The sequence below is a fragment of the Eurytemora carolleeae genome, unplaced genomic scaffold (assembly GCF_000591075.1).
Source record: "Eurytemora carolleeae unplaced genomic scaffold, Eaff_2.0 scaffold531, whole genome shotgun sequence".
NCBI lineage: Eukaryota > Metazoa > Arthropoda > Copepoda > Calanoida > Temoridae > Eurytemora > Eurytemora carolleeae.
In genome coordinates, this window is record NW_019396426.1 from 35,125 (window position 1) to 107,213 (window position 72,089).

Consider the following 72,089-nt stretch of genomic DNA (forward strand, 5'->3'; position numbering starts at 1 on the left):
ACTTTAATTTCAATTTCTGACCTAGATATTTGCTTTTCTACGAAACAGTGGTGAGTCAAACTGAAAATGAATAATTTGAGTCCAAGGTATTTAGTTTGAAATTCGATCTCCGGAGGGAGGACAGGATATAGATTAGTTTAAAAACCGGAAATGATGTTTTCAAGCTGTAGGTATGTTAATTCTCTGGACTCTTCATTTGTTTGAAATATTGTTTCAAACTTTAAGGCCACAGGATACATCAATTTTTTTATTTCATCACGAGAAACAGATTTGTTATCAACACCATCATTCCAGTGAACAATGTTTTTTCCAGTATCCTTTGTCCAGTATCCCTTGTTTAGTGTCCTTTGTTCTTTAAGTTCTTTGTCCAGTGTCCTTTGTCCAGTGTCCTTTGTCCAGTGTCCTTTGTCCTGTGTCCTTTGTCCAATGTCCTTTGTCCGTTGTCCTTTGTCCAGTGTCCTTTGTCCAGTGTCCTTTGTCCAGTGTCCTTTGTCCAGTGTCCTTTGTCCAGTGTCCTTTGTCCAGTATCCTTTGTCCAGTGTCCTTTGTCCAATGTCCTTTGTCCAGTGTCCTTTGTCCAGTGTCCTTTGTCCAGTGTCATTTGTCCAGTGTCCTTTGTCCAGTGTCCTTTGTCCAGTATCCTTTGTCCAGTGTCCTTTTTCCAATGTCCTTTGTCCAGTGTCCTTTGTCCAATGTCCTTTGTCCAGTGTCCTTTGTCTGAAGTAAATTGTAGGATAGTATTTCATATTCTTAATTTCTCACTACAACCATGTTGTGTCACCATGAAAGTCAAATATTTGAAGAAGATATGCATATTTAATGGACTGTGGAACATGCCACTTTTGAATTGAGCTCACTTAAAATAATTTCTACAGTCCCTTTAAATCCAAATAAAACCTTGCCTTGTCGGAGAATTTAACCGGAAATTTTCTTGACTGTAACTATGCGACTAATTAATTTCTTTTTCAAGATTATTTTCATTTTAGACATCAGCTGTGGTCAAACAGTCATTTCAGCTTACACATTCGAAATAAAGATGATTTTTTGTTCAATGCGATATAAAATTTTTAGTTTTGGGATTAACTTACAGCTAGGTTTTAATGTAAAGAAAACTATACAGCTGAAATTATGATACAAAATAAAACCATCAGGGATGAAAGACCTTAAACCGTATCTGTCAAATTGCTGCATCCTCTATATCGTTATTTTAATGTCATATAATGTTCGTTTTCTAATTGCTTAGCTAAAGCTCTCTGCTTCAAGTCTAGATTTGCAAGGAAAAGTTAAAAATACTATTTTTTCGCGTAGTATTCCTCAATTCTCAAACAGAGCAAAATATGTACCGCCATATTTGACGGATTTAGGATGAGAAGTTAAAAAAAGAAAAAAAAATATTTCGTTGCAGACATTGTGCGCTGTAGTTAGTTAACAGTTATATACGAGAAATTGAATTTGTTTTAACAAACTGAAAAAGAAAAGAAGATATAAAGCCTAGATATAAAGGGTAAGCGCTGCAGATGTTTTGAAATAAAATGTCATTTGCAAAGCCTTAATTAGACAGATAGACAGTTAATGGAGATAAATGCATTTAAATTGTAAACACAAATACATTGATTAATGAAAGAAACAAATCTGAAAATTAAAGGGACTGTTGACCTAATTTACAGAATGGTATGTTCTATTAACAATGGTACCATTTATTCCTTTTCTGAGTTACAATTTGAAAGATATAACAGTTTTTCTAAAGTATTTTTTTGACGATTTCATTGACAGTTTTGTTTCGCATCTACCTGATGCGATAAAGACTAGTTTATCATCCCTGTGTTCGGTGTTTGTCTCAAGAAGAAAAAAGTTTCCAGAAGACGCGTACTCTCTACTTTGTATATTATAACTGGTTTGAGGCTGTACTGCGGCCGGCTTTTAATCAGTATTGTTAAAGATTTCGTAGTTGACGGACTAGATATTGTCTCTACGTTGTTTATTTACTGTGAGGTGTTTTGCGGACCAATGTGGTGAGTTATCCTTATATTTATTATTTGTATTATATCGATATTTACTCCCAATATTATATTCTTATGCTGCAGTTTTTTTAATGCCTAAGTAAATAGTAGGTTGTCTTAGTAAAGTAAAGTAGACGTTGATTTACTTAAAGATTTTTCTGTGGCCTATAATACTTTTTTCGATCTATATATTGCCAATTTTCGTAGATTGAACTGCGTAATAAAACTTGAAGACTGATCCTGACTACATTATGGAGAGATCTAAGAGCAGAGGAGCTTACGGTCAGATCCGGAGAAACACCACACAGTATATACATATACTCAAATCTAGGACAACTGGGCAGTTGCGAAACAAGCTTCTCCAACATAAACCCACAATGTTATTTCTTTTAAAAATGATCAATTTTCAAGATAGAAAAGGTTTAAAGGGTCGCTATGGTTACTCGGACATGTCACTATTTGGTGAACGTCTCCTTTAAGCTGCTCGGATAATTAATTGCACTTATTTGTTTGTTTGTTTATTTGAACTAGAACTTATTGATCTTTGGTTCAAATGGACAGAAAATTAGTTTTTCTATACAACTACAAACGGTAAAGAGAATTTTTAAATTCAAATTTTCTTTAAATCTATGTGGTTCAAATTACGGTATTTGCCAAAAATGTGAATTTGAAAGAAAATTTGAAATTCATCATTCACTGTTTATAATCATACGTTTTCACCAGCTTTATAGAAAAAATGATCTACATTTTATGTTTAGTAAAACCAGCCTGTTTAAATCCTCATTAAAATTTGCAGTGTGCCGTTTTTGCATTACGTACTGCATTATGCTCTGAGAGTACGGATGAAAAGAGTTTAAAGTTGAGAGAAACTAGGAATAGTTGTCAAATGTCAGGGAAGGACAATAAAACAATGTGCTCAGTATTTAGGTCAAGTTTCTTAATAAGCTTTGTAAACAGAATGTAAAGCGAACTTCCTACTGTTGAACTATCACCATATGCAGCATTTCAGAGTAAAATGATAGTTAAAATCAAATTAAGATTTATTACAGAGTAAAATGTAGTTGAAATCAAATAAAGATTTATTTCAGATAAAAATGTAGTTGAAATCAAATTAAGATTTATTTCAGATTAAAATGTAGTTGAAATCAAATTAAGATTTATTTCAGATTAAAATGTAGTTGAAATTAAATGAAAATTTATTTCACAAATTTTGATATTTATAATTTGCAGGACAAATTTAATAAAGATGTATTTAAAAGGATTATGACTTAAGTTCACGTGATTCTCCATTTGTAAACTAAACGGAGCTAAGGACACTTATTATTTTGTCTACTGATCATCTTTTACAGATCAATACAAATTACATTAATACTGATGAATTCATATTATATATATAGTATATATATTCTTCAGATAAACAAAAACATTAGAAAAATGTTTATCCAAAACAACTGAATACGAAAACATTGTTACTAACTAAATTTTAATTAATTGAGGTATTTGCTTTTCTTTTAATCGCAAAGTTCCACAGGTGATTTATTTTAGATCATTAGAGAGAAAATTTAGGGAAACGTTAACTTATTTAGTAACATGCTTGATTCACAATGGTACTCTTGAAACAGACCTTATCTGAGAAGCAATGAAAAAAGAGATACATTTATAAATTTCTTTCCTTTTTTCTCTTGCATTAAAATCCTCAAATCACTTTTAGAAATTAATCAAAATAGAAGTAAATTAAGCCTTTGCCACAAACTCTATATATTTGCCACAAACCCTGAATCTTTGCAACCTGATGGTTTAATCTAACAGAATTTAGAAAATCATAGTTTGAGGCAAAGACTCAATTCTGTTATCAAGTTTTGAATAGAAAACTTGACTACATTATTTTTGCTAATCTTTGCAAATAAATCGGGCATATTCCTCTTTAAAAAGAGGTTACGTCGATACTCCCTTTTCTCTCGTATATTAATTCTCAATAATTCTCATCTTTATAGACTGTTTAATATTCAAGTTCATGCTATCCTATCAGAGATTTTACAGGATTTAATCTTTTCTCTTTCCAGTTCTCGACCTGAATATATGGGTCTATAAATATACATTAATTAAGGACTGTATGTGACCGTCCTTGCACAGATGACAATATTCGATTCACAACAACAACAAACAGTATGAATTAGAAATCAATGTTTTTATTTTTTAACTGTTTATTTTCATTTGTGAATTCTCTGCTGATCTGCGCATTTCTTGCTTCTAAGAATCATTGAAGAATTTCTTAGAATAAAATCGGACATTGCCATCTTTGAAATTACGCTTACACAGTCCATTCAAGAAATCTAAAGGAACTGAGTCTTTGCCACTAACTCAAATTTTCTAATCCATTTTTCGTTGCAACCTGATGGTGGAAACCTTTGATATTTCTAACTTATGTTATTATGTGGAACAGAATTTATTGTTTGTAATGTCTAAGGTCTACAGCATCGGGTTCCGAAGCTATGGTGTAAATCACAGTTTATGGCCTCGACTCTATTCCTAATTGGACGAATTTCCAAAATTTTTGTTAATCTCTGAAGGTATAAAATGTAAATTTTCTATTTTATGATAAGATATGTATTTTCGAAAAAATTTCGCGATAATCGAATAATATATATATATGAAAAAACAAACTAACAAAGAACATTTTAAATTATTGTTCTGTTTTTTCTATTTTTTCAGGATAAAAACTTGTAAAGTTTAGTTACACCCAATCATGATATAATATTCTTAAAAGAGAAGAAAATATCTGGTTTGTCGGTAAACTTGAATTACAAAGCAAAATCACCTCAATACTTTCTTTCCCATATCTAATACCAGCAAGCACCTCACCTTCTCTAGACAAAACAACTTTTTATAAGATTATCTTTAAATAATTATTTAACTTTATAGGGACCGTTCACTTTTTAGATATTAGGCCAAATGACTAATCTTGAATCCAATGTATGGCAGTTGAAAATCTATACTTGATCCCAAGATTAACAACACAGTAGGTCTGACTTCAAATATACGTTTCTTGATCCAGAAACTGTACGGAATGTGATTTAGATATTATTCCAGTTGTTTTTCAAATATATATTTTTTGTCGCATTGATTAAACATTCAAGAAAAAAGAGATCGAATATATGAATACAGAGCTCGAGTATATGAAAATAGAGCTCGAGTATAAGAAAACAGAGCTCGGGTATATGAAAACAGAGCTCGAGTATATAAAAACAGAGCTCGAGTATATGAAAACAGAGCTTGAGTATATAAAAACAGAGCTCGAGTATATGAAAACAGAGCTCGAGTATATGAAAACAGAGCTCAGGTATATGAAAACAGAGCTCGAGTATATGAAACAGAGCTCGAGTATGTGAAAACAGAGCTCGAGTATATGAAAACAGAGCTCGAGTATATGAAAACAGAGCTCGAGTATGTGAAAACAGAGCTCGAGTATATAAAAACAGAGCTCGAGTATATGAAAACAGAGCTTCAGTATATGAAAACAGAGCTCGAGTATGTGAAAACAGAGCTCGAGTATATAAAAAACAGAGCTCGAGTATGTGAAAACAGAGCTCGAGTATATAAAAACAGAGCTCGAGTATATGAAAACAGAGCTCGAGTATAAAAAACAGAGCTCGAGTATGTGAAAACAGAGCTCGAGTATGTGAAAACAGAGCTCGAGTATATAAAAAACAGAGCTCGAGTATATGAAAACAGAGCTTCAGTATATGAAAACAGAGCTCAAGTATATGAAAACAGAGCTCGAGTATATGAAAACAGAGCTCGAGTATATAAGTATATAAAAACAGAGCTCGAGTATATGAAAACAGAGCTTGAGTATATGAAAACAGAGTTCGAGTATATGAAAACAGAGCTCGAGTATATGAAAACAGCGCTCGGAAAACAGAAAAATAACGTCCTGGGGATCAGTTTATTGATACAGGCCGAGAAAAAAAAGTTTTGAAAAATAGAATTGATCTTATTATTAAATAACATTATCTTCAGGATCAAAAACAAAAACATTTTTTTCTTAAAAATTTGATAAAATTAAGAATATTTTTGAATTGATCAGGTTGAAACCTAGATTATATGCATAGAAGTTGTCCCATGCTAAAAAATGACAGTTGAGAAATAAGAAAAGATCCTTCTTCGGTCAGCTTCAAGAGATTTAACTTTTTGATACACAGCTAAAGATAAAAGACGACCTTTTGCGTGTAATTTTTAAGTGATCTTTTAGTTGTAATGTGACATATCCGGTTCACACCGGTACCCTTTGCTGTACACCTTTGTCTGATCATGAATGTGCTTTTGTATTTTATCTGCAGGAACACTTGTATAGTTAAAACTTTGTATAAGCAAGCTGTTTTATCTTACAAATATTAGTTTGTTTTTCTTCTGTCAAAGAAATTTGTAAGCGTTTTTATTGAAGTATAAAAAACTCATTGTGTTCTACATTTATACACTAATAAACACCCTTTTGCGTTTGCAAAATTATACAACCTAAACCCCTCAACCAAAATAGCGCCCCCCTCCCCCTGGACAAATTCCTGAACACGCCCCTGTTTGTGGTTAACCCTATAAACACTGTACACTTGAATTCTTCGCTATTTTTAGCAAAATAAAAAAGGATTTTTTCGTCGTCGAGGATCATACACAAGTTTAAAGAATCTGACTTTCCACTCAATGAATGGAAAAGTATTGGCTGATCCCAAATGTAATATTTAGTGGGACACCCTGTATTACCTGGAAATATGTTTAGTGGGACACCCTGTATTACCTGGAAATATGTTTAGTGGGACACCCTGTATTACCTGGAAATATATTTAGTGGAACACCCTGTATTACCTGGAAATATGTTTAGTGGGACACCCTGTATTACCTGGAAATATGTTTAGTGGGACACCCTGTATTACCTGGAAATATGCTTAGTGGGACACCCTGTATTCCCTGGAAATATGTTTAGTGGGACACCCTGTATTCCCTGGAAATATGTTTATTGGGACACCCTGTATTCCCTGGAAATATGTTTAGTGGGACACCCTTTATTACCTGGAAATATGCTTAGTGGGACACCCTGTATTCCCTGGAAATTTGTTTAGTGGGACACCTTGTTTTACCTGGAAATATTTAGTGCTGTTTGTTCCTGTCCCAGTAGCATAGCCAAGTGCCAAACCACCTCTGCAGCTTCTAGCTGATGGATCACCTTAATATTAGTTAATCATTTAAAAACATATCCAACAAACCACCTATATAGCCTTTTTATTATGGATCAGCTCAATATTATTAGTTAAAAAAGATAGCCAGTTCACTCCAGTTCTAGGGAACCAATCCCTATATCATCTTGACCTATCTAAAAATATGCATTGTGCAAATCACAGATCAAACAAATAGAATCACATAATGATCAATAATTCTATAGTTTTTCGACCCAATAAACTTAAATAATTTGATTGAAAAAAAACTGGGTTTAATATTGGTCTGGGGAGGTTAGGACTTTTTTAAAGCCTTTCGTTAATGGTTAGTTAAAATAACAGAACGAACCTATTTATCAGGAAGAAGTTTGTTTTTAAATAAAACCAAACACTCCGTTAACGGTATCTTCTGTTATTTCTGAAAGTTACTGAGCGTTAACGATATCAACTCACTTAATGGCGTTAACGAAAAACATAACAACCCGGAAAAAAATCAGAACACTTAATTAAGTTTCAAACAATTTTAAGTAAAATATTTAATAAAACCGCATTCGCATTAAAAACGCATTCGTTCATTATTTTTACTTTTAGTTTTTCTTTTTATGTTAACGGTTATTTTCGATTGTTAATCATATCAAAATTACTATTCCTGAACGGAATCTTCCATTAACTTTCAAAAACTTGCCGTTCGAACTAAACGTTGGCCAGTTCTGCCGTTTAAACTGGTTCTATGGAAAACAGTTTAAATAAACAATAGAAGTTAAGATTTGCCAATTGGTTCTTTGAAACTAATGTTATTATATACCTTGTAACCCAACATTTTTCGTAGAAAAAACCATCGTTCAGCTGTTCGTAAAACATTGCTTATTTCTTCAGAACTTAGGCTGTCCTTGAGATCGAAACATGTTTGAGAGAGATTAAAAGCTTCCACTCTGAGTTTATCATCCTGCTCCAGGAGGTTGAACGGTAGGGAACACACTTCACAGTTACAATCAAACCCATATCCGGACTTAAGCAAGCTACGCCGCTCTTGCTGCGTTATCCGACCCTGAATAGAAATTGTAAAGAAAATATCAAGCTTTGAATTAAGTTCTTCTTTGTAAGCCATACATAGTCCAGATAGCTAGGCCGATTACTATATATGTTAGGTCCAGGTAGCTAGGCTGGTCACTATATATGTTAGGTCCAGGTAGCTAGGCTGGTCACTATATCTGTTAGGTCCAGGTAGCTAGGCTGGTCACTATATCTCTTAGGTCCAGGTAGCTAGGCTGGTCACTATGTTTGTTAGGTCCAGTTAGCTAGGTTTATGTTAGGTCCAGGTAGCCAGGATGATCACTATATCTGTTAGGTCCAGGTAGCTGGTAGCTAGGCTGGTCAATATATATGTTAGGTCCAGGTAGCTAGGTTTATGTTAGGTCCAGGTAGCCAGGCTGGTCAATATATATGTTAGGTCCAGATAGCCAGGCTGGTCACTTCATCTGTTAGGTCCAGGTAGCTAGGCTGGTCAATATATATGTTAGGTCCAGGTAGTTAGGTTGGTCACTTTATATGTTAGGTCCAGGTAGCTGGTAGTTAGGCTGGTCAATATATATGTTAGGTTCAGGTAGCTAGGTTTATGTTAGGTCCAGGTAGGGCTGGGTGCGTTAACGGTGGAACAATCGTTATTTGCCGAGAATGAACGGAACGATCAAGAACGATCACATCGTTCCGAAAAAAAAACGAACGCTTAGAACGCGTTCTTAAAAATATTGGAACAATTAGTAAAAGAATGGAACGGAACGGAACGGAACGGGAATTGCTTGAAAAGAACATGATGTAATTGTCCGTTACTAAGAACGGAACGGGGGCATGGAAACGTTCTTAATTAAGAACAGAACAAGAGGGATGCAACCGTTCTTCAACTAAGAACACCAAGAACGGAACGGAACGGGAAGACCGTTCTTCTACTCAGAACGGAAGGGAACGGGACGGAACAGAACGAGAACGGAACGATAAAAAAAAAGAGGAACAAGAACGGAACGATTTAGCTGAAGGCCCTCGTTCTAGAACGGAACGGAACAATTTCAAAAAAGTCGGAACGTGCACAGCCCTAGGTCCAGGTACCCAGGCTGGTCACTTTATCTGTTAGGTCTAGGTAGCTAGGTATCTATATACCTGAATTTTAAGGTCCAGATAGCTAGGCTGGTCACTATATCTGTTAGGTTTAGGTAGCTAGGTATCTACATACCTTAATCGTAAGGTCCAGATAACAATTTGTTAACTCCTCTCCTTGTGAAATATTCCTAAAAGCTCTCAATTCATCACAACCCAGCTCATCGTTCCAGTGGAACTCAGTGTTCGGTCAAAATGGAGATTAAATAATGAAATAAGCATAACATACTGTGAGAATTATAAATCTGTGGAATAGGAAGCAGATATTCGAGCAATCTTATGTGGATTAGATACTGCTATATATATGTTTTTTTGTAACTTAAAATCCAACTTATTAAATTATAGTTTACGTCTTTCCATTATACTCAGGTTTATGGGTCTCTCTGTCTTAAAGAAAAAAAAATGAAGTTTTTTAATACTTGAGAGTATTAAGTTAATTCCAGTTTAAACCTGCAGCTGTGGTTCAACCTAACAATATCAAAGCATTCAAGAAAAATTAGAAAAAGTTTGTTTGTATTTAATTGTTTTGAATTTTACTTTACCTTGCCAATATTGGAAGCATGGCAGTTGGATATTCTACTGTGGTAGTTTGCTTTATACTGAAGCAGTTTGTAAAGTAAATTCCCCTGAAAGAAAAACAGAGTTTATATCAATACAGTGAAAATGACTTAATTTCTAACCACATATTTTTAAATTACAAATTTACATGTAAACAAAGAGAAGCTGTTAATTAGCATCTTATCTTTGTTTCCATGTTTAAGTGTACCCTCTACCAGTGATGTCTGAAAGCAAAGTAGAAATCAAAAACGAAAGTTGTCTTCATTGACTGTACTTGAATCCAATCTGAACACTAGGCAGACGGTTATTTTATGTAGAATTACTGGCAAGACTTTGTGTCTTCTTGTTTTCACTTTAAATCCAAAGAGTGAGAGAAACTTGTTTGGTTGCAGCTTACTCGAATGGATTTCAAACATTTTTAGAATAATTTTTTTTTAATTTAAAAATAATGTAAGATTTAAAAATGAAATTTATTTTGATGTTATTTTTCCTTAAAACTACCTGGAACTTTTAGGACCTTGAGATTTAGAGTCTGTTAAGTCCCAAAAAGCCTCTTTAGCCTCCAAACAGAGATCTTGAAGTTGTGCCTCCAGGTAATCGTCAAGCTAGGTTAGATTTAAATTATGATTTTTTTAAAAATTCAATGTTAAATGTTAATGTTTAATACATATTTATTTCTTATCAATCAATCAATAAGATGGAAGATATCGTCGTTTTCCCAGCTTGATAAGATTTTGATTACAATAGATCAAACCAAGCTTTTAAGGATACTGTCGTAAATCGAACAATGTAAATGAAGGAAATTACGTCAACAGTCCCTCACCCCGACTAACCAGAGTTAGAGGCAATCGGTTTCTTCAATTTGAAGTCATACTCGTTTTGGTTTATATATAAACTTTGACAATCTTTAAAGTTACGGATTTGTTTGTTAAATTCTTTTTATTCAAAACATATATGCCGGCAAAAAAGTATTTATAAAAGAAGACTGAAAAATTATGTTTAATAGGAGTAATTGTGAACGAACGTCATAGCTCTTTCTGGAATATTGACAGAACCATTAAATTCACGTGCCCTGTCACTAGTTCATCAATCAATCAACTAAACAACATGAACCTGTTCTGATGAGTCTGTATGAACTGCTGAGGGAACAATAAACAAAGGAAAATCTTGAAAAATGAGTTCTCCAATCTTCAGATTTTCTCTAGATAGTTCTAATATGGTTAAAGGGAGTGACCGGCAATGTATGGTAGTGGAACTGAGAATGTAGTATTGTGTAAAAATTTGATAGGATTCATTTGAGACATATAAAACATTTTAATGATGTATAATTAATTACTGAGTTTGAGGGCGAAGTTGACGTTCAAAACCATCCATTTGGGTGGTTACGTTTTGAGAATCGATTTTATTTAAATTGTTAAATAACGACAACAAAAAATGTAAAAAAATCAACAGTAAACTAATTAGATGTTTAGAAGCATATTTCTCGATAGAAATTTGCCAATAAATCAATGAATCAATAATGAATTTCTTATTCTTTATGATTTGTGCGTAGCGTAAAATTCTTCAAATTCTTCAAATTTCGTTTTTTCAATAACAATTTTGGTAAATCTACAGAAAAGTGTTGTGAACAATGAAACATTAAAGAAACAGATAACTGAATTAGACTCCTTATATTCAATAATAAGAGTCAATTTTTATTTTTAACCTGTTCCTGAACAACTAATTAGTTTACTATAGTTGTACTGCATGTTGTACTGAAATTTTTTAATGTAGTTTATACTTCTAAGATCTAAATTTTCATACAATTCCTGCAATTTCGATTTTATTGTGAAGACGACTTTAAGATCTTCAAAAAAGGGCTCGAAAATCCAGCTTTACGACATCTTCCAGTATTTACCTTGCAAGAACTCCTTTGCCTTTCCCTGGTACATCCTCAACTCTCCAGTATCGTCCTTCTCTGAACGTATTTGCCATTTTTCTTTTAAAGATTATTACATAGTTACACCAATTCAATCAAAGGAGGATCTGAGCTGAGAACTCTTGTATTGGATACTCTTAATCCCGATTCATAAATCTTGATATCCACTCTGGACACTTTTGATTTTCTGATTAATCGACTCTTTTGGATATCCTTAGATTGGGTTCTGACCAATTGGCTGTTCGGATTCTGCAATCGACAATTGGCGGCATTTTTGACACTTTCCTGGATATTAATATAAGATTAAATTAATCTGCCGATTAATAAAAAGAGGAGATTAAGTATTGATCTTGATATCCCCAATTTTAAAGTTTTTAGCTCTTTACCTATTTACTATTTACTAGTATTACTATACAACTGAAGCCATAAAAGATGGGTTCAACACTATAAACACAGGTTGATTTCCAGTACCAGACCGACTCTTAAGCTGTTACAGGAAGCAATATAATGCACATACAGGTAGGTTTTAGTGTCAAGGTAGTTAAAAGGGTTCCCACCGTTTTATTCATAAAAAACCCAATATATATACTAATAATCAGGACGAATATTATAATTTCACACTGAGGACATCTACTGTGAACGCACATAATGGACGCAATAATGAAGATTAAGGGCTGAGATAGGACGTACATTTAGGACGCCCTCTTAAGGACGCAGTATTGAAGTCTCATTTACCATAGAGGCATGAGTGACTACGCAAATTGCGTAATGAGCCGCAGATTTACATGAAATAATGTCGTGTACATTTCCACTGTTTACTAGTTACTATTCATCTGTATTTATGTTTATAAATAGGAAAGTTGTTCCACACTTAATATAGAGCACAGTCGGCAGAATTATAAAACTGCTGACAGCAAACAAATCATGCATTCGGCTTGTAGAGTTTAGATTTTTTTTCTATTCAAATTGTAGAATCTAGATTTATTTATGCATTCAACTTGTAGAATCTAGATTTATTTTTCTATTCAACTTGTAGAATCTAGATTTATTTTTCTATTCAACTTGTAGAATCTAGATTTATTTCTCTATTCAACTTGTAGAATCTAGATTTATTTCTCTATTCAACTTGTAGAATCTAGATTTATTTATCTATTCAACTTGTAGAATCTAGATTTATTTCTCTATTCAGCTTGTAGAATCTAGATTTATTTATCTATTCAACTTGTAGAATCTAGATTTATTTCTCTATTCAGCTTGTAGAATCTAGATTTATTTTTCTATTAAACTTGTAGAATCTAGATTTATTTTTCTATTCAACTTGTAGAATCTAGATTTATTTATGCATTCAACTTGTAGAATCTAGACTTATTTTTCTATTCAACTTTTAGAATCTAGATTTATTTATGCATTCAACTTGTACAATCTAGATTTATTTATGCATTCATCTTGTATAATCTAGATTTATTTATGCATTCATCTAGTAGAATCTTGATTTATTTATGCAATCAACTTGTAGAATCTAGTTGTTTAGATATAAATGTCAGATCGGGACATATTTTTGCGCTTTGCAATGCTAAAGTGAAAATCATCATTCATAATTTCTTCCGTCTTTCCTCCCCTTTCCTACTAATCATTTTCTTCTAATACAATACAATCTCGTATGTTAAATACAGAATCATAAAAAAATATGTTTCTTCCATTTTTTCCCTTTATTATCTTTTTTATTCCCACTTAAATTAATTTTATCCTTAATTCCTAACTTCTTGGCATGTTCAATTTACAACGGCACCGTTGTAACAATAAGGAAGATATCGTTGTTTTTTGTCTTAAATTCTGAAAATTTCATTCATCGTCTCAACATCAAATATCCGCAAGAATTAAAAATAAGTAATTTTCAGCACAAAAAATAAGAATATTTCATCCATCAATTACTGAGAAGACAAATGTTGTGAAGACCATGCCACTCTCAGACTCCTCTATAAAGATTCATTATTTCTTCGGTCAGCGTATTGCCGATCCGTATAGCACGCACCATAAGCTTAGTTTAGGGTCAGTCCGAATAGATTATTAAGTACAATAGGTGGCAACAGAGAAATGGACGAATTTTACATGACGTCACAAGTGTCAAATATAAGAAAGAATTCAACATTTTCTCAAATTAGTTGAAATGTTTTTCAAAATTAAATAAGAAAGTGCAAAAATAGAAAATAAAGAACACAAAATTGCACTTATTTCATTTTAAGAAAAGCACTTTATTATCACTATTATTATTATTTTTGACAGCTGTACTGAGAGTATTCTACGTTGCTATCTATTGTACTTAATAATCTATTTGGTTCAGTCGAAATTAACCCTACTGTTCCTTCAGAGAAGTATTTTAATATTCTTTTTGTTTTTTTACAAAGTAATTTATTTTCAAGTAAACTGAAAACAGTAAACATTACTGTGGTTAATCGACTATTAAACTAGATTTTAAGGCGTAAAGCATGTCACTCCTACTGCAATTCTTTAAAGGGAATGTGTGCGTTATTTTAATTGATCATTTAGTAAACGAGTTGCATGTCAGATTCACAATCAATCAATGTTTAGCAAATAAAATAAGGATATCTTACTCATTCTTGATAAGATTAGTTTCAATGTTAGCGTTGTGAATAAGATCTGACGTTTTATGCACGAAAGGTCACTATGTCCAGTCCCTTTAAATTTTTGCAAAAACATTTTCATAAATTTTGTAAGCTTCTAGTTTTCAACGGATACTTAAACAAGTCACCTACTCGCCTAAACAAGGAAATATGTTTGCCTACTTTAGGTCAGACAAAAAACTGGAAAACTCAAGGAATTTGCACAAGAACCATCGTGTTCGTGAAAATATGTATAAATATGTTAAAACTTAGATTTTGTATGTCAGTACGTGTGTTTGTTAAAAAAATGAATAACCTAGAGGGGGGGTGGGCTCTGTCAAAATTCGACGTTATGTTTTTGTCATTCTTAAAACTTTCTAACAACTTCAGACTTTTCTTCAAATAATTCAAAGTTTTATTTTATGTTTGACTAATTATCAATATAAGAAGTGAAAAACTTCTCAATAAACATCAAGTAAATCGCACTGGAAGTCAAAATAAAACTTATATATTAATTAACAAAAAAATACACAAAATGTAAACATACCCTATCCCCCTTTCCTTATTTTTACTCTTGAAAGAATAATCTATACTGTTCAGTGTTCTGTAGATACAAAGTTGCGGATGAAAATTTCCGAAGAAGTGTTAAAAAATCCGCAAATAATCAGATCAGGATTCCGAAACCAAAGAATACCTACTCATCCCTCTCTTTATGTTTAGTCTATTTCTCAAGTTTGTACCTTTTCTATTCCAAAAAAAAATAATACGCTTCTAAGATTTGGCCTTTTAAATAAAAAAGGATAGTTTATGTTTGCACATTTATTCATTTTCTATGAAATCAGAGTTAAAAACTATAATACAACCACCATCTATAGATCCACCAAGTAGATATAATTTTGTGCCATATTTTATAGAAATTTCTGTTATCAGCAATTAATCATTTTTCAACCAACACAATACTCTTAACGTATAATTATAAGAAAATGCTGAATCATCCTTTCTATGAAATGTGCAACAAACTCTTCTATCCAACGAAAATGTCACGTAGATTATAGAAAATACTCAAAAATATAGAAATATAAATTTTTGAAAAAGTTATTGTAAGTAATTTATTAAATAGGCCCGATCGGTTCAGCCGTTTTGACGTTTATTGGATACAAACAGACAGACAGACAGACAAGCCAAATTTATATATAGATGATGATAAATATGATAAAGTGTGAAAAAGAAAAAAGGTTTTAGACAAAAATGCATTTTTAAGCATCTGTTTTTTGACATCCTTTCGTATAATTATTATTTTTTTTCTTTCCAATCTTTTCAATCTTCTTTTAACATAGAATGTGGTGAAGTTTAAACATTGATTCTGCTTATAATAATCTGCTTACAAATTGCAATAAGCTTAATTGTTGAAAGTGAAGCCTATTATAAATGGCAGGGGTAGTTGATCTGTAAGGAAAGCTGCAGAATAACTTAAATATAATATACAAGAGAACGTTTTTATTATTTTTAAATAAATTTAACCATAGATTAGTTAAGATAAGATAATTCAAGATTTGGATGAAACTCTTCCACAATAACCCTGAGGCAGAAGCCAAGTCGGCGTAGAACAGGCTCTCTCTGTCTTGTAATTCTACGCCGACTGCGCGAAACTCCTTCTGGCTTAGGATTATTGTGAACTAGTTTCATCCAAATCTTGAAAAAACGAAATCTAGTGGCTTATCTGTAATTTTAATTAATCTATGAATTTCACATTTATGATATTTGAAATTAAAAATGGTCTAAATATTTTTTGAGATAAATGACAATATTTTATTACAAAATGTAACAATAAAATACTTTATTCAAATTATAACAAATTATTAAAGTGATGTTAAAAATTTTCAATTTTGTGAATCATCCCAGAAGATATTTTACAGGATTTGACTCTTTTTCTCTCCAAATTTGAACCTAAATAAATCTTTTAACAATTTTCGTTCCTTTAAAATTTTGTAATCGTAAAAAAGGGATTTTAGCTCAGAATTAAAGTGTTAAAATTAAAAAAAATTATTACAAACTATTTAAAAATTATTTCATGCCTTCTTTAAACTCCGACACGATCTCAAATAAAACTAAAGGAATTGTACAAGCCTAGTTTTTAGTGACTCTCGACACTTAATCCTATCCAAACTGTGGAAGATAACGTCCTTTATTCTGACTCGAAAAAGGGTTATTTCTACGAATTTCTCCATTTTTCTATAAAGCAAGAAATACGCAATTTACTTTTGCATATATAGAAACCACAAATGAAAATAAGTTTGAATAAACAACAAAAACATGGATATCTATTATCTAATCCTTTTAAGCTTTTAAGGGACCGTTGTAAATTGGGCATAGTAATCCTCGTATGGGAACACGCTTACAGTCCCTTGAAGTTTACATTGTAATCTTCGTATGGGAACACGCTTACAGTCCCTTGAAGTTTACATTGTAATCTTCGTATGGGAACACGCTTACAGTTCCTTGAAGTTTAACATTGTAATCTTCGTATGGGAACACGCTTACAGTTCCTTGAAGTTTAACATTGTAATCTTCGTATGGGAACACGCTTACTTTCCTTGAAGTTTAACATTGTAATCTTGGTATGGGAACACGCTTACAGTCCCTTGAAGTTTAACATTATAATCTTCGTATGGGAACACGCTTAGAGTTCCTTGAAGTTTAACATTGTAATCTTCGTATATGGGAACACGCTTACAGTTCCTTGAAGTTTAACATTGTAATCCTCGTATGGGAACACGCTAACAGTCCCTTGAAGTTTAACAAGTATTTCAACCCTTTTTCGTTTTCAAGAAATTATGAAAAAAATGATATTCTATAAAAAAGTATTTTTTAGCGTCCTTAAAATATGAATTATAATTTCAAAAGTTCAAATATTTTTTGTTTTGTTATTTCTACCTCTTGACTGTCAGCTCCAAATCTAATGTCGGCCAACAGGTTCCCTTCCCTAAAAAAAAATAAACATTTAATATCTAAATTTCATAATTAATATTCCACATTGCCTGTGGAACATATACATATATCTAGCAAAGAGCATTATTATAAATATAGATTACACATTAAACCTTAACAACTTTTTTCGAAACAAAGTAAAGTAAAATGAAAAAAATTGATCTTGAATTTTTACCACCAAAATATTTATATGTTATTTGATAAAATAAAAAATAAAATTCTAACTGAATAGAGTAGAGGCTGTTTACCTGTGTATAAAGTAGAGGCTGTTTACCTCTATATATAATAGAGGCTGTTTACCTTTATATATAGTTGAGGCTGTTTTCTACTTGTATATAGTAGAGGCTGTTTACCTGTATATATAGTAGAGGCTGTTCTCTACTTGTATATTGTATGAGACTGTTTCTATCTGTATATAGTACAGACTGTTTCCTGCCAGTATATTGTAGCGGCTGTTTTCTAACTGTATTTTGTAGAGGCTGCTTTCAACCTGTATATGGTAGAGGCTTTTTACCTGCATATATTGGAGGCTATCTCGTCCTCTCCTAGAAGCATAGCGAGATGCCAAACAACCTCAGCAGCCTCCAATTGATGGGTCAACTAGGAAATCAAGTTTAAGTATACTTATTGACGGTATTTTAAGAAACGATCGGGAAACCTTTCATCTTATGAATAATGTAGACCTTTGAGTGTTACTCACGTGGTTTAGTTTGCTAATTTAGCAAGCAAACTCATGACATTTCACGCATTTAATAGTTTGCCAATTTAGCAAGCAAACGCATGACATTTCACGTATTTAATAGTTTGCCAATTTAGCAAGCAAACTCATGACATTTCACGTATTTAATAGTTTGCCAATTTAGCAAGCAAACTCATGACATTTCACGCATTTAATAGTTTGGGTCCTTATCCCAGCAACCTGAGACATTCGATCAAACATTAAATATTAAATATAAAGGATTTGAGTTTTTGCCACAAATTCAAATTTTCTTATTTCTTTATCTCTGCAACCGCTAAGTGTAAACCTTTGATATTTTAAACTTAGATTATTTGATCTAACAGAATTATTAGTTTGAAATACTTAAGGCCTATGACCATGGGTTGCAAAGATTATAAGGATAAGAATATTTGAGTTGGTGGCAAAAACTCAGTTCCTTTGTTCTCTTTTAGACTTTTTTTTTGGCATATGCGTTTCAAATGAAAAATTAGTAGAAAACAACTCCGTAAGTTTAAAGATTGCTGACATATATAGACCAAAATGCAATCAAATTCAAATCTAAAGTTCGAATTACGAGATGTAATCTAACAACACATTTAATTTATGACTTTAGCCACAGGTGTTCGTCTTCTGCTGAATGGAAAAAGAAAAGCTTTGAGTAGATATTGGCGCGTACGGTTTTTTTCATTTTGTTCGTTCATCGTTCATGAACGGTCCATTTGTTCGTTTTTTTTTCAATAGTTTCAAAAACTATTAATTTCGTTCTTTCTTAAAATTATCGTTCATTTCTCATCTATTTCGTTCGTTTTCTCACTGAACTTTCGTTCAGTAAAATTGTTCATTCAGAAAAATCGTTCGTTCAAGAAAATCGTTCGTTCAAAAAAACGATCGTTTTTCAAAAAAAGAATTGTGAAAAAAAATCATCAGTTTAGTATAAAAACCTATTGTTTATAGTGCGTGAAAAAAATCGTTTGTTCAGTAAAACAACTAATAAAATCGTATATTAACGATCAAAGTCGTAAAACCGATTTTAAACTGGTTACGATGGACATTGGACACTGTACCAGTGTACCGTCTAAAAATTATTTGAGTACTATTAGTCCAAAACCGTACTGAACACGCCTAATATATTGTGACCCTGCACGACCATATTAGTTTAACATATATTTAACCAAATACAATATTGTTGACAGGTTGGATACAAAGGGTTTACCTTATAACCTAGAGATTTTCTTAAGAAGAACCAACGTTCCGCTTTCCTTAGCACTTCCACCATCTGCTCTGAGCTGAAGCTGTTCTTGAGATCGAAACATGTTTGAGAGAGATTAAAAGCTTCCACTCTGAGTTTATCATCCTTCTCCAGGAGGTTGAAGGATAGGGAACACACTTCACAGTTACAATCAAACCCGTATCCGGACTTAAGCAAGCTACGCCGCTCCTGCTGCGTTATTCGACCCTAAAAACAATGTAAGACAATTGAAAGAATTCATCAAATTTCGTATTTTCATTTTCTGATAATGGATTGTTGCAGATATTTATGTTTTAATTAAATGATTATATGGAGCTCTTTAAAACTGTACCCACATATTCATGGCTATTTATTTATTTTCGCAAATACTGAAATTTACGTAAAAAAGTATAAAACACATTGAAAAATTGTCAAGACGACATTTCACAAATTCTTTCGATGTATGGCTCATTTAGGGTTAACTGTACCATATCACGTGACTCAATTCTTAAATACATGTTATTGCAGACAATTATTCATCAGAAATAGAAAAGAAGATCTTTAAAGCTTAAAAATTTATTTCAACATTCATATCTCCAGCTCGGACAATTAAAAACAGGTTGGTGAACAATGACTGGATTCCCTCCCCAGTTTATCCACTCCATGACTTGTACCTGTGCTGTAAGATCCAGGTAACAGTCAGTAATCTCCTCTCCCTCCAGGATACACCTATAGAGTACATAGTTTTAAATATAAAAGGGGTTGCAAAGATATAGGAATTTAAAAAATTAAGTTCGTGGGAAAAACACAATTCTTTTTTAAATTCATTGTTAATATGGAAGAAATTTGTTTTGTCCACTTGGGTTAGCTGATTAAAGTTTGTATTTCAATTTTGCATGATTTGCAAGAAAATTGTCTTTTCTAAAAGTTATTTTGATAAATATATATTTATCATGCACGACCTGTGTACATTTGAATATACGAGCTTAGCCAACCTTTGCAGTCCTAGTTTGGACTGTACCGCCAATTTACTATAAGCGGCAGACCTGTGTGATTTATAGCTATTCCGAGTAAACTCTGGTAAATTTCAAGTACCGGGCCGAATTTTAATCAGCAAGCTGTACATTACAAATACAGACTTTATAAGGCAAAGCGGGACAGTAAGCTTAATGAATTATCCCCTTCTAATAAACTTTACTTGATAACCCCTAACCTGGAGGCTCTGAGTTCTTCATATCCTTGCTCAGGGTTCCAGTGGAACTCAGAGTTAGGTCTGAAAAAAAATATTTGTGGGAACTTTTTATGCAAACCAGGTATTATTAGTAGAAGGGTTTTTATACAAACCAGGTATTATTAGTAGACGGGTTTATACAAACCAGGTATTATTAGTAGACGGGTTAATGTGATTAAGTTGCAAAGATATAGGGATTAAAAAATGCAGGATTGTGGCAAGTGTTTAATTCCATTGGAATATCTTTTACCTTATTGTATTTCTATAATGGTCTAAATAGAAGATTTACCTGCAGCTGTGATTTATCCTGAAACAACAGAAAAAGATTAAAAAGTTAAAGGAACTGTGTAGGTGTACTTTGAGAGATATTTATTTTTATCATTATCCTTCTTGTTATTATTATTATTATATAGTTATCATAACTATCATCATTATTATTATCATTTTTCCACCTTTTGACCAAAATTACTGACCTATTGTAGCTATCCAAACCCCCCCCCCCTCCCCAACCCCCATCAAACAGGTATGCTTGGACTGTTTGTGTGAGATCATCGAACCCTGGCCAGCCTATAAATGCTATGACTACTGCTTATCCACGAAGCCTTAAAGGGAGGTTAGGTTACTTAACGTCTTTTGGGACAGTTATGAAAAATAACCACCCGTTCTGCGAAGTTTTCGGGGGAAAATTCGCGAATTTTCATCTCAAAAGACGATAAAATTGTGTACAACTACTTTTTCGAGACATTAAAAGTTGTACTTAACCACGGCAACAAAACATCCCTCTCTGCACTCTGGATATTTTGTAGACAAAATTGGTCTTGGGAACCCTTGGTAAAGTAAATACCCTTAACTTTCCTGTAAAGTAAATAATTATTATCGCTATTATTATTATTATTATTATTATTTAACCTGGAAAGTATTGGAAGCATGGCAGTAGGAAACCTTGTTGAACTACCTTGTCCAATACTATAGCAGTTAGTGAAGTATATTCCTCTTTATAACAAAATAATATTAATGTATGATAAACTAGTTTAAAGGGATTTCAAGTAACCCTTCATGTTTAGCGGTTGGAAACAATATGACCGGAAAGTATGAAACTAGTGTGCTCCACTAGGATTTACTGTCACATATATAGCGGTAAATTTAGGCCAGTTGACTTAGAGGTAATTGTCAAAACTAATTCTTTGGAAAAAGATCCATCTTTTTTTATGGAAGTTAATTATTCGATTTCTCTCTATGCACTTGTGCTTCAGTAACAATATGAAAGAAGTTGTCAGAATTAAACACTTTTAGAGCTAAAAAACAATTATTTCTTCCACATTAAAAAGGTATAAAGGGCACCGTTGTGAATCAAGCATATATAAATGGAGGTTTACTACAGTCCTCAGATCAACAAGTATTAACCCACCTTGGAGTTTTGCCTTGAATGGATTTGGAGTCTGCAAGATTCCAGAAAGTTTCCCGATCAAGAGGATTCAGGTTTTTCACAGCGCAATCCAAGTAATTATCAAGCTGCAATAAAAGTTTTCAGTCAAAATAAAAAAATTTTGATCTTCAATTTTTCAGTTAAATTAAAAAATAAAAAAAATTTTATCGTAAATTTGAAATGTTGCCCGAATTAAAAATCTCCTAATCTCTCAATTACAAATACAAGAACTCGAAAATTAAGAAGAAATTAAAAAAAAAAAAACATTGTAAAGAAATTTTAAAAACATTTACTTAAAGAAATATTATTGGTTTATTGCGCTTAAAAAGGTCTTTTTTTTCTCTTTTTAAGGTAATTTTAAAAAAATCATTTGAATTTTTATTTCATATTATCACATTATATATTATGTCGCCTATTTTGCATAATTTAGAATATTTTTGTAAACCATATTCAAAAAATGTTAAACAAAATTAAACTACATCATAATATTAGATTAATTCTTAATATAAAATAATTTCATCAATATCTATTCTATCATTATGCTATGTTAATATATAATCATCATTGTTAATGTAATTTTGATGTGTATTGTATGAGAGGAGAATAATTATTATTAGATATTATTTTTTATCTTTGTAAAAAAGCTATTCACTCATTCATATATAATTAGCATAAATATATATTTTTATTTATATATATATATATATATGTCAGTTTTTAACTTCACATTTTTATTAAGAAAAGAATTATACTAAACATAATGTTTCACGTCTATCATGACGATCCTCAGTAGTTACAATTCTTTAAATAAATATATATATATTTATGATAATTATAGCTGGCCAAACAACGTGATCTAATTTGCTGAAATTTGTTTTGGAACCCATACGTACGGCACTCGATCCAGCTAGTTATCTATATAAACTAGTTTACCGTATTTTTGTTTTGAGAATGTGCATCTGGTGGAACTATAAACAGAGGAGTATCTGCTACTATTAATTCTCCCTGTTTTATATCTTTCCTAAAAATTATTCAATTTATTGTTCAACCAAAAACAGATAAACAGATAAAAAACAGATAAAAATTACTTTTTTTTCAACTTGCATCTTTGTTACATACAGGGGCAAACTCAGGAATATGTCCAGGGAGGGACTGCACAGTTGTTTCTTTTAATGGGTTGGCTTACACCCATTGGGGATTTTGGACCCAAACCCCCCTGAAAACCATAGATTTTACTGATCCAGAGGAGTGGATAAGGGTTCATAGAGTTTAAACCTACCTAGCTAGGACTCCCTTCCCCTTCCCTGAAATATTCATCACCTTCCAGCACCTTCCCTTGGTATATCTAGAGTTTAAACCTACCTAGCTAGGACCCCCTTCCCTTTCCCTGAAATATTCATCACCTTCCAATACCTTCCCTTGGTATATCTAGAGTTTAAACCTACCTAGCTAGGACTCCCTTCCCCTTCCCTGAAATATTCATCACCTTCCAGTACATTCCCTTGGTATATCTAGAGTTTAAACCTACCTAGCTAAGACTCCCTTCCCCTTCCCTGAAATATTCATCACCTTCCAGTACCTTCCCTTGGTATATTTAGAGTTTTAACCAACCTTGCTAGGACTCCCTTCCCCTTCCCTGAAATACTTATCACCTTCCAGTACCTTCCCTCGGAATATTTAGAGTTTAAACCTTCCTTGCTAGGACTCCCTTCCCCTTCCCTGAAATATTCATCACCTTCCAGTACCTTCCCTTAGTATATAAAGAGTTTAAACCAACCTTGCTAGGACTCCCTTCCCCTTCCCTGAAATATGCATCACCTTCCAGTACCTTCCCTTGGTATATCTAGAGTTTAAACCTACCTAGCTAGGACTCCCTTCCCCTTCCCTGAAATATTCATCACCTTCCAGTACCTTCCCTTGGTATATCTAGAGTTTAAACCTACCTTGTTAGGACTCCCTTCCCCTTCCCTGAAATACTCATCACCTTCCAGTACCTTCCCTCGGAATATTTAGAGTTTAAACCTACCTAGCTAGGACTCCCTTCCCCTTCCCTGAAATATTCATCACCTTCCAGTACCTTCCCTCGGTATATTTAGAGTCCATATTTAAACTCTGTAAGTTCATTTGTAAATTGTACAATGTACACATAGGTCATTGTGATCCAAGGTTGAAAGATCAAAGGCCAATTAAGGCAGCGTTGAAACATTTCAAAGTCAACCCAGTCTGCAAATGTATGCAACTTTTCTTAGTATTCAGGATCTGCGTGGATTAAGTTTCATATCTATAGCTAGTGTCATGGTTTAAAATGGTGCGTAAAGAACTAATTTCTCTCCTATTTTCCTGTAAAGATAATTCGACATAAACCGTCGTAAAAACATCTTACACTGACACAGCACCCTGGACTAACCAGGGATGATGCGTTCAATTTCTTCACTTTACTTTTGATTGCGTGTTGGTCTACAATTCAACCATCTTTAAACGTACAATTAAGAGAATATATCGTAATTTCAAGTTTTCCATTTGAAAATTTATCACTTTAAATGAAAGTTTCTCTCTGAAAGCCTCTTTACGGATTAATGAAAGAAATTAAACGGAATTATGCTTTGTACAAATTTTCCTCTGATTCGATAATAAAGGGTGCTATTGTGTGTTAAGAAAATGGTAAATGGAGAGTCCCTCGAAATTCAATGTTGTTCCCCGGTTGTATGAACTTGAAGCTAAGAAGGGTGAATACTGTATATATTACTAAACTGTGTTCCCCCGGTTGTATGAACTTGAAGCTAAGAAGGGTGTATACTGTATATATTACTAAACTGTGTTCCCCCGGTTGTATGAACTTGAAGCTAAGAAGGGTGAATACTGTATATATTACTAAACTGTGGTCTCTCTCTCACACAAACTTTATCCAAGGAATTTGCTTACCCCATCATCTTCTGTAATTAATGACTTACGGGAAAAGATGGAACTGTAAAGTGTAAATGTCGTCTTTTATAGAAGACGACATGATTTCATATAACATGAATTTCGTTATATAGGGAATCCAAGATACATGTATACATAGCAAGAGTTCTTTATAATGTTGTATTCTTAACCTATTTAAGATCAAATGCCGCGTAAATACGAACTTAATTTATCAATTGCTGTCCTGCATATTACAGGGCTATTCATTTACCTTAAAATAAACTTTAAAAAGTAGTTTCTTAAGAATTATCTAAAAAAAATATGACTTTCAACAAGGATATTTGGATACATTTTCATAAATTATATTCAATCCATTTAAAGCTGCGAAATCTGAGCAGCTTTCTTCAGGTGCAGGACATTGATTAAGCATAACAGCTGTCAAAAATTGTTGAAACAATTTTGAGACGACATTTCATGCGCTCTTGCTGTGTATTCTTATATGTAAGATTGGCTGTAGTGCAGGGAGAACTAGCAAACTGTGGAATAGGAAGACGACATTAAAATATATTATGTAAAGCAAATAGTTTACTATAAGCTTAAAATTCAAATATAAAAGTATTTGTCTGAGCAAATTGTACAATTGTTTCATGTTTATTTGACTATCATTCAAAAATCATAACATGAATCCCAGATTTTTCTTGTTTTCACTGTATCATCTAGATTCTAGGGTTTACAATGAGATGTAAGATAATAACGGGTCGTAAAATATTGGGCATATTTCATATAATTCAGTACTGTTGGACAGCTGTAGGAGCTGAAGTCAATCAGAATTTAGTTCTATAAATTGTTTATTGATGAATAGAAATTGACAACAAAAAGCATCCGGGCTATTTAAAAGGAACTCGTCTCATTTTTTTCAATCTTTCTGGAATTGTTGTTAATCCATATTGTTTTAAAAAATCAATAAAACTTCCTTAAATTCAAAACTGTATTATGTTAATGTTTGCTTTTATTAAACATTCCTTCATCTTTTCTAAAAACGAATGTTACAACACGTTCATTTTTACCTCGTTTTTGCATTGTTTTTGGGACGTTTTTTGCATATATCTTCTGTCAGGGTAAAATTTGACATAGTATAAGAAAGCAAATGTTTAGATTTAGAATGAAAAATGTAAAACATTTGCTTTCGTACACTTAGCCAAATTTTGACCGTGGAAGAAATCTATTCAGAAACGAACCAACTGAAGCCACATCACTAAATATATGAAAATTGTCCATTTTCAGGTTCTGGTAAACTACTTAACAATACATTTTCATTTATCAAGCCCCCGGTACCTTCATACCTGTACATTTGTGGATTATGAAGACGACTTTTAAGCAATCTTATGAATATTCTATGAATTGTTTTATGGCAAATAGTTTCACAATAACTTCCTATATGGATTTCACTGTTTATTACACAAATGTGATTTTAATGAAATTTGTTTTGTTAACTTCATGAACCGTGTTAAACTCTTGCTATAGATCTACACTTTAGTTTTACTGAGAAACCACAATTTAAAAAAAATCTATTTTTAGGTCAAAAACGGCTCATTCCTCTTAAATCAAGCAATGGTTTAAAGAATTATACATTATATGTTTACGACCCCTTTAAGCGTAAATTATACACAAGGGTTACCCTCAAAGATTGAGACTTTCGAATCGACTCAACGAAATTATTCACTCACTCTTACTGTGTAAAATAATGGTCCCATGTTAATATCTTTGCAAAATTAATTATTATTTAAAATTGTTGTTTAACGAGTGAGAGCAAATAATTATATCTAAAAACTATGAGTTTCTGGTTTTATTAAAGTCTCAAGTATTGTGGGTAACCTTGTGTATCTTGTCTGAACCATGAGAACCCCTTCTATCCTTATCTCCTTAAACATGAGAAACCTTCTCTGAAAACTCCTTTTATCCAATTGTCTGCTTAACCCCTGAGAACTCCTTGTTTCCTTGTCTCCTAAACCCTCTGAGAACACATATTTTATTGTCTTATACTAAACCCCTTAGAACCTCTTATGTCCTTGTCTCCTAAACCCTCTAAAAACCCCTTGTATCATTGGTTGCTAAACCCGCTAATAACCATATTTTCTTGTCTCCTAAACCCTCTGAGAACCCCTTTCATCATTTTCTGCTAAACCCCCTGAGAACCACATATCCTTGTTTACAAAACCCTTAAGACCGCCCTTCAATCCTTGTCTCCTAAATTCTAAGAACCCCATTATCCTCGTCTCCCAAACCCCCCGAGAACTTGACTCTCTTAACCTCGTATCTACTTGTAAATCAGTCCTAGATATATATCCATTCTTCTCTCCGACTTCTCCTCTTCCTGAAAACTCTTCCCCTTCCTTTTACTTTTTCTCCGCCTCCATCTCCTCTTCTTCCTTCTTCTTCTCCTTCTTCCTCCTTCTGAAAACTCCTCCCCTTCCTTTTCCTTTTTCTCCGCCTCCTTCACTTCTTCTTCCTTCTTCTCCTCCTCCTCCGTATCCTACTTCTCTTTCTCCATCTCCTTTTCCCCTTTCTCCTTCTCATTCTCCTCCTTATCCTCTTTATCCTATTTCACTTTCTCCATCTCCTTCTCCACCTTCCTCTCCTTCTCCTGTGGTATTATCATATCGTATTTAAGTCCATTGAATCCCCTGATCCCCCAGAACCTACCTGGTTCCTCTCTGCTCTGTGTTACAACAACAACCTAGTGTTGAACTAACCTCTATCGATTGTATTGAGGTTCAGTAGCTGTGGAACCAGTATGCTGCTGGTATCTCCTTGTCTAGCCTAAACCTAGTTCTATCCCAACCAGATGGAAGAAGGCGTAGGTCAACCTGGTCCTCAGATACAGCCTGTAGATCCAGGTATAAGTTTATACTGCTTGGTTCTATCTCAGGGAAGACCTGAACACACAGGGGTTCCGTGGTTGTGTGGGGGTGGATAAAAAGCATTCATTGTTCTGCAGTATTTAAGTTTAACCCTGAACCCGTCTGGTTAACTTGTTGCGTAATTCAAAACTAAGATTGAAATAAACGTATATTTCTAAGGAAAGAAAGATCTTATTGCTTAACGTAAAATCCACAATACATGGCACACGATCTATCTAGTCTTTGTGCTAAACTATATAAAAAAGTCCTGAATAGAAAAGATCACACATTCTATATTCTCTAACATAAAATAGAGAACAATTTGTTGTTTAAGAATTGAGAATGTTGATTGATGTACTAAATTACAAAATGTAAAGTTTTTGAACATGTTTTAAAAACTTGACTCCCGGAAACAAAATTTTTAATTTATTATATTTTGCAATATGAAAATAAAAAATCCCACAAAGCCATGCCTTTTTAATGATAAGAGTAAGTAAAAAAGTTTAAATATTAAACAAAAACTATGTTTTTCGCAGAGGTCTTGACGTATGTTTTTAGCCTCGTAAATATGATTTATCAAAGTTTAAAATTTTTCTATTTTAAAAGTTTAGATTAAGAATAAAACTTTTAGATTAAGATGGAGGTACAAATTTGCAAGGATTCATAGAAAACAGATTTTTTTAAAACTTTTAACTTTTAAAAAATATATTTCCACATTGATTAAAACATGTTCGTAAGAATTTTGCACCATGCAATTTACAGCTAACATCAAAAATTTGAAATCTTTTGCGGAAAAAAATATTAAAAAAATTTTAAATTATTTTTTACATTGAGAAGATTCTTTTTTGTAAATGCCGCTACCGGTTTTGAAATTTTCAGTGTTGAATATGATAAATTGTTGAAAATGTATATCTTAGAAATAAATCAAACACAACCAATAAATTTCATAGCAACATTTCATAGAATAATGAGAGAAAACATTTCTTCTTCTTCTTCTGTATTCTGGTGCCCAATGTGTGCATCTCATACAGTCATAATCAATATAAGTGATATATAAGTCGTCTTTATTATTCAAACTATATTACTATTAGACAATGGCTTATTTAACTATATAAGTGATCAGAGGTCTGAAGTTTTTTATTAAGTATTGTTTATTTGCAACGCTTGATCTCAATATCCTGTGTAGAAACTTTTGATTTTGAGGATCAATGCTTTACAACACAAAAGTTCTTACTTATCATTTCAGGGTTGCAACAGAAACGAATTAAATAATGCTTAGCGAAGTTTCGGATTTAAAAGCTGACTTTTATTCTTTTATTTTCTAATTATCATTGGACTATTTGTTTTAGTAGCCTGGCTGGTGTTTATCTGATATATATTTTAGTTGCCTGGCTGGTGTTTATCAGTATATATATTGTAGTATCCTGGCTGGTGTTTATCAGTATATATATTGTAGTATCCAGGCTGGTGTTTATCAGTATATACATTGTAGTATCCTGGCTGGTGTTTATCTGTATATATATTGTAGTATCCTGGCTGGTGTTTATCTGTATATATATTTTAGTAGCCTGGCTGGTGTTTATCAGTATATATATTGTAGTATCTTGGCTGGTGTTTATCAGTATATATATTGTAGTATCCTGGCTGGTGTTTATCTGTATATATATTTTAGTATCCTGGCTGGTGTTTATCTGATATATATTGTAGTATCTTGGCTGGTGTTTATCTGTATATAAATTGTAGTATCCTGGCTGTTGTTTATCTGTATATATATTTTAGTTGCCTGGCTGGTGTTTATCAGTATATATATTGTAGTATCTTGGCTAGTGTTTATCAGTATATATATTGTAGTATCTTGGCTGGTGTTTATCTGTATATATATTGTAGTATCCTGGCTGGTGTTTATCTGATATATATTTTAATTTCCTATCTGTATATATTGTAGTATCCCGGCTGGTGTTTATCTGTATATATATTGTAGTGGCTGGTCTTTATCTGTATATGTCTGGGTGGGGCTGGAGTACTGCTCCTGGGAGCTGCCCTAGCCTGCCATCTAGTCAGGAAAAAGGGAAAGAAGAAACACAACTTCGGGATTAAAAAATCATGGCATCAGGTAGTGTTTAAATATGGTTATCCAATCGGATTTCCGTTGCTCAGAATTGCGAGCAACTGTTCGCGAATTGCGCGGAATAGTGCGGAATTGCGTGAAATTGCGCGGAATTGCGTGGAATTGCGTGGAGTTTACATGGCTCGCAATTGCGCACAAGTAAAATTCATTTGCATTGTAAACTCTAGTTACAAAGTGTGCATTACATAGCCTTTAATCGTGCTATATACCGTAGAGCGCTTCAACGCGGGTAACATTTTTAATGATATTTTGGCTGACTGTCTCTTTCACAACGTTTAAAAACTCTAAAAATAGTAATTCATAAATTTTTAATTAAAAACTACCGACCGAAATAACTCCAAAATTAGAGATATTTTTAATTCAGAAATTAGTTTTAAAAAAGAGATCATTTTTCAAAAAGAGAAAAAATTCCAAATTAGGTACAGATAACAATATATTTATATACAAAAAAAATTTATTAATGCGATAAAAAAAGTGTTGGTCCGCGGAAAAATATAGAATTTGAGACTTTTTCGCTTTCAAGATATATACAGTGGAGCGCAATTGAAGGAAATAAACTATTAAGTCCAAGTATATATGCTGCGTATGTATTATGTAAATAATGTTTGCATTCTAATCTCAGCATGAAATACTTTCATTTTATGTAGGATTACCGGCACGGCTTTATGATCTCGTGATTTCTCTCGTTTTCATATTTTTGCATCGTTTCAGACAAGACAAAAATTGAGTAGAAACGGACATTTTTTAACATAAATCAAGTTTCGTGGATTACGCAAAATTAAATTGATTAGAATAAATTATTTTAATTTTCTAAAATAACATTGAGTTTACGATGTAAATGTAATCTTAAAGGGAGTGTTCGCGAAAAATGAAAGGGGGTATAGGCTTAATGCGATGAAAAAGCGGGTTTTGATCGCTACTAATCTTACTTCTATCTGTTGCGTCTATAAGGAGAAAATTGTTAAAGACGTCTCATACCGAATAACATGGCGTCCATACAAATTGAGAAAATTGCAACATAGGACTTAGACCGTAAAAAAATCAATTTAATTTCAAACAAATCATTCAGAGATTACAACCAATAGTCATCGATTATCTTTCGCCACATTTATATATAGTTGATTTTTCATAATATGTTTTAATTGTTATGATCTGAGAGTTACTTGTAAAAACATTTATTCCTGTTTCGGGGATTTTGGTAATGAAGACGACATTTTTATATTTTCCAGGAATGTTCGAAAACAAGTTGTAAGCTAAATATTATTTTAAAAACAAAATCAAAACTAGTATGAAATATCAAATCTATACAAATGTGGCGAAAGATAATCGATGACTATTAACAGTTAAACAGTTAAACTATTGATTTTAGCAATGAAGGACAGTTTTTTATTTTATATGAAAAAGATTATTTCTTCTTATAATAGCAAAATAAACGCAGTTGAAAAAAAACCTTGGAACCATTTAAACCTTTTGCTTGAGAAAAAAAGAAGAAGATGGAGATAAACTTGTTTTGCTGTCTAAAAGCTGATAACTTTATAACTAACTCGAATGAAAAAATGAACATGGGAAAACTTGAATTTAAAATTCAATGTAAACATGAAAATTAATTTAAGAAATGAAATAGATACATTAGTCTGGAAACAGAAAGAAATGATAGTTCACTTTAAGGCTTCAGATGCAGATATGTGTGTACCTATGTCAAATTTTAATAGTGCGTCCTCAATACCGCGTCCTAAATATGCGCCCTCATCAGTGTTTTAAGATTAGTGCACCCTCCTTAGAAACAGAGTATGTTAATAAATGATGCCAGCTATGTCAGGGAAATAACCTATAGTGTTTGTTTGTAAAATGTAAAAAGGAAAATGTTATAAATCTGATTTCCCGAGAAAATAATATATTTTTTAAAAGTCATAAATTACATTTTTTCTTCTGATTTATTAGCTTTAGATTAATTCTGCAAATTGGTTTTCAAGATTTGAAAAAAGTCATTTGTTCGTTAATTTAATAGTGAAACTTTTGTGCTAACAATTGGACTGATAATATCTTTTTTCTTTCGTTAAATTATCTCTATCGATTATGTTTTGTACGAAATATCGGAATTATTTTTTTCTAAAACGTCTTATTGGTTTTAATATATCATATAAGTAGCATTAACACATATCACATATTATAGAGGTAGAGTTAAAAAAACTCACAACCCAATATAGTATGCCTTATATTTCAAACTATGAATTCTTTTGGATCAAGGAATCTAAGTTTAAACTATCAAAAGTTTACACCATAAGATTGCAAAGATAAAGGGGTTAGAACTCTTTTGAGTCTGTGGCAAAAACTAAATTCCTTTATTTCTTATTTTTCTATAGTGAAACATAAATTTATAAAAATATTAAAATAAAGAAAAATAATCAAATTAAATAAGTAAGTGAAGAGAACTGGGAGAAAAAAATAATTTTCGAAATTAAAAGGAACTGCGCGGCGGTCCGAACTTTTGGATAAGGTAGGGCTGATCTCTGCAGTAAAATTTTAAGTTTGGCGCAGTTTTTGTAAATAGTTGGTAGATTTGTATCATGTATGGTCTGATTTTAGAAAACTAACAATTGATTAGAAGCTCCTTATCTCTGTGTCTTCATCAGAATTTTTTTTTCAGTTAATTTTCCGTGTACATTTATATAAAGCATAATTTTCAAATCACAAGGTGGGATTCAATCATGTTGTTGGGAGAAAACATGGCCCAACCCCCATGGCTGTGGTTCAGAACATGTTATTTTTATGTTTTATTAATTTTCTGTGCTCAGGTTAATCTGGAATTAAGGTTTATCCCGTCCTAATCCTCAATCCTGGCCGAGTAGAACTTGTTTGATCCATACTCTAGAAAAAAAACTAAAAAACATAAAAAAGTTTATTACCACCCACATAGATTCAGCCTGCTTATAAACAGTCTCATCAATTTTTAAGCCAAAGTAGAGTTTTGAAGTGTCGCCACACCATGGGCTTAGATTTTACCACTCTAACTCAGTTATGCTTTTCTGTAACCATTTACATGTACATTTTAGCACTGTAAAGCACTTGTTGTTAGGGATGGTTTTTAAGAAATAGTTGACAACCTTCTCATCGAATTTTGCTTGACACGTGAGACCTTTAAATCACAGTGCACCTCAAACTCCGCTGGCGGAAGAGGCCCAAGAAAGCTGAATTCATTGCCAAATTTTTTTTTTTCAGAGGTCAAAACTGTTGTACCGTTAATCTTGAACTCTTGGTCTCGATATCCGATGTGGACAATTTAAAATTTGAGGATGCATATTTGATCCCTAAATTCATGATATCTATACAGGGTATAGGCCCACCACGGGATGTTTTATAGGAATAAGTCTGCATAAGCTAGAGATCAATGCTTGATAATATCTACACATAAACTTCAGGAGATTAGAAGATGGAGTTCGTAAAGAAAAGAAATTGTTTACAAAATGCATAAAAATACCCAATAAAAAAGGAGGATTTCTTGGTGAACTTGAATCAGAAACATAAAAAGGTAGAAAAAAGAAGGAAAGAAAAGCGATGAACTCGGTGAAGCTTTTCTGAATTTTTCAATTTGTCATAAAAATGGAAACATACAGTGGCAACATAAAAACTTGGAATGATGACGTCGTCTTTAATTTTTCCTCATAAAATTAAAAGGGACTGTAAGTGTAATTTCAAATGACCCTCCATTTTAAGAGGGGCATACCTGATTCACAACAGTTTCTTAAAACCTTCATCTGATCAATTAAATGTGTAAGATAACGTCGTTTTTCTAGCTTCACTTTTATAGACAAATCATAAATGAAAATGATATTTAGTTCATACTTTATCAGGTAAATCTTTTATCGTTGTGAATCTGACAAAGCAGGGTCACTTAAAACTACGTTTATTTAAATAAAAAATGTCGTTAAGAATTTTGTAATAAGTAAATGACAAATTACATGATTTTTTCTTGAATAAAAAAAGAATCTAGATTGATAATTAGTTCATATTCTGGTTTTTAATGTATGATCTAGAATTTAAAAAAGTGTGTTTTCAATATTATATTTTATTAAACTCGGTTTAAAGGAAATTAATATTTAACAATTTTAGGCGAACAAAGGGTTTGATTCTATACGGTTCTTTTATAGAGATTAGAGCAAACAATAGAAAATAAGATAATGAGATAGGATAATAAGTAGTGGATTTTTAAACTTTCAGATGGAGCTTAAAAACATTATCAGCTTTAAAATCTTTTATAACTTACATTCCGAATTTGCCTAATTTATGAATTTATGTGATTAAGGCAAGACGTGGATCAAATGTAACTAACTTTTATTTATAAAATATTTGCATAGAACAAGTAGTGACTGGAAACAGTATAACGCATAATATAGTACTCCGGCTACGTGTCAGGAAGACAGGTTAGAGTATACGAAGGTCGTCTTTAGCTCCGTCACATGATCATCTTTAATCACTTAAATTCAGGGACTGTAAGTGTAATTTTAGTAGGACCCTCTATGGTCTATTCATTTGTCATGTCAAGTTTGAAACAGTATGGTATCAATGTTTATAATTTCAAAAACTGTTTATTTTTAGTTGAGGTTTTTTCATTCAAAACAACTTGCGCATTTCCACAACATATATATATATATATATAGATCATCAGAATTTAACCCTTTTTAACCTAGAAAAACGACAATATCTTCCACATTATTGTTCACCGTTGGGAACTGCTGGTATTGCCATCTTTGCAATTGGGCTTTTAATTTAAAGGGAGTATTGACCTGACTTTAAGTGACTTAATAACCGCCACAATGACTTACAAGTTTATGCAGCAGAAAAAATTTAGGAAATTGTCAGAATTTAACACTTTGCAAGAAAATAGGTGATTTTTTTCCTGATTGTTACGCAGAAAAAAAAATTTATAAATGGAAAGTCCCCTTCCCCCCCCCCCCCCCCATACTTAGGATCTAAACTTCCTTCTTTTCTGAGACTTTATAACTTGAACAATTAAGGATAAATAGATCTGAAAAGAAGGGGATTAGAGTTCTAACATTTTTTGTGACTTAGCAACGCGTAGGTTCAATATACGTCGTATACAGGACAGCTAAGGAAAATAATAAGAAAGCCACGGATTTACTTGATAGGAAGGAGGGCCGGGTCTGGGCAAGCACTGATTACTTTACAAATTACAAATAGAATTTAAACATAAAGTCTCTTTCAATCTTTGCAACAAACTTTGATTGTCTAATCTTTGCAACTAATTGGGATAGCCATTAAATATTTCAGAATATAGAATCTGTTAGATAAAATAATTTGAGTTTGAAATACCAAAGATAAAAACCAACAGGTTGCAAAGAAACCTGAGTTGTGTGGAAAAGACTCAATTCCTTTAATTGTTAAACTTTTCTTATTTCAGGACAGATCATTTCTCAAGTTCCGCAAACCAACCCCTGTAACCATTCCGGACAAGGGGAGTCACTATCTCAAGAAATCTCCTAGTCCTACGGGGCACAAGTCCCCCCCTGGGGTTGATGTAGGGGGCGTGGAGGGTGTAACCCTCTCCCCAGTCAATGAATATTTACAACGTAAAGCCCTGATAACTACGACTCAGCAGGTGAGAGATAAATATAGAAATAAACACAAACAAGTCAGTGGATAGATGGATAAATGGATAAATGGGTCATTAATTATTGGAAAAATAAATCAGAAAATCTTCTAAATTTCTTTTAAAATCAAGAGAACTGAGCTGGGAACTTTAGATTGGTGGATATCGGGATTAATGCTTGATCTGCTTTTTCTTAATCTCCAGATTAAATATTGCTTGTTTTCCTCATGAATTTAATCTCCAGATTAATTAACAGATCAGGATCACATTATAAAGTTTTCAGCTCTGATCTCTTGTCACAAACTCTGGTTTTCTAATTCTTTTGCCTTTGCAACCCAATATTTCAATCAATGCATTTTAATAGATCAAAAGTTTGAAATATCAAAAGCGTACACCATAAGATATCAAACATATTGGGATTAGTATGAGTTTGTGGGAAGATATCAGTCCCTTATTATTACAAACATTTAGGTGAAAAAAATTACTCTTTAAGCTAAAAAATTATTTTATACTTTAAACAAGGAGAAGACTCTTAACTTTGTTAATATGAAAACTATTTTTAACCTGAACAATTACTGAGCACTAGCCTAACATACTTTATCCATTATCAGGTCTTTCCATTATTCCCATTCCCCCACCCTATCTGGTGTTTATCTGTATATATATTGTAGTATCCTGGCTGGTGTTTATCTGTATATATATTGTAGTATCCTGGCTGGTGTTTATCTGATATATATTTTAATTTCCTGGCTAGTGTTTATCCGTAGATATATNTTTTTCCCTGCTTTTCTCGCTCTATAACCCCTCCCTCTATAGCTCCACGTATTTTGTAAAGACCAAACACAGTTGATTCTCTTTAATAAAAAATTTACTGATCTGTAATGCAAAAACCAATGAATAAATTCAAAAGTTTTTTGAAATAATTTTTGCATCAAAATCGGACTGAGATAATTTCGAAATGAATTAACTCATGCCCTAGACTGGACGAGATGCGTATGGTTTCTTTAATTCAAATTTAATCTGTTTTGGTCTATTATTATAGTTGTTTTTTACTTTTCCATTTGTAACGCATCCGCCGTCAAAAAACCATAATAATAACAAAAAAAATTTGATTTTTTTAATAGTTTAAAATGTGCTCGAAAATCAGAGCTTGCTTGGTCAAGGGTAAAACTCTTAAATCCGAGTGAACTCAATCTTTCTTAAAGTTTGACTGTTTCCTCAATAATTAGGCAATTAAATGTATGATTATATTTACAGCATATATAGAAACTATAGTTTTCAACTTTTCCAATCATAAAGATGAATTAAAACTTTAAGAATATTTTTCCAAAACGTTTTTTTTCTTAAAATATTTTTGGAAAGGAAAATCAAGAGAAATAACTTTTTAAAACCCTTAAATCCATCTCCTGCTATAGCTGATGATGTTTTTTATACTTCTTCATTTTAACATCCTTGGAATTGTCATAATTTCCTTTTTTTGTAAAATAAAAAGTTTATGATCTTGGTGAAAAGTCGAGTTTTAAACCAGATATGGCACGACTATTGTAGGCAAAAACTTTGAAATTCGATTAAAACTCCACTTCTCATCAATTCCAGATATTACCAAACTATTATCCAAATATCATCTAGAAATAATCTATAAATCATCCAGATATCATCCAGGTATCATCCAGATATCATCCAGATATCATCCAGTCGTCATCCATTTTTACAACCCCCAACTTGGTAAAAAGTCGAGTTTTCACCCAGATATGGCACGACAATTGCAGGTGAAAACTCCACTTCCAAACTCGATTAAAACTCCACTTCTGGAAGGCTAATTAAGTCGAGTTTTACTCGAGTTTAACTCGAGTTTCTGTATGCTGTGGAAGTGTTTATTTATAAAAATCTTTCAAACGCTTAGAGTAATTTATTATCAATTAATTATGGAAAGCTTGAGATTATAAATATATTGAATATTAATATATACATAAGGTATAGGTGCAACAGATATTAATATTTTGAATGAAATATAATAGCTGGTTCTCGAGAGAAATTCCACGATTTTAAACATTTCACAATAATTTTTCCTTAAAATTGTTCACTTTTGAGAAAATCAAAATACAAGTTTTTAACAGATCTAAAAAATAAAATAGAAAATTGAGCAGGGTTGATTCTGGAAAATGCACTGATATCCGCGGGATGGATTGTCCTTAAATTTTTTGAACAACTCAAATATTTTAAACAAAAACTTCTGATAATAATCTCTTTTTGCCATGAGTTGTAATCTTCTTAGCTTCAACTAATTTCCATTTTTTGGAAGGAGGATTTACTAACCGAATGATTTAACTAAACAAATGTTTAGTTTAAAAAAAACGAAATAGAAAATGATTAATTTAGAAAACGAACGAATTCAAATTGTTGCTTAACGACTGAAAAATAACGAAATTGATCGTTACAGAAGGATGAACGTATGAATTGTAATACACCGACCGCGCTCAACTCACATTTGCTCAGAAAACTCTTTGGATAAACCGACCCATGGGCAGTGCAGTGTAGTCATTTAGAGCGAATACAAATAATCATATATAGAATTTACTGTCCTTGCAGACTAACAAGATTTTCAAGAAAATAATATTATTTCCTTTTCTGGAAAGAATTATTAATAAAATCTTATTTTTGGCATTTTTCATAGACTTTTGAAGGGGGGGGGGGGTTTATCGTATTCTGTTACATTATTTAATAAGATGCGCTGATCCATTATCGAAACAAATATATGTTGCAAACATTCATGGAATAGTTTAACATTTTCTGCAAGCATCAAATATACTTTTTACTAAAGCTAGGATGCAGAGATTTTATATACTAAAGGATACACAGATTTTTATACTAAATGGTACAGTGATTCTTTATACTATTCTTTATCCTTAAGTATAAAACATCTCGTTTTATACTTAAGGATACAGAGATACTTAATACTAAAGAATACAGAGATCCTTTATACTAAAGGATACCACGTGAATTTCACTAGAAGGGGATCATTCATTTGGCGTCCTGTCCCGTTCTGCCTCATATAGTCTGTATTTGTACTGTACTGCTTGCCCTGGCTAGTTGAAATTCGGTCTTGCACATGAAATGGAGTGGAATTTACCGTAATACAGAGATCCTTTAAACTAAAGGATATAAAGATCAATATGGATACAGTGATCCTTTTATACTTAAAGTATACAGTGACTCTTTATTCAAAAGGATACAATACAGTGTTATTGGAAACCATGACGCACTTCAGGATAAAGTAAAGTAAACAAGAGTGACGTCATTTATATCCCCCACCTCCTCCTTCCCCTTCCAATCCTTCCTCCCCCCCCCATCCTTAAGCCATCCAACCTAAATATTTTAGAGCAACGTAAACAAAAATAATTCTGATACTTATATTTCTGAAAAAAATAAACATTTTTCGGTATTTTGTTGTTAAATGATTTGTAAGAAAATGACCGAAAGAAAAAACGCATCAAGGTTGAATTAGTTACGGATTGCGTAAAAACTGCTTCAAAGTTATAAATAAAAAATAACTGTTGTGTTAATGTTTTCTGATTGAATGTTCGGTTTTAACTCTTAGGAATTGAGTTTTTGACACAAACTCTGATTTTCTAATTTCTATATCTTTGCAACCTGATGTCGTAGACTTCAGACATTTCAAACTATAAATAATCTAAGTTTGAAGTATCAGAGGTTTACATCATCAGGTTATAAAAATATAAGGATGAAAGAATTTAAGTTTGTACCAAATATCTTATAAACATTGACTAGCTGATCTCGCAGAATTCTGATTTTAAAATATCAAAGGTAAAACAAAATCAGCTTGTAAAGATATTGAAGTTTGAAGAGAGTAATTAGTTCCTTATTAAATATTATATATTGATATGAGCATAAAGTTGGAATTATCTTTTTCCTTTTTAATCCTTTTCCTGATTAACATAAATCCATGAATAAACATGTTTTGCGTTATCTATTTAATAAAACAAGACATTCGTATATATGTTGCGTATAGCCGGCCAAACGGCTGGACCGATTGGGCTGAAATTGTTTGTTGACACTCATGGGTACCCTGGGGGTGACATAAGACAAAAAAAATACGTAAGTTTTTTTCAATTTTTATTTTCTTTTTCCTTCCAATTTTTTTCCCCACGGGCAACCCCGGGCCCTTCAGCTAGTTATTATTATTATACTAATTCTGGATAGTTTTTATGTTAAATGGAACGTTCTTCATTTACCATGATTAATGTTTATTGAATATTCCATTTAAAGGGACTTTTGGCGTAATTTTAAGTGACACTTCTTTTGTATATGAGTCACTCCCAACCCTCCTACTTCATAAGCGTTTGTCCACCCTTTTCTTTGATCCTCTTTTTGTGATTAAAAATACCTTTTTTTGTATCTTTCGAACCTTTTTCCAATTCATCATAAGTTAGACAGTATTTTTCAATTAAGGTACAGATATTGATGTAATATAATAAAAGAATAGAAAGAAGAAAAAGTTTTAAAACTTTTAGATTAAATATTTAAGAATAGCATCAGAGGCAGAAGAAAATATTATATTTGAAGTTTGTGATGGCCGAAATACAGTGTGGTCCATGAAATACAGTGTGGTCCATGAAATACAGTGTGGTCCATGAAATACAGTGTGGCCCATAAAATACAGTGTGGTCCATGAAATACAGTGTGGTCCATAAAATACAGTGTGGTCCATGAAATACAGTGTGGTCCATGAAATACAGTGTGGTCCATGAAATACAGTGTGGTGGTCCATGAAAATCAACATAGCTTCTCTTATTGAGTTATTGAGAGGAATTTAATTGTTTCTTTCATGTAACATGATATATTTACTTTTCGCAGACTATACAAATACGGCAAAACAGGACAGTACGCCAAATGAATCAGCTTCTTCTAGAAAGATGAGTGACAGGGAATCAATTTTATTTTTGAAAAGAAATTAAATCTTTGCTACAAATTCAAATTTGCTAATGCATACATTTTGCGACCTGATGTAGTAAACTTAAGGTATTTCAAACTTTATTTTATCTAACAGTATTCATTGTTTAAAATATCTGCTTATTAAAAACCAGTTTTATATAACGTATTATCGGAACAAGTATACTTCTATGAATATTCCATGGAAATTGAGAATTTTCATTTTCATTTTGGTTTTATAATATTCAAAATTTAGACGAATAACAACCATGAACACGACGAACCTGATCACGAGGTGCAAGGGGTGGTGGAGGGTCCCCTCGAGGCCTACGACGAGACCAAGCTGGGCAGACTCTTCTTCACTGTCAAGTACAGCTTCGAGAAGAACGCGCTGATAGTGACGGTGAACAAGTGTACTAATCTACCAGCCAAGGATAGCCTAAACAGAAGCAGGTAATTAAATAGTTGAACTAGGCACATTTGGAAGGGATTATATAAAGGGACTGTTAACATATTTTTGGGTAACCCTCCATTTTAAGAGTCACAGTGCCTTTAAGTGGGGCAAGAGGTGGAAAGTTAGGTGTCAAATACGAAACTAAGGCCGGTATTCAGCAAGTTGTTTAGGACTCTAATAAAGTGTTTAGGACTCCAATAAAATGTTCATAACTCCAATAAAGTGTTTAAAGGACTCCAATACATTGCTTTGGACTCCAATAAAGTATTTAGGGCTCCAATAAATTGTTTAGAACTTAAACAAAGTGTTAAGGACGTTAATAAAGTGTTCATTAAAGTGTTCAGGACTCCAATAAATTGTTTAGGTCTACTATAAAGTTTTTTGGACTCCATCAAAGTGTTAAGGACTCCAATAAAGTATTTAAGACTTCAATACAATGTTCATGACTCCATTTAAGTTTTTAGGACTCCGATAAATTGTTTATGACCCAATAAAATGTTTAGGACTCCAATAAAGTGGTTAGGACTCCAATAAAGTGGTTAGGACCCCCATTAATTGTTCATGACTCCAATGTAGTGTTTATAGGACTCCATTAAAGTGCTAGGTTCTCCAATAAAGTTTTAGGACTCGAATAAAGTGTTTAGTACTCCAATAGTGTGTCTAGGACTCCAATAAATTGCTTAAGACTTAAGTAAAGTGTTTAGAACACCAATAAAGTGTTAGGGACTCGATTTAGATATATAAAGACAAAAATATACTAGGTATCTAATAAATGACTGGAAAGGTTTGCATGGGTTTGCGATGAGCTTATAAGCAACCTCTTGAGATAAATAAGTTAACACTTCTCAGCTTTAAGGACGATGATTAAAGTCTGTGAAATTGAACTCTGTAAAAAGTATTCTTTACTTCTTCTAAATTTAATTTATTTCTCTCCTAAATATGCTTCCTAGTTCCTACACAACTTAGATAATTATAGAAATAATGAAAATGTATCATCATCAAGTTTATATCATTTCGCTTACAGTTGACACTATTTAGGGAATTATAAAAAGTAAAAAAAATGTAATTTTTACTTCTCTCCTAAATGTAGTTTCTCTCCTGATTATGCTGATTATGATTACAATGAAGTATTGAGGACTCAAATGAGAAAATTGTGGACTTCAATTTAAAAACTAAATTTTTTTTCAAGTTCTCACATTAAAAGTTGAAACTGAATAAAGCAGTTATGCTTAAAGTTAACACCTTTTAGCTTTTAAGACGGTTATTGAGTCTTAGAAAAGAAAAACAGACTTTGTAAAAAGTATTCTTTACTTACCTTTTTTTTAGTTTATCTTATCTATTTTTAGTTCTCTACTATTATGCTAATCAACATGATTGAAGTATTTAGGACTAGAATTAGAAAAATGTAGGCCTGAAATATAAAAGCTAATCTTTTTTCTTCAAAAAATTCCTCAAATCGAGACTAAAAAAAATTTCACAAAAAGCTTGAAATTCAGGCGAACTAAGAATTTAAAGTGTATCCACTATAAATTGAGATTTTAGAAAAAACGCCCTTGCTCAATTAATTCCAAACTTATGTTGTTGAATTTGTAAAAACATATCAATAACGATTTTCAGAATAGACTTTATTTTCTTCAGATTCATGAGAAACATGTAATCATTTGCTTTTGGAAGACTATTTTAACACCCTGAACAGTCTCTGGCAGAAAATTCCCCTTTAGAAATGGCAAGCGATATTAAAGGCTTCTCTGGGTTTTGAATGTTGACTGAGGACAAATTTCATGAAGAACATTAGTTCTAAAGGCAGTCTTTGGGCATGCATAAAAATTTAAATTTCAGGGGCAAAATAGGAATTTTAATTCAAAAACAATTGTAGATCAAAAAATTTTGTGCTTCTTCCAGAATTATTTTTGTCAGCTTTACCCTTGGCGAGCTTGGGATATGATTTTTGTCTCCAGCATTTGACATCATCCTTATGAAGGGTTATATGAGCATATTACTTTGAAATTTTTACTTTTGTGCAATTTTTCTTCGGGACACTTCTCTTTATTGTACAGCTTCATTATCAGACATTACACTATTAAAGGAGGTAAATTCTCAGCTTTCCGATCAGTTCTTATTTTCCCTTTCTCCCTAAACCTTCCTCATACCCCAGAAGTATTTGGTAGTTGGGTGTTTTTGAAGCCCATATTATAGCAAGGAAGTGCTTAATTGGAAATCTCTTACCAACATTAAAGTTTTTGATGTAGAACCCGCCAAAAAGCATTTTCATCCACTCCACTTTCATGTCCTTAACCCTATCCCCGCTGGGGTACTTGAAAACCAGGATACGCTGGGGGGGGGGTCAATTTGACCCCCCCCCCTCTAAATCCCATGTTTTATGTCCAAATATGACAAATGATACATCATTAGAAAGCTCTTGTGCTCTACTTTTAGAATCTGCAAAAAAATTTGCAAATTTGCGAAAATTGAATTTTTTATCGCAAAATCCAGTTTTATAGTAAAAATGTTTGCAAAAAAAAATTTGTCCAAAAAATGACAAATTATACATTTTTGAAAAGCCCTTGACCATGCCATTTCAAATATGCAAATATTTTTGCAAAATTTCAAATAACCTGATTTTTAATCAAGAAAAACTAAAAATGTGCAAATTTTCTTTGACAGGTTGTTTGCAAAAAATTTGCAATTTTTTTCTCGCAAAACTTGGGCAATCCGTTTCCTTATGTCATAGGCTTTCCAAAAAGCTAAATTTTATCAAAATCTGACAAGTGAAAGTGGGTCAAAACTAAGATTTATTTTGCTACAGGCAAAAGCAGTCATTCAGGCAGTGTGCCTGAGGACTCAGGCAGTTAGTATTAAAGCCCGGTTTTAGGCCTAAAGGGAGGGCTTTGGGTATGTAAGAAAAGTCAGAAAATTTCAACAGCCTCAGACCAATACTTTTTGAGTTATGTAAAAAAAAACTACAGGGGGGGTCAAATTGGCCCCCCCCCCCAGCGGGAATAGGGTTAATCTTCTTTCTGATAGAATATTCTTCAGGTGGCTGATCTTCGCGGTTTTTTCGTTTCCATATTGGTAATGTTTAAAAAGTCTTAATTTATAGTGGACAACCTATCCGCGTAAATTTGATGCCTTTTAGCTGTTAGCAGGATGATCAAAGTCTTATAAAATGGAATTAAACTTTGCACAAAGTATTTTCGTATAATTTTGACACAGTTTTATTTCAATTTTTTGAGACAGGAACATCAGATAGAACTCGTATGGGTCTCGATCAACTCCTAAAATGCTTATGTTTCAGCCTATATCCCTTTTCATTTTTCCTTTACAGTCCCTTTAAATTTGACATCTTTTAGCTTTTTAAAGGTGATTAAAGTTTAAGAAAATGAAATTCATTACTTCTCTTCTTAATTTAGTTTATTTCTGTCCTGAGTATGCTAACTGCACAGTTTATTTCTGTCCTGAATATGCTAACTACACAGTTTATTTCTGTCCTGAATATGCTAACTACACAGTTTATTTCTGTCCTGAATATGCTAACTGCACAGTTTATTTCTGTCCTGAATATGCTAACTGCACAGTTTATTTCTGTCCTGAATATGCTAACTGCACAGTTTATTTCTGTCCTGAATATGCTAACTACACAACTTGGAAAACTTAAAACTATCGATTATATATCACTACGCTTAAAGTTGACACCTTTTGATTAAAGTCTTAGAAAGTGAGATTAAATTTTGTAAAAACTATTTTTTACTTTTCCCTTAAATTTGGAAGTATTTTTATTTCTCTCCTAAATATATAAAGTATTCTTTACGTATCTCCTAAATTTAGTTCTCTACTGAATATGCTTCCAACACAGATTAGAAAACTTAGACCTCATTGATTAGATATCACTATACGCTTAAAATTGACACCTTTAATCAAAAGCTAAACATTTAAAAAAATTCCTAGCATTGAAGCTGAATAATTTTAAAGTCAGGCAAACTAAGCATTTACACTAAAAGTTGACACCTTTTTAGCTTTAAAATGTGATTAAAGTTTATAAAAGTATTCTTAATTTCTCCTAAATGTAGTTTATTTCTCTGCTGAATCCCCTGGAAGCCTAGGTTTCTAGGATCATAAATCTGCAGGAGGAAGGATGGAAGGATCCCATAAATCCTTGTGTAAATGGTTCTCAGGTGTATCGTACTCTAGGTTATACTGGAGAATACTCAAGGAGAATATATCCTACATAAACATACACCGTGTCCAATAAAAAAGGAAATTAAAGAGTCGGTCTGACGTAATTTCATATGAACCCCATTTATTGAGTGGCATTTATGATTTATAATAGTACCCTCTACACCGCAAACTAATATTTCAGCGTGTACTGCAGTTTTCTGATCGGGAATTTTTGATTTTTCTCTCAAAAATTTGTTATTTTTATTTTTTTAAAAACTTTTTAAGAAAGAAAAACTTATGATATCTTAAAGGGTACCATTGTGAATCGGACATGCCATTTTTATACGGAGGATCTCTTGATAGAACCTCCATATTACCTTTGCGTGTTCAGTGTTTACGACATTTTAAAAGGTTTCCAAAAGTTTTAATTTTTTACATGCATCATATACATAATCGTCTGGCTGTTGGAACACAATTGAGTGTTTATAAAAATAGATAAACAGAGAAACAAAAACAAATAGAAAAAGTATAAAAATAGAGAAAGTATATAAAAATAGATTTTTTATTAGTATAAACCAATCTAAGTAAAAAAGTGGAAAACAAGAATATAATCGAAACATTTATATTTGTTTGGACTCATTTTATAAAAAATATATTAAAGAGAGAGACCGGCTATGTAAAATATTTTAACCGAGAGTGCAGTATTCTCCGGATTCTCCCTTTAAATTAACATGAAATTGATTAATTTTGAACTTTCTTATATTTTTTAACACTCAGATCTCATACCTGGCAGGCAACAAACAAAATGCACACATCTAAAAAATTGTTCTTTTCGACAAACCAAATGTAGGTTTTTACCCTGGGTTGTTAAAGGAAAGTTTTGGATGTTATTAAGACATAAATAACCCCACGTAAAACTGAAGTTCTCACAAATATTGTGATTGGTGCAGTAAATAGTTTCTTTTTCTATCATTAATTGTCCAAAAAAGGTTTATAATGCACAAATATATTTCTTAACATTTATAAAGGGTGAATAAAAAGCACTTATAGGTTATATTCTCGTTTGTAAACATTTTTTTAAAGTAGTCAAATTTCAACCCAACTTCCCAACCCCTTAAGTTAAAAAAACATTAAGCATTTTAAAAAAGAATACTATTTTAGTGACCCGTACGTGAAACTACAACTACTACCGGAGAAACAGCATAAGGTATAGTACTGCATGCTCACATAGTTCCGGATTTCTAGAAAAAGTTGTATCAATTCTCAAGATTGACTTTAAAATGTTGCAATGCCTTAACCTCAATAACTCAATTTTGGATCACAATTACACTAAACACATCACAAAGGAATTAAGCATTTTTATCTTTGCCACTTGATCGTGTAAACATATAATATTCAAAACTTGAATTATTTGATCTAACAGAATTCATGAGTTTGAAATATCTTAGGTTGCAAAGATATAGGAATGAGAAAATCAAACTTTGTAGCAAAGAACTTTATTTAATTTTATTTGAAAATGTTTGATATTTGTTTCAAACACAACTTATTCTGAAAATGTTTGATATATGTTTCAAACACAACTTATTCTGAAAATGTTTGATATATGTTTCAAACACAACTTATTCTGAAAATTTTGATATATGTTTCAAACACAACTTATTCTGAAAATGTTTGAAATATGTTTCAAACACAACTTATTCTGAAAATGTTTGATATATGTTTCAAACACAACTAATTCTGAAAATGTTTGATATATGTTTCAAACACAACTTATTCTGAAAATCGTTAAAATAAAAATTATAAGAAACAACTAAATAAGTTTTTGATACCTTTTTAAGTGCGAATAAATGTCCGAAATGATTTATCTGCAGTAGACCAATACTTTTTGAGTTATGTAAAAAAAAACTACAGGGGGGGTCAAATTGACCCCCCCCCCCCAGCGGGAATAGGGTTAATCTTCTTTCTGATAGAATATTCTTCAGGTGGCTGATCAAGCAAACCTGCGATTCTCAGGCTCCTGTGGGTTATAATGGTTATAATCGTTTTTAGATTGGTTACTTATTTGCTGAATATGATCTGTTTAAATCTACAACTTTTATACAAAATTGTATACATATGAATTTTCGTATAATTTTGACACACTTTTTTATCAATTTCTCGAGACAGGAACATCAGGTTGAACTCTTATCGGTATCGTTCTACGCCTGAGATTCTCAGGTTTCATCCTATACCCCCATTCATTTTTCCTTTACAGTCCCTTTAAATGCTAGGTCACTGATACCCATAGATAAAGATAGATTGCGCATAAGACGATATTTTTCATCTAGAAAGATATAAATGTACAGAGATGTTTTACAGATATTTCTATTATATAGATTAACTACAGAGCGTCCCATATCATATTAGATTATCTCCAATCTTTGACACCTAAATACGCACATTATACTCAAAAAATCTAGCATTTTCTGCAAAAAAAAATTTCTATTAGCCGTATTAAATTTTTCAAAATGATTCATTCTTCTTAAATTTTCTGATTTGTCCCCCAAATCGTAATTTAGACCCATTGACGCGGTCTAATTTGATGTGGGACACCCTGTAGGTCGGTTGTGAACATTGGCTGTTCTTATGTCATTGATATACTTGTGAACATGAGTACTGTAGAGAGAAATTTAAGTTAGTTTAGTCCTTCTCATGTATTTCTTCAGTTCTCGTCAATATGATATATTGCTCAGTGAAATATTGTTGTTCAAATAGTTCTATTCCCATTATGAAATCCATTAAAACACCAAACCACCCCGCTTATCATTGAAGTACACTTTGACCCCTAGAAGTATGAGTTCGCAGACTGTACAATTCTTGGTGATTTTTTGTACATAAGCTATCTATGTTTATTTATTTATCTATGTTGATACCTAACTGAAAGTTATGTCGACCGGTATTTTAAAGATTTGCATTACTTTTTTATTAAACAATATACCTATATTACCTATAGAAATAATAATAAGAAAAAGAAAAAGATTTTATTGATATCGGAAATACATCTTTAATTAAACAGTGTATGTGTAATGTATATCTATTCCCGGTCCTCAATTAGCTTAAATTAATTAAGGTTGCATGTAAATGAATATATATATATAATAGACTAGACTAAGATTGAATCATTATTATTATAAAAAAGAGTCAAAACGTAAATGGCGGATGGCACAGAAAGGAAGACCACCAGGTTTTGAGTTCAGAAATCAAATTAGTTGACCGGAAATCACCTAATCTGTTTTATTCTGCGGTTCAGGGGAGTTTTAACAAAAAATGTTTAGGTTTATAACTCATTATTTTAAATAAGTTTTCCTAGAACATAATTTTTTTCACCTTAAAATTATTGAAAAAATATCATTCTGATTTATAATCGAAATTCAATGTTATATTTTTATCGTCCAAAGTTGATATAATTTTATTGAAATTTTGATTCCGTAACTTTTAGATTTATCCATTTTTTTAAAATAAAACCAGTCGTATTTTTAACTAAAACCAGTCGCATTTTTAACAATTTGAATCAGAAAAGTCGACGTTATTTTCCCAAAAGTTCTAGCAAAAATATTAATTCAAAGAAAAGCTTAAACTACTTATCTGAACTTTATTTCAAAATCCCAAAAACTTGCAGCTTTATCTTTTTAGAATTGTATTTTATTAAACAAATGAACTCAAATTCACTATATGCTTTCCTTTATATATCCTGAAAACATATAAGGTTTAAAGAAAAACGGGGTTAGATCAATTTCCACATATTCAGAACAATCGGCTGCCAATTGTAATTACTCTCTGCTTAAAACAGAAATAGAATTGTATTTAGGTTTTGTATTTTAAATACTTACGATAGAGAATTCTACCGTTTTTTATTACCATTTGTTTGTAGCAGCAGAAATAACATTTTTGATATTTATATATTTCTAAAAGCAATTTACTGTAAACATGTAACCATTACATGTAACCATTATGTATCCAGGAAAATACAACCTGTCATTGTTAAATAAATTATTAGTATACTTACAAAACAAGTATCTCATTTAATACATTTTCATTTTATAAATTATACAACGTAGCAAAGTATTCTAGACAAATTATCTTTATTTAGCATTATGTAAGGATGAATTAATATGAAAAGGAACCCCGGGTGCTCCAACCTCATTTTTTCCTGTTAAAGCGTATTTTCAAGAGACCCTTAACGGAAAGACGCGGCAATGCTAGATTTCCCATAGCACCATCAAAAGCTCAATAATAAATTAGATATCAATGTTTTGGAAACTGATTTTTAATTGTGGTTTATCCAACAACACCCTATTATTTATCCTACATAAGATAAGATAAGTTTTTACCAATGGAGTTTTTTCCACAGAATCTGATTTTCTAATCCCTATATAATTTGCAACCCATTGTCGTAGCCATTTTATATTCAAACTTTGAATTTGTTATATCATACAATTTAAGCTTTAAATATTAAAGGTGTACACGATCAGGTTGGAAAGAAATTGAAATTAGAAAATTTAAGTATTTTGGCAATATGACTCAATTCCTGAATATAAAAAGTTTTATGTTAAAGGGATTGATTTCTATATTATAAAACCTGGAGTAAAGTAAACTATCAATGGACCATAGAGTGAGACCCATCAAAATGTGGAAAAGGAATACGACTAAAAATTAACGTGAAAAACAGCAATTGTGCAGTGAACACAGACCCATTTTTATATAAATAATTCATTTTAAATCTATTTGCACTCATTGTCTTGTCTAAGTTAGGACTCGAGCACTGCGAAGAACTCTGAACCCGGTCTACAATGTACTATATTTGTCATTTCTAGGTTAGGACTCGAGTATTGCGAAGAACCCTGAACCCAGTCTACGATGTACTATATTTTTCTTGTCTAGGTTAAGACTCGAGTATTGAGAAGAACCCTGAACCCAGTCTACGATGTACTACATTTGTCTTTTCTCGGTTAGGACTCGAGCATTGCGAAGAACCCTGAACCCAGTTTACGATGTACTATATTTGTCTTGTCTAGGTTAAGACTCGAGTATTGCGAAAAAAACTGAACCCGGTCTACGATGTACTATATTTGTGTTGTCTAGGTTAAGACTCGAGTATTGCAAAGAACACTGAACTCGGTCTACAATGTACTATATTAGTCTTGTCTAGGTTAAGACTCGAATATTGCGAAGAACTCTGAACCCGGTCTACAATGTACTATATTTGTCTTGTCTAAATTAAGACTCCAGTATTGCGAAGAACTCTGAACCCGGTCTACGATGTACTATTTTTGTCTTGTCTAGGTTAAGACTCGAGTATTGCGAAGATCCCTGAACCCGGTCTACGATGTACTATATTTTTGTTGTCTAGGTTAAGACTCGAGTACTGCGAAGAACTCTGAACCCGGTCTACGATGAAGATTTTACTTTCTATGGAGTGCACTTCAATCAGCTTCCGGTAAAATTTATTTTATCTAAACTAAACCACTTCCTTTTTCTCAATTTTATTATATTATTATTTTTTTCTACATTTCTTTTTTTCCCTGCTGCATTTTCCGATAGTTGTTCTGTTCATTTATTGTTTTTTTACTTTTTCTAAAATTTTCCCGCTCCTTATTTTCTAGCAGTTTTCTAGTAATTTTCCTGTTCTTTATATTCATGTATATTACATGTTTCTCTCTTTTCAGTACATAGTTTCTTATTTTCTAATAGTTTTTCTGTTCCTTATTTTCTAGTTTTTTACTTATTTTAATGTAAAGGAATTGAGTTTTTGACACAAACTTTTATTTTCTAATTTTTAAACTTAATGGTATAAACCTTTGATATTTCAAACTTAGATTATTTGATCTAACAGAATTCATAGTTTGAAATATCTCAGGTCTACTACATTGGATTGCAAAGATATTGGGATTATTAAATCAGAGTTTGTGGCTAAGACTCAACTCCTTTCCCGTTCCTATGCCAGTAGTTTACTCGTTTCTTATTTCTACAGTATTGTTTTCTGTTCCTTATTTTCTCGTGGTTTTCCTGGGAGCTTATTCATTTTGGCTTATACATTATAAATATTTCTTATTCATCTTTTTTTGTTGCAATTCGTCATATTAAAAAAATTAATCTTTAGGTTTAACATTTTTTCTCTTTGGCAAGAATTTTGAAAATAAATATCATCATTTTCTGAATTTTTTCGAATTTTTTAGATCTTGACACTTCACTTTGTCGTGTTGAGCTTCGACAGGTACAGTAGGGACGATGTGGTCGGGGAGGTGATGGTGGAGCTCGAGAATATCGATCTCACAAACACCGACTCCGCCCCTCTCCCCCTGGTCAGGGAGATCACGCCCAGGAGTATGAAGGTTAGAATATTAGAAACATAAACTTGAGAAAATTATGGTAAATTAATTTACAGGAACTTTACTTAATTATGGTTAATTAATTTACAGGAACTTTACTTAATTATGGTAAATTAATTTACAGGAACTTACTTAATTATGGTAAATTAATTTAAAGGAACTTTACTTAATTATGGTAAATTAATTTAAAGGAACTTTATTTAATTATGGTAAATTAATTTAAAGGAACTTTATTTAATTATGGTTAATTAGTTTACAGGAACTTTACTTAATTTCATGTTACCCTCCATGTAAGAAGTTCCTGGCCAGATTGAAAATGAGTTACAATGATAGAGATATCTTTGTTTTTCTATCTAGAAAATAGATTACTTCTATTAATTTGATTCCTTTACTCTAAATCCTAAATCCGGAAGTCGCAGAAAAAAATATTTAATGAATAAAAATGAGATGACATCCGTAATTTTTGCTCATAGAAAGGTATACAGGGTACCACTATGACTTGAACAGCCAGGATCTTTTAAGATTTTAACAACTTTTTGTTATTACGTAGATTGAACAACTTGTAGTCACTATTTTTAGAAATACAAAAAATAAGAAATTTAAGCAGAACTGTTTGCCTTTGATCGATTCATAATAAAACAAAATCTTGTTCTCCATTGACTAAATATTTGTCAAGATATTTGATATTAATAATTCCTGAAATAAAATATAAAATATTACATTTGTATTGCATCTATATATATATATATGTAGATATATAGATACGAGATAATCATTTAGATGCTCAGTGAAATATTTAATAAAGAATACAAATTCAAGGAACTGTAGCTAACCATTCATTTCAAGATGGCAATGCCCGAAGCACAACAGTACCCTTGAAACCTTATCTAACTAATAATGTGGATGCTATTTTTTGGCTTATAAAGTGTTTGATTCCTACAATTTCTTCATTTTTTCGTTAACTTTCAGAGAAAATACAAGTAAAATTAATAATAAGAGAAAATTTTGAATATCTTGTGAGTTCTTGATTATACAAAGCTTATAATGGTACATTTAAGTCTTGCGTTTCAGTGCGGCGGCGAGAAGTAATCGAGTTGTTAAAAAAGCATAAAAAATGAATATATTTATTATCCTGTAAAAAGAAAAACAAATTTTACTGTTTGTTCTTTGGTTTTATTTTTGAAAATTTTATCGGTTATGTTTATATTAGTCTATTTTGTTGTTGTCAAATATAAGAAAAAAAAACTTTGAAAATTTTGCAGTATATTTTTTAACTGTCTAGAATTTTTATTTTTCTAAAGTGTTAAAATTGATAATAATAGCCGTAAATATTAATAATAATAATCTAGTTGAAGAACCTGGGTCGGGGTGAAATACTCCTATCCCTGTGCTACCAGCCTGCAGCCTCCAGGGTAACCGTGGTGGTTCTAAAAGCTCGAAATCTACCAAAAATGGATATAACAGGGTTATCAGGTAAACACATTAAACTAAACCGAATCAAATTACAGATTAAAATCTTTAAAAGATGAAAGAATCGTCTTGAAAAGTATGAATGTATGAATTGATGATGAATGAATAATGAATAAATGATGAATGTATGATGAATGTATGAATAGATGATGAATGGATGATGAATGTATGAATTGATGATGAAGGAATGTAAATGATAAATGGATAATGAATGAATGATGAATGAATGATAAATGAATGATAAATGGATGATGAATGGATGATAAATAAGTGATGTATTAATGAAGAATGAATGATGAATGAATGATGAAGGAAGGATGAATGGATGATGAATGGATGATGAATGAATGAATAATGAATGATAAATGGATGATGAATGGATGATAAATGTATTAATGAAGAATGAATGATGAAAGGATGAATGGATGATGATTGAATGATGAAGGAATGATAAATGGATGATGAATGGATGATAAATGAATGATTAATGAATGATGAATGAATTATGAATGGATGATTAATGGATGATGAATGGATGATGAATGGAGGATGAAGGAATGTATGATGATGGACTGATAAGAGAATAAGAATTCCAGAAACCTTTTACCTCTAATTTTATATTTTAATCAACTTAACACGGTTCAGGGTACTGAAGAGTGAGGATCTAGGGTTTAGATAAATTTTTAGAAATCGGGATTCAATATTTGAGTTAATAATGACGAATATCATAGACAAATAAAGATTAAAAAATCATATATATATGGTAAAATTTACAATTTCCGAAACAGTTTTTTAAACTGAATAAACACTACACTGTGATTGAAAGGTTGCAAGCTCTCAAGCAAAAATCGATGAGAATTTTGCCAACTACTTCTTTGAAAAATAAATCTAACTTCAACAAAGGGCCACAGAAAAGCATAAGTGAGTGAGTTAGAGCGGTAAAATCAAAGTCCAAGGCTTTGCGACACACTTTAAAGCCGACCCTGTCGTTAAAATTGATGAGACTTTTATAAGCAGGCTAAATCTATGTGACTAGAAAAATTTAAGTACTGACTAAAACTTTACAACTCAGGTTCCATGTTTTTTTGAAGAAAAGAAAAAATTCTTAAAATTTTTTTTTTAAATTTAATGATTTTAGATCCGTATGTGAAGATATATCTTCTGTTTAACAACCAGAGGATTGCTAAGAAGAAGACCCACGTGAAGAAGAGAACCTTGAACCCTGTCTTCAACGAGTCCTTCGTGTTCGACCTACCCAAGAGCGAGGACGGCTTAAAGAGTGTACAACTGGAGTTTATGCTGCTGGACTGGGATAGGGTTACCAAGAATGAGGTAAAGACGACATTTTAAAGCATCAATATTTCACAAACTTTTAATAAACTTAGTATTTGCAAAATAAAGATTAGTATTTTCAAAAGTATAGTTTGTATATTTTCAAAGTAAAGCTTAGTATTTGAAGAATATTTTCAACAAGAAATTCCTTTCTTTGATTCTATTTCTGCAAAATATTAGAATTAAGTTTTTTCTCAATTTATTTTTCAATTGTGTGTTGAAAAACAGGGAGCTTTGGTTTTGACTCTTCTCCTTTATATTTAATCTAAACGTTGAAAAGAAATTAAACTTTTTGATTTGCTGTTTGGATCACAACATATCGACATCATTTAAGATATTTGCTGTTTGGATCACAACATATCGACATCATTTAAGATATTTGCTGTTTGGATCACAACATATCGACATCATTTAAGATATTTGCTGTTTGGATCACAACATATCGACATCATTTAAGATATTTGCTATTTGGATCACAACATATCGACATCATTTAATATTTGAAAAGTTTTAAAGAACTCTCTGTTATTTTCCTTTTCATTTTAAATTTATAAGATTTAATAAAATAAACAAGTTTGTCTGAAAATTCATGTTTTCCTGAACCTTGAAGGTCAGAGGTGAAACCTTTGTATTGTGGATTTCGAGATCAAGGCTTGATCGGTCTTTGGTTAATCTACAGATTAGACAGTTCCCATCTCAGAGCTTGGAACTTTTGTGTTGGATACTCACAATCGTCTGATCTCGAAATCCTCTTTGGGCACTTTTAATTTGAGGATCAATCCTTATCATTTTTTTTACCTTATCCATTCAGGGTGCGATAAAGATTAGATTAATCTGAAGATTAACAAAAAATGGAGAAAATAAGATGAAACATGAAAAGATGTAAATTTTGCCGGGTTTTAAAATTGAACAAATTTTGAAAACATTTTTTTTTTGTGAAATTTATACACCGAGAATCAGAAAAGGAAGGAAGACGACAGTAAAATTTTAATTAGATGTACATGATGTTTTACTATTAGCGGATTAAATCACTTATTTACTAAAATGGGTCTGTTTACACTGCACTTTCACGTTCACTGTACTATTTAAAGTCAACTGGACAGGGATTAAAAAATGAATGAGATATCCCTTACCCTTGGTTCATATTTCCGCTAACGTTTGATCCAATCAGAGTTCAGTCACGTGCTTGGTGACGATTTAGAACCAATAGAAATTGCAACGGAGTAACATCTATCTATCTATTTATCGCAAGAGATAAATCCTAAAATTTGCTAAACCGGAAACGGAAATGTGTATACTTCTACTGAAACAAGGTTGGGGCCATATCATTCTTTTTTTTTATTTCCACCAAAATATTCGTAAAAATGGTCTGTTCACAATACACCTTGTGTTAGGTGATTGGAAGGTTGGATCTAGGAGGAGAAGGTTGTGAAGGATCAGCTCTCCATCACTGGGAGGAGATACAGAACAGTCCTAGGAGACAGATTGCAGAGTGGCACAAACTCAAACCAGAGTAATTCAACTTCAATCCGGTAATTCATTTTTCATTCATTAAACTCAAACCAGAGTAATTCAACATTTATTCTGGTCATTCATTTATTTATTCATTCATTAAACTGAAAACAGATTAGTTCAACATTCATCCTGGTCAGTCATTTATTCATTCATTCATTAAACTGAAAACAGATTATTTCAACATTCATTTATTTATTCATTAATTATGTGTTCATATCTACTATAAATCATAGTCTGCGATTAAAATGAACCGGGGAAATCTATGATCTCTCGGCTGAGCTGGCATTTTGAAGAATTTCTCTAAGACTAGCCAAATGGAGACTAGGGGATTAAAGGGAGTGTTCGCGAAAAATAAAAGGGAGTATTGGTTTACGGCGAAAAATAATCGCTTTTGATCGCTACTAATCTTACTTCTATCTGTTTCGGTACAAGTCGTTTTTTACAATTTTATCCTTATAGACGCAAAAGATAGAAGTAAGATCAGTAGCGATAAAATCGATTATTTTAGCCGTAAGCCTAAACCCCTTTTCATTTTTCGCGAACACTCCCTTTAAGACTCGAAAATAAGCCTTTTAAACGCCACCTCAGAGAAACGACTGATAAAGGGACTCTAAGCTAGTGTAGTTCCGAATGGACCTCCATGCAAAGATGGCAAATTGTTATATTTACACCTTTAAAGCTTTATCTGATCATGTATGAATAAGATATTCATGATTTTGTTTTTTTTTAATTATTGTTTTGCAGTTTCTCTGCAAACTGACTTTCACATTTCTTGATTATGAAAAACAAAGAAGAAATTATCCGTATTAAAACTTTCCAACCCAGGAAATTGACTATATCTTCCACATTTTGGATATTAAGGTTTTAAATTATAGATGTAAATCTGGCTTTTCCATCTTTGCTTGGAAGGTCAATTGAAATTAACGTTTACAGTATCTTTAAAACCGTTTCTATTTCAGGGTTGCAGAGAATGGGATACAACCTAACCTACATATCTTTATTGGCAGAATTTACATTTATTTTCTAATCATATACCCTTCATTAAATTCAAGAAAACAAAACTCAGAACAATATATATTACTTTTCAACCCTTACTGGCGCAAAGCTTAATCAACTTTACGCAAATATATTTGCGTAGCTTTACTTCAGGCTCGGAGAGCGTATTTGATTTATAGCGGGCATATATGGAACATACATATATGGCGTATTTGAAAATACGCTATGCGTCAGGTTTCGGGTTGGATTGGTTATATTGTAAATAATAGTGGTTTGCAAACCGGGGTTTATTTTTGTCAAATAAAAACAAAAGAATAATATTTTTATCCTATTTTCTGAATTACTGTAGAAAAAAAGACGTCGAAGAATATACTCATCAGTGTAATATTTATTCTGCTTCATAATATATAGATATAAAATATATAGAACCTTGTCAAACTATAAAAATATAAAATTAAGTTGTAATCTCAACCAAACAATTGGAAATAGAAAATTTATTTAATAATTTATTTTGTTTTAACTAAAAAATGAAGAGAATCTAGAACGATAAACCAAATTTTTCATAACAATGGAACACTTGCCTCAAACTAATTTTCTAACTTTAATCCTTGCAACCTGAGGTTGGAACTTTTGTATCGTTATAATATTTAATGCCTGATCTCGATACCCAATTTGGGATATTGTGAATTTGAGGAAAGAGATAAAATTGTTTAATCCTTTAATTAAACTTATCCATGCAGGGTATGACCACCTAGCGATATCAAAAAAGAAAAGAAAAAAAAACCTAGATTTTCATAAACATGAAGATCCGGATATTCAAAACAGAAAAGTTTTAACATTTGATCACTTACCTAATAATCTAAATTTATGTCTATTAAATCTTTAAAATGTTCAATCTGAGCTGAAAACTTAGAATGAGATATCCATAATCCCAATTACTTAATCTGAGTATCCAATGGACACACTTTTGATTTTCTTTTTAAACCGTTCGATCTCTTTTGGATATACGTAGAAAAATCGAAAACCGGTTTTTTGAATTTAGAGTATCCCGTTTCTGTATACAATCTTAAATGGCGCGCAAAATTTAAAATTTATCGGCTTCATATGCGACTCTGATTGGTTGAATTTTATATACAGGATACAAGTACAAGATTAGGTTAGTCTCGATATTAAGAAAAACAGAGAACCAAGCATTAATCTCGATATCCACCATTCTAAAGTTTTCAGCTCTGATTTTACTTTCTGCGAGATCTAAAAGTCAAAACTTAATAAATCAAAGGTTGTAAAGGTGAAGGAACTAGAAAATTAAATTTTGATACAATTGTAAAGTTTATTTGAAAGCTTGATTGAGTTTGGAATAATAGAGATTTATGTTTATGTGAAAAGTATAGGATTAGGAGAAGAATAACTCCGGATTCTATTGGGTTTACTGCTGGATCAGTAGTAGATTGAATAAAGATTTTGTATTAATAGGAATATAGGTTTGTAGGGTCAATAGTAGGATAAATGTAGGTTTGTAGGGTCAATATAGTAGGATGAATATAGGTTTGTAGGGTCAATATAGTAGGATGAATATAGGTTTGTAGGGTCAATAGTAGGATGAATATAGGTTAGCAGAGTCAATAGTAGGATGAATATAGGTTAGCAAAGTCAATAGTAGGATGAATATAAGTTTGTTGGGTCAATAGTAGGATAAATATAGGTTTATATGGACAAAAGTAGGATAAATGTAGGTAAATAGGGTCAATATTAGAATGAATATAGGTAAATAGGGTCAATATTAGAATAAATATAGGTACAAAGGGTCAATATTAGAAAAAATATAGGTAAACAGGGTCAATAGTAGGATAACTATAGGTAAATAGGGTCAATAGTAGGATAAATATAGGTAAATAGGGTCAATATTAGAATAAATATAGGTAAATAGAGTCAATAGTAGGATAAATGTAGGTTTGCGGGTCAATAGTAGGATAAATATAGGTTTGTAGGGTCAATAGTAGGATGAATATAGGTGTATAGGGTCAATAGAAGGATCAATATAGGTTTGTAGGGTCAATAGCAGGATGAATTTAGATTTATAGGGTCAATAGTAGGATGAAAATAGGTTTGTAGGGTCAATAGTAGATGAATATAGATTTATAGGGTCAATAGTCGGATGAAAATAGGTGTGTAGGGTCAATAGTAGGATGAAAATAGGTGTGTAGGGTCAATAGTGGATGAATGTAGGTTTGTAGGGTCAATAGTAGGATGAATGTAGGTTTTTAGGGTTAATAGTAGGATGAATATTGGTTTTTAAGGGTCAATAGCAAGATGACTGTAGGTTTTTAGGGTCAATAGTAGGATGAACATTGGTTCATAGGGTCAATAGCAGGATGAACATTGGTTCATAGGGTCAATAGCAGGATGAATATAGGTTAGTCAGGACAAGAGTAGGATGAATATAGGTTTGTGGAGTCAATAGTAGGATAAATATAGATTTAAAGGGTCAATAGTATTTATGAACATTGGCTTACATGGTCAATAGCAGGATGCATTTAGTATTCATGAACATTGGCTTACATGGTCAATAGCAGGATGCATTAGGTTTGTAGGGTCAAAAGTAGGATTAATTTAGGATTAATATATAATATTTAAGATGAATATAAAGAGTAGGATGAAAATAAAGAGTGGGATGAATATAAAGAGTAGGATGAATATAAAGAGTAGGATGCGTATAAAGAGTAGGCTGAATAGAAAGAGTAGGATGAATATAAAGGACGCTACGACATCTGCTCTATTTCCATTTGCTCTATGGCCATTTGCTCTAGTTCCATTTGATCTATCAAGTCATTTGCTCTATATTCAATCTGCTCTATACCTCATTTGCTCTATGACTAAACACGTCATTTGCTCTATAACCTAGAAATACACTATAAAATAGCTTTTATTGGAATTCCTGAGCGTAACGTGACTATGAAATGCGGAATTTTTTTTGAAAAATTCGCAAATTGCGGTTTTAATCAGTTCTTCAAAGTTCATCATGACAGAGCTAGACTGTTCAATAATAAGAGGGATAAAAAAACCTAATATGTGGTGAAAACTATATTTATTCTAATCTCTATGGTGCATTTGTGATGGTTTTCTAAGAGAAGAAGGTCTGGTGCATCAAAAAGTTCATGACGCTCGGGTAAATGTTGTAGATCCTCTTGCTCCTGCTTCTGCTAGGAAACAATACTCAAAGAACAAGCTGAAATGTTAATATTTAACTTGGTCTCACAATAGGCACAAATACCAGACAAACAAAACTATCTCCAGGAAGTTGGCGGAATAATGAAACTGTAGGAAGAATTGTAAAACGTAAAATTGTAAAAATATAGTTTTAATATGATTAGATATTTGTAAAATATGTTTATAGAGCAAATGACGTGATTACTCATAGAGAAAATGTTGAGTAGAGCAATTGGACCATCACAGTCATAAAAATGTTTAAAGAGCAATTGTTATGTCATAGATCAATTGACGTATAGAGCAGATGACATATAGAGCAAACGTCGTGATCTATGAGCTATAGAGCAAATGGAACTAGAGCAAATGGCCGTAGAGCAAATGGAATTAGAGCAGATGTCGTAGCGCCATATAAAGAGTAGGATGAATATAAAGAGTAGGATGAATATAAAGAGTAGGATAAATATAAAGAGTAGTAGGATGAATATAAAGAGTAGGATGAATATAAAGAGTAGGATGAAAATAAAGAGTAGGATGAATGTAAAGAGTAGGATGAATATAAAGAGTAGGATAAATATAAAGAGTAGGATAAATATAAAGAGTAGGATGAATATAAAGAGTAGGATGAAATATAAAGAGAAGGATGAATATAAAGAGTAGGATGAATATAAAGAGTAGGATAAATATAAAGAGTAGGATGAATATAAAGAGTAGGATGAATATAAAGAGTAGGATGAATATAAAGAGTAGGATGCATACAAAGAGAAAGATGAGTATAAAGAGTAGGATGAATAAAGAATAAAAATAGTAGGATGAATATAAAGAGTAGGATGAATATAAAAAGTAGGATGAATGCAGAGGGATGAAGGGAATGGGAAAAGAAAGAACTGTTGTAAATGTTTCTAAATTGGAATATATGGTTGAAGGGTAGGATGGGTAGATATTGGAGAATGGTGGGGGGGACCAGAGGGATGGGTATTGGAGAAGAGGAAAGAAGAGGGGTGGAGATATATAAATATATATTGGATAGGGTAAAAGGGTAGACGGTATTAGAGGATACTCGACCAGTAAAAAATATAAAACTTTTTATTTATTTGTTTCTTTAGATTAACAATTAATTAATTCAGAAAATTAGGTTAATCTTATATATTTTTTCCAATATCAGCATTCAATGGAATTGAATTTTTGTCACAAACTCAATTTTCGAATCCTTATCTCTTGGCAACCTTATGGTGGAAACCCTTGATATTTCAAACTATTGCTATTTGATCTAACAGAATTCATAGTTTGAAATATCAAACGTCTACGAAATTGGATTGCAAAGATATAGGTATTTGTGAAAAAGACTCAATTCCTTTGTAACTTTTAAGAAAAGTAATTTAGAGGATTTTTTCAACAAAAAAAGGATTTATAGGTTGAAAAATAGAAGATGTCCGTGGTGGGTGTTTAGGAAAATATACAATAACCTTTATAACAAATCAAGTAACATGTCTTAATTTACTTTTATTCAATAAAATAGAAAGAAAAATCTCAATGGATTTTGGCGAGGCCGCCGCCATAATTACGATCTAAAAAGTAATGAGACAGGGCCGATTTAAAAGTATCGCCAGTCAACGGTCCACTGTTTCACCTCACTTCCATAAAATACTTTTTTGAGACCTAACTGCTACAAAGTGCATGTAATTGTAAATGTTTCTAGCTACAGTTCTGTTTCTAGCTTCAGTTCTGTTTCTAGCTACATTTCTGTTTCTAGCTACTGTTCTGTTTCTAGCTACAGTTCTGTTTCTAGCTTCAGTTCCGTTTCTAGCTTCAGTTCTGTTTCTAGCTTCAGTTCTGTTTCTAGCTACAGTTTTGTTTCTAGCTACAGTTCTGTTTCTAGCTACAGTTCTGTTTCTAGCTTCAGTTCTGTTTCTAGCTACAGTTCTGTTTCTAGCTTTAGTTTTAACAGAGTAAAGAAAAGTCTTGATACCGTCAGAATGTACAAAGTTCAGTGATGCACGACTATTTCTGAAATTTAATATTTACAATAGGAAAAGATTCACAAAATTGTAACAAAATATTTAAACTCATGTCCTGTGATATTTGGAGAGTATTATATTGTTTATTATATTTAGAGAGGATTGAATTGATTTTGTTCCCACTACAGATGTCAATATAAAAGAATTCTAAAAATAGATTTAGACAGTTCTAGTAAATATTAAGATCAAGCTTTAAAACAATAGCTGGATCACTTTGTAGAAAACTTAGAAAGAAAAAAATAAGAAAATTAAGAAAAACTTGACAAGGATAGAAAAATAAAACGGGGTTAAAAGTTATTTGACGGTTAAAAAATATCCCTGAAACCAGAATTAATGAATAGCAAGAAAATTGTTGAACCATGCACTTTCCTTCAATTTGAACCGATGCAGTAAAGAAGTGGTTCAACTTCGTCTACGAGGTTCAATTGCTTCTTGGTATTCTTAGACTCTGGTCTTGTTAAGTGTAAGGGGGAATTTGTAGTTTCTTAATGTTGAAAAAATTGTAAATTCTTCAATCCGGATTCGCAATTCCGGATGCACAAATCTAGACAAAAATGTCTAAATTTTCATTTAAAATTAGACAAATTTTGTTTTTTTGTTTTGCAAAGGGAAAGGTTACAGAATTGTCGGAAGGAATCTTTAAAATATTTGGAAAACCAATAAAATATGAATATTTTGATAGTTGTCAAAGATTGAAGAATACGTTTAAATATTTTTAACCTTCATTAAAATTTTATTTTCTTACTTGTCCCCACAAAAACATTTTTTTCTATTTTTATTGAAACTTTCCTTTTCTAAAAATACTTTTTCATTACATCCTAATTCCTAACGGAAATTGAGAATGAACAGTAGGCTAAACCTGGACCTACCTGAACCTAAAACTGGAACTAAACCTAAATCTAAGCCTGAACCTGAACCTGAACTTAAACCTGAACATATTTTCATCAAATTGAACGTGGCTATAAACCTGAACCTTAATCTGAATATAAATTTAAACCTGGACCTAAACCTGACTGAACCTACTCCTGAACCTAAACCTGAAACTGAACCTGAACCTGAACCTGAACCTAACCTGAACCTGAACCTGAACCTGAACCTGAACCTGAACCTGAACCTGAACTGAAACCTAAAACTGGACCTAACCTAAACCTGAACCTAAAACTAAACAGCTAAACCTTTTCCTGAACCTATGTTGGGAAAATCAATCATTTGTGATAATCACTTGATTGTACATGAGGAACCTCCCTGCGGTTTACATGTATTTAAAAGTTAAATCTGTCAATATTTGTGGTAGATAAACCAACCCTGGACTTCAGGATAATACATAAATCATAAAGCTTTATCCCTAGTTCAACCACATTATCATCCTTAAAGGGACTGTAAGCATAATTTCGAGTAAACTTCCGTGTAACGATATCCTTGAAAGCTGTGTGTGAACAAGTATGAATTGCAATGTTTAAAATTTTGAAAGCTGATTATTTTTCATTGTGGTTTCTCTATACAAAAGTGACTTGCGCATTTCTATACTACAGGGAAACAAAAATGATCAGAATTAAACTTAGGAAAAAAAATATCTTCAACATTATTGAAATGTTTTCAAATGTATTGTGATCACATTAACATATTTACATTGAGGATAGCTTGAAATTATGCCTGCAGTCTTTTAACTATTCAAAATGCACTTAGATATATATATATTATGTATTATAAAAACACCTAGAAATATATCATTCAAAGTTACTCTTACACACATTTGATTATGTATTTACAGAAACATATGACCTTTTATTACCATTAGTATTTACAAAAACAAATTAAATATTGATAATATTTACATCATGTTCATCATATCATATTAGCGTTTTTTATAAAGATAAAAACACAAAATAAAAGGAATTGAGTTGTTGCCACAAACTCCAATTTTCTATTCCCTTTGCAACATGAATGTGTTTAATTTTTCAAACTTAGACTATTTAATCTAACAGAATTCATAGTTTGAAATATCAAAGGTCTATAAAATAAGGAATGAATAAGAAATAAGGATTAGAAGATCAGAGTTTGTGGATAAAACTCAACTCCTTCCCAAATTTTCTTCTTTTAAAAACTTTGAAAAAGTACTTTTGGGATATTTGATATCTGTATTATTTTATAATCCGAATAATAATATTATAAAAGGAAGGGTAGAGAATCAGATATTTCTCTAGATTCTTGGAGTTGATTTTTCCAATGTTTATCATTGGACCAATTATTTGATTGTTTAGGCTCACTACCACTACCTAGATGAAGTCCTCGGGGTGGTCGGGCAACCCCTTGGGATTGGAATCTGCTTTCTCCGGGTCCTGGTCTCCGGAGAAAATTTTGTTTCGGAGATGGATGACCGTAAACTCCATCAACTATGGTGTAACTGCGTCCTCCACTCTTATTAAAAACATTGACTGAATATCCACTATTGGGATTGGACCGGGGTTTCTCCGCAAATCTTTGCTCTGATCCCTGACTACCCGGAGCTAAAACAGGATTTCTTTGCGGTGGAAAGTTTTTCTCCTGACTCCATCCTTGGAGTTTGTGAATTGGGTTTCTCTGATCCTGAAAACGGTCTGTGGATGCAAATTCTGGATTTCTCTGATCTTGAAATCGATCTGAGGATTCAAATCCTGAATTTCTTTGATTTTGAAATCGATCTGAGGATTCAAATCCTGAATTTCTTTGATTTTGAAATCGATCTGAGGATTCAAACTCTGGATTTCTTTGCTCCGAACCCTGAAAGAAAGGTCTCGAAGGCGGATTGTTTTTCTGTGCAAGCCGGGGTTCACTGTTCTGGTCTATACTTGTTCTAGGATTATTGAAACGGTATGGATCAGAACCAACTGTTGATTTACGATTAAGGGGAGCTCCCTGGAGATTTGCTGGAGTAGATCCTCCCAGCCTTATTTCATCCAAGTTAGTCCTGCTTGTATCCGTCTCACTTGTATCTTTCCCACTTGTATCCGTCCTGCTTCCATCCGTCCTTCTGTGTGTAGGAACAATATTTTCCTTGTCGTTTAAATTTCTTCTCTTTCCTTGATTTAGTGGGCGCTTCTTGCCGGTCTAAACAAGAAATGTAAATAAAACACAGGAAACTCGGGTTCACTAGAAGTATCGGACTAACACCTGGGCAGCGGGCCCGGCGTTGTCCGTAGAAAAAATAAAACAATTTTGAAAAGTTTTTGAAAAAAAATTAAAAATTTTTAAAAAAAAATTAAAATAAAAAAATCTTTTTATTTTAGCCTATAACACTCTCCGGCCACCCATGAGTTTCAACCCAATCGGTCCAGCCGTTTGGCTGGCTATACGCAACACATATATATATACGAATTTGTCTTGTTTTATTATATAGAAAATAGATTAAAGACTACGGAAGGCAAACCGAAATAGTTACCGGATTAACCCACTAGCGGCTGCGGTGACTTATACGTCCCCTATAAATTATTTTACATAAAACTCATCTATTTTCCTCAATTTTGAGTTTATCTCCGAGGGAGTCATTTTATGATACAGTAAACAATATGGGACACAGATGTGTACAGTTAAACGGTTCTACCTACTCATCTTCCAAATTATTTAACCGTGTAAAGTTGAGGTGTGAACAATTAAACTAAATTTATGGAAAACGAAAAACAGCAGCCTTTAAGGTATGGTAAATTTTTTTAGTAGAAAACTATTTTAAAATGTTTTAAAAAAGTTTTTCAATTTAATATTAATTATTCTTTGAAATTATTTTTTTTTTATTATTTTTCTGTCATTATTTTAGAAATAAGAACTACATTTTTCCATACATAAATAAATTGGCCTTATAGGGCACCTCAGTTGTCACAGGGTGGGTATACAGTTTTATAATATGTGAGTTTAGACTAAATACAACAGTCGACAAAAATCAAAGTACAGTGTAGGTAGGGACTTAATATGTAGCATACGGGTTGCATGGTGGGACAAAGNTTAAAATCCCTAAAAAAACACCTTTAAAATTTTTTTTTTGCATTTTTTACTTTTTTTCCTTGATCTAACCAATAATAAGTATTCTTAATTAAATTTTCAAAGAAAAATCTAAAAAAAAATTCTTCAGCCGCTAGTGGGTTAAAAAAACCTTCACGTTACATCCTGATTTGTGTATTTTTTATTACTGAGCAAATAATATTCTTAACTCAAAAGTGCGTTTGGTAGAAGTTATTAATGCTTAAAATATTCTACTAAGAGAGATAGATGGATACATCTGAGAAGTTTCATTCATACAAAAATATTCCAGCAGAAATAATTTTGGATATAATTCAATTTTAAGATAAATAAGTAAGAAAAAAATATTGCTATTTTATGTTAATTTAATTAAACATGGACGAATTTAAACTTCTGGATTATTGTTATTGTAATAAATATTTTACCAAAGTCATAATTCACCCCGGAGCAAGATATGAATTGCAATATTCAAAGAAAAACTTTTTTGCAAATAAAGATAAATTTGTATGATGTCTAGAACTTTGAGAATATTGCTCTTGCTGGTTGAAAAAAGAATGATATTAAATCATATATCTCTGTATAGTGTACACTGTACAATACTTTTAGAAAGAAAATATATTTGAAAACAAACAGAAATCTAAAAAAGGGGATTATTTTCTATTTTTTTAAATGAATTTTGTTGAAAAGGAATTGAGGTTTTCCAAAAAACTTAAATTTTCTAATTCCTAAATCTTTACAACCTGATTGTGAAAATCTTTGATATACATATATACTTTGGTGTTGCAGAATTTATAGTTTGAAATATTAAAGATTCCCGACATCGGGTTGTAAAATTATAGTAATTGAAAAATCAGAGTTTGTTTCACTATCAACTCAATTTCTTTTGAAAAGTTTCAGAGTTTCAACAATTTTTCTTGGCCATGTCAGTCTTTTAAAAATTTGTCTCTTCCAAAGGAATGTAGTCTTTTTAACAAACTCAAATTTTCAAATCACTATATCTTTGCAACCTGATGGTTTAAATCTTTGGACTGATAGTCTTTGACATGGGGTTGAAAAAATATAGAGATTATAAAATCAGAGTTGTGGAAAAGACTCGTTTCGTTTCGAGGCATTTGAATTTGAAATCTCGAAAAAAAAAACAATTGAGGGAGACTGAAAAAGGGTCATTATCTTACATTTAATAATTAACTCACCCTTATTTACAGGATAAAGGAAATTATTAATAAACAAATATAACCTGCTCTCTTTGATCCAATATAGATCTTGAAATATGTTCAGGTTCACTAGGCTTCTCCGCTGTCTCTCTAAATAGAAAATATAAAAAATCTTGAAATATGTACAGGTTCACTAGGCCTCTCAGTCTCCGCTGTCTCTCTAAATAGAAAATATAAAAAATCTTGAAATATGTTCAGGTTTACTAGGCCTCTCCACTGTCTCTCTAAATAGAAAATATAAAAAACTTGAAATATGTTCAGGTTCACTAGGCTTCTCCGCTGTCTCTCTAAATAGAAAATATAAAAAATCTTGAAATATGTTAAGGTTCACTAGGCTTCTCCGCTGTCTCTCTAAATAGAAAATATAAAAAACTTGAAATATGTTCTGGTTCACTAGGCTTCTCCGCTGTCTCTCTACATAGAAAATATAAAAAATCTTGAAATATGTTAAGGTTCACTAGGCCTCTCAGTCTCTGCTGTCTCTCTAAATAGAAAATATAAAAAAAACTTGAAATATGTTCAGGTTCACTAGGCTTCTCCGTTGTCTCTTTGAATAGAAAATATAAAAAATCTTGAAATATGTTCAGGTTCACTAGGCGTCGCCGCTGTCTCTTTAAATAGAAAATAGAAAAATCTTGAAATATGTTCAGGTTCACTAGGCTTTGCCGCTGTCTCTCTCAATAGAAAATATAAAAAATCCATTCTTGAAAACATTTTTTGAAACTTGATCAAGCATTAATTTACAGGGTGTTTCTAATCTGGTGAATTTTATCCTTCTGACGTTAATCTAGATTAAACATTATTTCAAAAGTTTAAATCTTTAACGTTTTCAACCTTAACTTGAAGAGTTATTGAGAAGAATAAAAAATTTCCAATATGCAACTGAATTATAGAGTGCTTTTCACTTACTTGTGAGAAAAATCAAAGCAAAGGGGAGCTACAATGTCACAAAGTTGGAGTAGTTATAGTGTAGCATAAATTTGACCTTCTCCTTCTGACTAGTTTTAAAACTATGATAACATTTTTCTGATAACATCATGGGGGAGGTTTTAATTGGGAAAACGAATTGATGATTATTTCGAAAGATGTCTCAAGTGTTCACCATCTTTCTACAAGCAAATAGTCACCAAGTTTACTTATGAATTATCTTTTTTATTTTAGAAATAAGATTATTTTAGATATTAAATATATTAAGATATTGAAGTTACAAAATTTACAAGATTAAGAAAACACCCTGTATTTACAAGGTTAAGAAACACCCTGTATTTACAAGGTTTAGAAAACACCCTGTATTTACAAGATTAAGAAAACACCCTGTATTTAAAAGATTAAGAAAACACCCTGTATTTTCATCTGAAGGATTATTTGCAAATTATGGAAATCTGATAGTTTTCAGAAAGAAAATATTTTGATTATATTTAAAGATCAAAATATTTACTCCATCACAAAACATTGTTTAAAGAGTAAATCCCTTTTCTGAGTTCTTGATTTGTACATATACTTAACTTCCATTCTTCTTTAAAGGGACTGTAGACGTATTTTCAAGTGACCCTTTAATCATCAATCGACATGTCAATTCAAAACTATACCCTTTAAACCTTTTCCTAATCAAGGATGAATGAAATTTTTCTGATTCACTGTGGTACCCTTAAAGGCTAATTGCCTGATCAAGATCAGATAGCAATATTTATATTCTTGAAAATTCCACAGAATTGATTGGTTAGAGGTTTTAAGTGTACTGTTGTGGATCGATCATTCCCCTTTATTATGTTTACTTGAAATCACGATAACAGTCCCATTTAATATCTTCTTAAATGTTTAGTGTGTAATGGGAGGTTTTAACTGTTTAACCATGAAGGATTCCGGGGCGAGAGAGGGAGGGGGTACCATACAGTTACATCTTATAGAAACTGTTTCATTGAGAGTTTAACAAAAAACATAGTCCTTATTAAATATTAAACTTTGTCCCCCCCCCCATCACTCCTCAACCTCCCGTCTACCTCCCTCCCCTCATCACTCCTCCCCCTCCCGTCTACCTCCCTCCCCTAAAATCTGTGTTGTGACATTATAATTCACACAGATATATTGATTTGGATTTGATTTTACAGCTTTGCCAAAAAATTTGAATCATTAAAGTTAATTATTCTAAAAATGTTAAAAATTATAACATCGTTTGAAAATTTTCTAAAACTTATTTTGTGTAGTTTTGAAATGTATTTCTGTGTATTGAAACCATATCTATAATGTATCTATTTAAAATATAGTTTTATCGGAAAGATGTCTCGACCCCTCAATCCTATCATTTTATTCATATCTGATTAGAATATGAACTAAACCTACCTAGGAATAGATTTCTCCTGGTTCTCTTTAGGGTAAGGCTCAGGCTTTTCTCCGAGGAAGGTGATAGCTGGACTGTAGGGTTTCATAGGCAGGCCTAATCCCTCTGCCTTTCTTTTAATCTGGTTCCTGTTTGAATCAACTCCGGAGAAATCGAACCCGATCTCGTTCTCTGAGAACCCTCTTAAGTCCACTCCTGTCTGGATAAACGGATTTTGATTCCTGAGCTCCTGGTTATAAAAGGAACCTGGAGAAGGATTTACAAAACTCTTTGGCATTGCGGTCGGAGAATAGGCAACCTGAGCAGGGTTTAAAGAAGAGATTGTTGTATATTGATAGGTCTGCGGGGCTGGTTGATATGACTTAGGGGTAGGTTGATACGATTGCGGGGTTGGTTGATAAGATTGAGGGGTTGGTTGAGAAGACTGGGGGGTTTGTCGATAAGACTGGGGGGTTGGTTGATAAGACTGGGGGGTTGGAGTATGCTGATACGATAGTGGAATGGACTGATAGGCTTGTACTTTATTTTTCTCCTGAACCAAACGCTGTTCATAATATTCCGGAGATTCTGGGAAAGTTCTTGGTGTTGGTTGTGGACTGTTATAACCCTGAGAAGGGTTGGATTGAGTATATTTATTGAGCTCCAAGTGCTGTTGTGTATTGAAGGAAGCAGGAGTATAGGACCTGAAGAAGGATTGAGGTTGGTCAGAGAATGAGGATGGGGAAGGTGAACCTGGAGTAGAATAGAGAGCAGGACCAGGAGTAGAGTAGGTAAATTGTGTTGGGACAAGTTGGGGTGGAGTTGTGCTAAACAGAGAAGGAGGAGAAGGAGAAGAAGTTGGGTTTCTTGAATAGAGCTCAGGGTAAGAGTTTACAGGAGACCGATAATTAGGTGATCTATATGGAGTAGAGGTTGTTGTTGTGTATGTTACTGGAGATGGAAGTTTTATCCTCGGTGGTTCGGTGCTGATCTCTCTCTTTGGATTCCTTTCATCCGTGATTTTATCTCCCCAACTTGAGAAGAATCCAATCCCAGATTCGGACCCAGAGAAATCATCAAAGCTCTCAGGAAAGAAACTATTGAATGAGTCTGTTGTAGATTTAATCTCTGGTTTATATTTCTGTTGATGTTTGTTATGTTTAGCAGTTTGATCTGGGTTTAAGGTTGGAGAAGGGTTTGCTCTCTCCGGTCGCTTGTAAAGATTGTATGCTTCCTGACTGTAATTATCTCCTGGAGTATCCTCATACTCATCGTAATCATATTGAGGCAAAGAGGACTTTTCTTGATTAGCAGGTTTACTCGGAGATTTGGGAAAGGATGGAAAGTTTGGGAACCTAATCTCAGTAGTTTCAACCTGATTATAGGACGGAGTTCTCTGGTAGGGTAGCTGGGTAGGGGAGGAGGGAGAACTGGGAGAGTTTCTATACGGGGTTTGGGTTGGAGCGAAGGGAGAGTTTCTGAACGGACTTCTTGTAGGACCTTTATATGGGTTCCCAACCTAGAGAATAAATAAGATTAATCAGATTTATTTAGAAACTAACATAGCCCCCCAACAACAAAAAAATTATAATTAAAGAAAAATTACTTGGATAACTTTTTTGAATTTTTTAAATAGTCATACCATAAAAATATATCTAAGATTTATTTAGCCTTGGTACAAACTTAGGTTTTCTAATCCCAGTATCTTTACAATCTTTTATTTTTCAAACTTAAATTGTTTGATTTAACAGTTCACTTATTGTTTGAAAAATCTGAGGTCTACGACATTTCGTTCTAAAGATATAGAGGTTAAAATAAGAGTTGTGGCAAAGAAACAATTGCAGAACTTGGACGTAGAGCAAAATAAATTTAAATTTAGACTTGTTTCTAGTTTCCTAACCTGAGAAACTGGACCCTTGTTTAGATATGAGAGAATTGGGTTGGATACATCCTCACTCTCTACTCCTCCTTCTCCTCCACCAATCGTAAAATCATATGAGAACGGGTTCTTCTCCTCTCCGTCCTTAGGAGGGAAGTATATCCCAGGGAAGGGACTGAAGGTTGTCTCCGGGGTATACTCCGACCCTGCCGGATAGTTGTAGGTAGGATAGCTAGGGGATGAGGAGGGGAAGGGTGTTGGAAATATTTGATGATTGGAATATAGATTAGGACGGTTTGAGGGCTGAGGAAAATTAGAGTTTCTCGAGTCTCCTGAAAAATATAGAATGTGTAAATATATCGAATTATCATATATATGACAACGAGTCTACGTCTGCAGACGCAAAGGAATGGAGTCTTTGCCAACAATGGAATTTTATAATCCCCATATCTGCAATCTGTTGGTGTAAAACCTGTGATATTTCGAACTTCGGTTATTTGATCTAACAGAATTCATAATTTGAAATATCTAAAGTCTACGACAAAATCTAGGGATTTGAAAATCAGAGTTTTTGGTAATTAATCGATTCCTAAAGCCAGTTCTGGAGTGGTAAACCGATTCACAAAGATACCGTTTAAACCTCT

The 72,089-nt window shown here is 32.3% G+C and overlaps 4 protein-coding genes across 5 annotated transcripts in view; 1 reads left to right on the top strand and 3 right to left on the bottom strand.

Annotated features, from left to right (window-relative positions):
- Positions 1–3,979: 3,979 nt before the first annotated feature.
- Positions 3,980–11,918, bottom strand: LOC111703081 (SET domain-containing protein 5). 2 transcript variants are annotated; one of them, XM_023474940.1, is made up of 10 exons: positions 11,814–11,918; positions 11,030–11,117; positions 10,418–10,521; positions 9,901–9,984; positions 9,809–9,826; positions 9,435–9,549; positions 8,013–8,255; positions 7,133–7,218; positions 4,819–4,867; positions 3,980–4,071 (listed from the first exon to the last, which is right to left on the bottom strand). In XM_023474940.1, the coding sequence occupies exons 1-10, from the start codon at positions 11,888–11,890 to the stop codon at positions 4,018–4,020; spliced, it is 918 nt and encodes a 305-aa protein (XP_023330708.1). In that variant the 5' UTR covers positions 11,891–11,918; the 3' UTR covers positions 3,980–4,017. The 2 variants fall into 2 exon arrangements, with proteins under 2 accessions (XP_023330708.1, XP_023330710.1); XM_023474942.1 differs by having other exon boundaries at positions 11,030–11,127; positions 11,814–11,914.
- A 4,359-nt stretch (positions 11,919–16,277) lies between these two features.
- Positions 16,278–24,149, bottom strand: LOC111703082 (SET domain-containing protein 5). Its single transcript, XM_023474943.1, has 11 exons — positions 24,073–24,149; positions 22,980–23,067; positions 22,029–22,132; positions 21,530–21,613; positions 20,910–20,927; positions 20,603–20,662; positions 20,064–20,118; positions 19,375–19,617; positions 17,958–18,043; positions 17,390–17,438; positions 16,278–16,402 (listed from the first exon to the last, which is right to left on the bottom strand). The coding sequence occupies exons 1-11, from the start codon at positions 24,147–24,149 to the stop codon at positions 16,349–16,351; spliced, it is 918 nt and encodes a 305-aa protein (XP_023330711.1). The 3' UTR covers positions 16,278–16,348.
- A 5,682-nt stretch (positions 24,150–29,831) lies between these two features.
- LOC111703075 (synaptotagmin-11) lies at positions 29,832–56,878 on the top strand (the record flags this gene model as incomplete). Its single annotated transcript, XM_023474935.1, has 10 exons — positions 29,832–29,960; positions 35,395–35,592; positions 40,790–40,986; positions 46,304–46,349; positions 50,532–50,618; positions 51,358–51,513; positions 52,860–52,983; positions 54,119–54,312; positions 55,707–55,844; positions 56,787–56,878. Coding segments are annotated over 9 exons (1,254 nt in total), but the record flags the coding sequence as incomplete, so codon positions are not given.
- Positions 56,879–64,114: 7,236 nt separating this feature from the next.
- LOC111703084 (uncharacterized) overlaps positions 64,115–72,089 on the bottom strand; it is a 21,751-nt gene continuing 13,776 nt past the window's right edge. Inside the window, exons 6-9 of the mRNA XM_023474945.1 lie at positions 71,467–71,777; positions 69,590–71,085; positions 67,273–67,339; positions 64,115–65,132 (exon numbers count right to left, since the gene is read on the bottom strand). Of these exons, the coding sequence (XP_023330713.1) occupies positions 64,212–65,132; positions 67,273–67,339; positions 69,590–71,085; positions 71,467–71,777 (2,795 nt within the window). The 3' untranslated portion in view covers positions 64,115–64,211. The remainder of the gene's footprint in view (positions 65,133–67,272; positions 67,340–69,589; positions 71,086–71,466; positions 71,778–72,089) is intronic.

Bases quoted from the DNA above. Each gene is read 5' to 3' on its own strand.
- LOC111703081 (XM_023474940.1), bottom strand. From the start codon at position 11,890: ATGGCAAATACGTTCAGAGAAGGACGATACTGGAGAGTTGAGGATGTA. The intron at 11,118-11,813 runs GTAAATACTGGA...AGAACTATCTAG, and splicing joins GGCAAAGGAGTTCTTGCAAG to AGAAAATCTGAAGATTGGAG. The intron at 10,522-11,029 runs GTTCATGTTGTT...AATCTAACCTAG, and splicing joins ATACAGACTCATCAGAACAG to CTTGACGATTACCTGGAGGC.
- LOC111703082 (XM_023474943.1), bottom strand. From the start codon at position 24,149: ATGGACTCTAAATATACCGAGGGAAGGTACTGGAAGGTGATGAATATT. The intron at 23,068-24,072 runs GTAGGTTTAAAC...AATAATTTTTAG, and splicing joins GGGAAGGGAGTCCTAGCTAG to GAAAGATATAAAACAGGGAG. The intron at 21,614-22,028 runs GTGGGTTAATAC...TTTGTTATAAAG, and splicing joins ATTCAAGGCAAAACTCCAAG to AGGAATATACTTCACTAACT.